The sequence below is a fragment of the Lacerta agilis genome, chromosome 1 (genome assembly GCF_009819535.1).
Source record: "Lacerta agilis isolate rLacAgi1 chromosome 1, rLacAgi1.pri, whole genome shotgun sequence".
Taxonomy (NCBI): domain Eukaryota; kingdom Metazoa; phylum Chordata; class Lepidosauria; order Squamata; family Lacertidae; genus Lacerta; species Lacerta agilis.
This window is the reverse complement of record NC_046312.1, coordinates 71,415,030-71,483,137: the sequence shown is the minus strand read 5'-3', so window position 1 is coordinate 71,483,137 and position 68,108 is coordinate 71,415,030. Positions and strand designations below refer to the sequence as shown.

Here is a 68,108-nt window from a genome sequence, read left to right as displayed (position 1 = left end):
ATAAGAAGAGGACAAAAGAAAAGAAAAGTTGGCACTATACACAATGTGTGTCAAAACAATGCTGCCAGCTTTTGAACTGGCCTTTGTGGCTTTGCTTTTAATGATGACTTGATCTGCAGTAAGTAGCCCAACGCTTTCCTTGGATGAAGCAGACCAGGGTTCAAATCCCTACTCAGCCATGAAGCTCACTGGGTGATCTTGGGCCAGTCACCACCTCTCAGCCTACCTCAGAGGGTTGTTGTGAGGATAAAAATGTTGGAGGAGGAGAATCGTGTATGCCACCTTGAACTCCTTGGAGGGAAAGGTGGGGTAGAAATGGGATAATAAATCAGCAACAGCAGATCTGGGCTGGATCTAGACATATCAAAAAAGCGATTCAGTGAAACTTGTTGTAATCTTCATAAAGGGAAATCCCGTTGGCAAAAGATAGGACTCCACCGCGCCATCTGGTGTCACAGTGTTATAATGCATATAAAGCATTTCCTCTTTACCAGTGTAGCTGGAGATAAAGACTATTGAGGCGCAAGAGGGTTTCCAGAATTCACTTCAGCCAATGGCGTTATGGGGATACAGGTATCAAGAGATGCAACTGACTGGTTTAAAAAAGGATGCTTTCTCATCATACCTCTCATTCAAGGGTGGAGAGCATGGTTGCGCACACAAGAAGGGAAGCGATGGAAAGGGGCAGGGCCCTCGTATTCACAGGAGGGCATGGAAGCATTAGTTTGTCATTGTGAAATGAGTGCTGCCGACAGTACAAGTTACATAAGGCAGACCATGTTTGATTATTGCAGAGAGTATCAGTTACATAAGATTACTTAGATTCATATGACATAATGTTTAAAATGTCCCTTCTTCTAAACTGTGTGTGTGTGACACTTCTAAGAAGACAGGAGCATGAGTTTGCACAGTTCAGTACAGGGAGACCCCCTCCAGACTCTCACTATTTTGCAGGAGGGATTCAAGCACATGCTGGAAATTGTGGTTGTGGTTGTGTATTTAATTACTTTTTGGAAAGGGGCAGGGAAAGATACTGAAAAGTGCAGGATAAATGAATAAGTAACAGAAAGTTGCATAAGCAGCATGAAAGTACACCAGGGCAAATGTTCATAGGCATATAACCTCCCTATGACTAGAGATGGGAAGGCCTGTGGGGGGGAACCAGAAAAATGGGGGGGGGACCAGGTTTCCCTCCTGTTTTCCCCCAAAGTCATTCCCCCCCCCAAAAAAAATAGTTTGATATAGTTTGAATATTCCACACATTTTTTTTGTTCCATTTTTCCAAAGCCATGAGAAAAATGGCAAAGAAGAAGAGGAAAAGGAAATGGAAAATGATAACAGTAGTTCAGAAAATGAGATAGAATAAACTGCATGTATATGTTGTGTCTTCTGTTTCTTTTTTTCTTTTTTTAAGCACTACTCAAAGGGTAGATCTTCTATGGAGCTTAAATATTGAGGTGGACCTTAACTTTATTTGCTGTTGGTGCTAAGGGGCAAATCTGATAATTTTTTATGTTGATGGTTTCTTGCTTTTTTGTTGCTTTTGAGGGAAAGGGGTGGTGGTTACCTGTTTTACTGCAAGCATAATACGTTTATATACGCTGAGTCTCACGCAATTGGTAAAACTACTCCACACTGAACTTTTTTCCATTTCCCCAAAATTTCTATTTATTCCGGGGGGGGGGGGGCGAGTTTTCTCATGGCTTCAAAATTTCCAGAAATTTTACTTCTCTAACTGTGACCAAAGCAGAATAAATGTTCAGTAAAGACTGGGCATCGTATGCCCTCCAAATAAACTTTCTACAAGTAACTCAGAATGAATGCTCAATGATTAGGGTATCTGGAGGAGCCCACATGGAATCAGTTCCGGAGGGGGTAGAGGAACCTTCTGCCCACAGCTCAGAGCAGGGAGAGTGGGGGCAGTGGTAATGCTTGAGATGACAGGACCAAAGAGTTTTGCTGGTATGCAACTGGAGAGTGTGGGAGCATAAGTCTTGGCACATTGGCCAGTTCCCTTGGGGCTCAAGCATTTCACACTTTCTACAACAGCAGCACTGAACACTCTAATCCACAGGAAGCACCTTAGGGAATATATTGAGAATATGGCAAGTTGCCTTATACCAAGGCAGTCAAATGGTTCGTCTAGTTCAGTATTGTCTACACCAGGCATGTCTAAAGTCCATTTCAGGGCCTAATCCGGCCCACCAGTCAATTTAACCCATTTCCCATGGCGGTATATGTCCTTTAAAAAGTTCAACAAATTTGGTCAGCCCTCACCCATGCTCACTTCATCAAATCTCGCCCTCTTTGAAAAAAGTTTGGGCACCCCTGGACTCTACACTGACTGGTAGCAGCTCTCCAGGGTTGCAGGCAGGAATGTCTCCCAGCCCTACTTGGAGATGCTGAGGATTAAAACTGGGACCTTCTGCATGCAGAGCACATGCTCTACCACTGAGCTATGGTCCTTCTTACAGTAGAAATTGGAGCAGGAACGGGCACTCTGTGGCCCTGCCGATGTTATTGGGCCATAACTCACAACATCTCTGAGCATTGACCACTCCAGCTAGGACTGGTGGAAGCTGGAGTCCAAGAACATCTTGATGGCCACAACTTCCTCATCTCTGAATTTGAAGGAATGCACAGCTGCTTTGGGCTGCCATCCCTGCCCCTGGTCCAAGTTGCACACATAGATTCTTCTTTATCTTTTATTAAAAAAATAAATAAATCCTGAAATTGTGCAATTGCATCTTCATAAAGACAAATTGGCACGGGTCTGACAAGAGAGGACAGCAGCAACAGCACATGAGAGAAGAGCTCCAAGCAATTAAAGGTGTCTGTCCCTTTGCCCTTAATCCAACTCCTCAATGAATGCTGGCTTCTGAAATTGGACACTCAGTTTAAAAGCACTTTGGGACGGGTTGGAGGCTTCTCCTTTCCCAAAGAACACAACCTACTGGTTGAGCTGGGTTGAAGTTAAGGAGGAGGCTGGTGACTCTCTTTCTCGCTCTCTCTCCACCCTAATGGGAATGGCAGGCTGTGGGAAATGATGGGCGAGGCTGTCTGCTCTCCCAGACTTGGGCAACCCTGGGCTCAGCTGTCACTCCATTCATTAACCCGGCCACCACATTGCCACACACTCACACCCTTGCTGCTGGCAGCAACACTAGTCAAGTGATGGATGTTGGGAAGCCAGAAAGGTAGTCATTGGTCAGGCCACAATTACTGTGGCTGAGCTTCCCAACTGCTTTTGAGTTTTTCAGGTCAGACCTGTGTGTCCCACTCCAGTCATCAGCCAAAGCAATCTGTTTCTTTTCTTGGTATCTGAAGAAGTGTGCATGCACACGAAGGCTCATACCAAGAACAAACTTAGTTGGTCTCTAAGGTGCTACTGGAAAGAATTTTTTATTTTGTTTTGTTTTTTCTTGTTTAATTACTCATGTGAGGAGGACAGGTTTCTGAGAATTTGGTCTCAGACTACATTTACACATTTAAGACACTGCTTAATGTTCTTTTTCCTTTCCTTTCCTTTCCCCCAGAGCATGTAAGCTCCTCGGAGCAGGCCAATCTCCTTCCAATCTAGAAAAAGACACTAGTTTCTTTCTTATTTTTTCTTTAAAAAAAACATAAATCCTTCCTGCATGACAACACCCAACCAAAAGATTGCTGGCCTGTTTGGAGGTGTTTTCTTACAATGGGACTTCTGGCTAAAAATGCATAGGATTCCAGTGTACATCCAACTGAAAGCAATGAGACTTTATTTGAGGCTAATTCGTCCCCTTGCACCTTTTCAATGCAAGGCTTACAGTCTATACAAAGAAAACAGTGCACTTTGCAGTATGTTTTGAGGTCTGTCTGGAGCCAGGAGTGTGGTGATTTGTCAAGGGTTTTTGGCCAAAATCTTGATTGCATTCTGGCTGCTTTAAAGGTTATAAGCAGCATTTGGAGTTCACACACTTCAAATGAAAGGCACAACATAAGTGCTGAATATTATGTATTAATTTTAATAGTGTCTGTCTGATGTAATTATCCACCCTATATTAAAACCACCCACACTTTACTACCTTTGCTATAGCCTCTTAAAATTTGGGGTGCACTAACTTTGTTGCTAGAGGAGTTGAGGAGAATCAGTATTCCTCCTATGGGCCATCTACCTACAGGGTAACAAATGTGGTTTCCAATGTATTAAAGAGAGAGGCTGGAATTTCATACATTATTGAAGGGAAAAATTAACTGAATTGACAGTTCCATAGGTATCACCATATATTTATTCATTTCCATTTATAATCAATTATTACAAAAGAAGTCAAGGTAATAACTTAATAAAGGTTACCGGTAACCCATTTGAAATAATTTAAATCAATCTGAAATATGCTTAATCTTAAATATGCTAAGTACATTACATGCATGCAAAATATGAACATGTAAATTAGGGTGGGCTTTCTGATTATGGCAAACAGAAATGGACAAACAAGCAACACTTGACTGGTCAAAACAAATTTCGTCAATCAGTCAAATATTTTAAAACATTGGTTTATTAGAATCAGTCTGTTTTGTTATAGGCATTTTATATCAAGCTTCAGTCATATTCCCAGGGTAGTTTGCAAAAAGAAAAGAAAAACAGTTAACATATTATACTAAAAGCTACATGAAAAGCAGCATGAAACGATCAACCGGATTAATGTTGAATCTAAACAGCTCAGAAAAATAAAAAAAGACTTTGCCTTCTGACAACATGACTGTAAGGTCAAGCCTTTCTGGTGAGTGTTCCACAACTGAGGCACCACCACCAAGAAGGCCCTGTCTCTGGTAGTAAAGCAGTAACAAGGAACACAAAGAACCATGCTAGTTTCAGTAGAGACTCGTTTACAAAGCGCCACATCAAATCCAATGGGACCCTTTCCTCCCCACAGTACATGCAATGAACTTGAGGTATTTTGACTTCTGGACACTTGTTGTCTTTGCTGCTTTGGCCAGTCACTGGAGCCTCCTTCATGTGTGCCTTCAGTGTGTAGAGGGGACCATGGGACTGCAAATCCCACCCACCCCACATTGTTGCATATCCCACTGGCCCTACCCCTGATTGAGCTGCATGTTGTTTATCAGGGTGAAGGGTCCATATATGTCTAAGATGTGCAGAAGGGAACCCCAGTTGACCAAGGTTCCTCTTTGCACATATAAACCCTACACCCCTACACACATGCATAGACGTGCTCATAGGACTTCTTCCTGTTCATGTTGGATGCACCACTGCAAGGAGGTGTAGCTGGTGTAAACAGAGCATCCAAAACAGAGTGAGTAGGTTTGATCCCACCACCCAATTCACCTGTTGGGGAGGCATATGAACACCCCTACTATGAGGACAACTTAGGCGTTTACTTTTCCTCCTGAACATTTTCCCCTGCTGTACTGGTTCAGAAATGTCTATAATTACAGCACAGGGTCAGTAGGAAAAATTAAGCCACACCCTTTAATTGGAAGGAGACAGGTTGGAGAGAGTTGGAAGGTAGGGTGTGTGAACTTGAATTATACTGGGGAGGGAGCCAGCACCTGCCCTCCTGCCACTGCTATCAGATGGCCCCATTTAGCATAAAAATATGGTGCAAAGACCTGGGCATCTCTGGTTTTAGACATTCAATGCGTTTACAGCAGTAGTAAGTAACCCTATCGGGATTGGACATGTGAGCCAAACGGGGTGGGCATTCCAACCCCCACTCCCCCTTTAGGACACCATACTCCCCTTTTAAGCCTGGGGTGTTTAAAAAGGGGGCTGCATGAAGATTTGTAAAGGCTGAAATGGGAGCGCGGAGCCTGCCTTAAAAGCACTGTGTAAAGCAGGACATGCTTCTACTTCAAGTGAGTGGACAAGCAACTCTAGTGGACTGAGTAGGAGTGGGGCAGATTCCCCTGGGAATCCCTCTATAGGGAACAGGGTGCACTGCCAATGCAGGGTTAAACCCTGTTCTCCTGCTCATCAGTAATGTCAGCTGATTGGTGGGTGGACATTGTTTGGGGTAAATGGCTTCACAAGTCAAATTGGACACCTTGACATCTTGGTCCATGGCTGAGGGGTTCCCTACCTCTGGTTTGGAACAGCAGGATGAAATATCAAGACTTACCAGTAACTCATTTAGCAGACCGAGGGTTGGAGGGAGAATGCAAATCCAGTACCAATGGTACTTGACAGCCTATCAGTTGAAATGAACGTATAAATTAGATACTGTTAATTATTGGTGGTGTGGGGCTTTTACAGCTGATTCTCTGCATATGTTGGAAATGTCATTATTTTAAGTTATTTGGGAGTTTGAAAAATGTTGGGGGTAAGTGATAAATATTCTCTTAAACTCATAAATCTTACTGGGATGTAGGAAGACATCATGGCAGTAACCAGTTTCATCGGAATATGAGGATAGATAGAAAGATAGACAATAAAATAAAAATGTAAACAAAAGAGAAAATATTTGCTACAGTATTCAAATTAGTGTGGTGGCAACATTTCTGATTGAAATTTCTTCCTCTGAGAAAGAGCCTTCAAATTTTCTGCCTCACTCTCAAGCCACTTGATAATTTTTTAGAATTTCAGTCAGTGCAGGGGTTTTCAACTTATCATTACAAGGTAACAAGGGTACTGTGCGTTTTTCTTTCCAGTAAACATTTACCATATCCAGAATTCTGCAACACCCCTTGGCCACCTCATAAATAAGGCAAGTGCCACACACACAAAAAGAAACTGTACCCCACCCATAAGATTTTCATCAAACTTTTCATCTGATAATTTTCAAATGCAGTTACTTTCCTCGGTGATTAATGGAGTGTGGTAATAATAAAAAAAGGTAGGAGAAAATTTTGGCACAGAATTTATTAAGATGCACTTGTCAGGTGTGACAAAAATTCAAAACTGTTGCTGAATAAAAGACCTCTACTGAATAAAAGAGCCAGTGTGGTGTAGTGGTTAAGAGCGGTAGACTCTTTATCTGGGGAACCGGGTTCGCGTCTCCGCTCCTCCACATGCAGCTGCTGGGTGACCTTGGGCTAGTCACACTTCTTTGAAGTCTCTCAGCCCCACTCACCTCACAGAGTGTTTGTTGTGGGGGAGGAAGGGAAAGGAGAATGTTAGTCGCTTTGAGACTCCTTCGGGTAGTGAAAAGCGGGATATCAAATGCAAACTCTTCTTCTTCTTCTTCTTCTTCTTCTTCTTCTTCTTCTTCTTCTTCTTCTTCTTCTACAACTCTTCATGGTTTACATGAGCATACAACAAACCCCAGTGGAAGTTAAGACAAATATTGGCACGTCCTGGTCAAGCATTTTAAAGCAAAGATCCCCAGACATATTTTTTGGTTGGTTCTGTGTCACGTCTCAAGAAGTGATAAACACATTATACCCATGATACATGCAAGCTGAACAACCATATATATCCCTGGAAGTGTTGTGTGTATGAAAGAGGTTGGATAACCATTGGCATTGGTCAGGTCACGTGTCTGTGTTGACATCAACATCTAATACACTGCAGACCCATTTATTTCAGTGCATCTGCACGCTGTGAAATCGCCGTGTGTGCGTTCTGCATATAGATCTCATGCTCCCTTGCAGGAAATGCGTTATGTTTGAAGCTGCCCTTGACGCACAGACATAATCTAGTAATAAACTTAATACGTGATGAGGGCTTTTCTTTCGTCTTTGGAGATTCTGAGTGGACGCCCTGTGAAAGAACCTCTATGTTCATTTTCACAATTAACAAACTCATGAATACGTAGCATGGAGATGATCCCTTTTTATGGGAAATAGCAAGTTTCCTCTCACTAAAAGTTTTGTACAGTGCAGTGTTATGTAACAGTAATTGAGAAAGACTTAAACGTTGCTTAGGGGAAAGTATGCATATCAGATAAATATTAGTATACTGGTTGATTAGGTTATTTAATGTTGATGGCTTCAGGCAGAGGAAAGTTCTCACAGTCCAGGCAAATAAACACCACCATTTCCTTTGTTTAAGTGTTGCAAAAATGCAACTCTTCCCATGTATAAAATACCCAAGGACTCATCCTGGAGGTATTCAGTTTACTGGGTCCATCAAACAAACACACACAGTTGATAGTCCATGTGGTTTTCTGCTTTGAATACAAATCATTTGAACTGGAGAAGGTCTTGGGAAATGATAGCAGGGTTTTGACACCCATTCATTAACATGCATTAAGGATAGATTTCCCATAGACTATGAAGTCCATTTGTCTGCCTATAAAGCATTAAATGTTGGTGCCATAATAAGATACTATGAAATGGCTTCCAATTTATGTGTGCATTTTTTAAAATGTTGCATCCTGCCTTTCTACCAAATGATGTTCAAGGTGGCTCACAACAACAGCAGAAATACAATAAAATGTAGTGAAACACAAGGACAAAAGCATTAAAAACCAATCTATAGGCATTGGTGGGACAGACAGAAAGGATCTTTAAACCCAGAGAGACTTATATGTAGAATGCAGTCTTTTAGATAATCTGGGTCCCAAGTCTTGTATGGCATATCCCACACTTTGAATGGTGCTCAGAAACAGACTAGTAGCCAATGGGGTTGTTGAAACATGAGGATCACATCCTTTCTATAACTGGCCCTGATAGCAACCTGGCTGCAGCATTCTGAACCAGCTGGAGTTTCCGAAAACTCTGCAGAGGCAGCCCCACACAGGGTGTATTATAGTAGGATGCAAGTCATCAAATGTAAGAGTAAGAATCAAAATGAAGTCATGGAAATTATTTCCCAATATCTACTGTTGCAAGCACACTTTCCCATATTACTGTACTTCATTGCTACAAAGTAGGCATGACATGTTGCTTCAATCAAGGCCCCTTTTCACTTCCTTCCAAGCTAGCTGTCGCATTAATTTTTATGTAGCTTTTCATATTTCACTGAATTGAATTTCGCTGGCAAGCTGTTCAACAAAGACTTAGGAATTTAGGCTGGCGATTCTATGCACACGTACCTGGAAAACAAGCCTCCTTGAACCCAATAGGATTAACCTCTGAGTTGGCAAGCATAGTATTGCAGCATTGGATCACTGTTGGCATGTTGGTACTCCAAAATTATACACACGGTTGTGTAGGTAACACCTTTGATAGCAATAGGTAGTAACACCCTCTGTAGAATGTCAGAAATATTTGCACCGTTCATTACCCTGGCTGGTGTTTTAGCTCTGTGAATTTATGGTTCTTAATTTGTAAACTGCTTAGACCCCAATCTCTGAGCAGTGTGAGATCCCAGGGGTTCCAGGCACTTACCCAGGGTTTGTTTCTCCTTTTGGAATGAGGCATAACGGAGACGGTTATGTCTTTATGATATATGGTTTATTTACACATATATACAACCTGAGCCTGTGATGGAGGGGTTTGCAACATTAACACTACAAGAGGGTCTTGTTTCTCCCATATCTACAGCCTTTACTTCAAAGAGAAATCAAGCATGCCTTGATCTCTCTGCCTTTCCAGCCTGCAGCTTTTCTTCCAGCTTCCGGCTCACATTACTCTACTCTCCACTCTGGTCTTTTGTCTTTCTAACTAACAGAAAGTTCAGGGAGGGAAACCCACCCCCTTGCCCCCTGGAACAGAGCTTTCTTCCCTTAACAACCTGTAGTTAGCAGGCCATTACTAGGCTTGCCTGGCTATTCCAGCAATTGAATCCATGCTGGATCCAGGAATTAGAAGGGTCTCAGCATACAGCCTACTTCCCCCGCAAAAAAAAACGCCTCATAACAATATTAAGCAGTTGGTAGATAAATTAATCTTAATCAGTATGTGTATATCTATCTGGATAGACAAGTGTGCAAAACAAACACATACTGTCAACATTACAAAAATAAAAAATACAAATCCAAAACCATAGTATTGAAACGATATTTTGTTTATGCTATTTTTAAAGCTCCAGACACATGGCCATATGAGTGACAGGAGCTATAAAAAGTACCAATGAGGTGAGAGGTTTGGAAACCAAACTCTTGAATGCACAAATGAAATAGCAAGTGTGTGTCTACCTAGAACAAACACATCTAATAATTTAACCCTCCAAGCTACGGCAGGGCATGTATAGACGTGCATTCCTGCAGCCCTCAATTTGTTTCGTCTCACTTCTGAATGCTCTCACTCTTGGCATTGTTCCCGCTGCCTTTCTTGCTCCTTTCCTATGCCTGGAGCTGTCAGATTCTCCTTTCAAAGGAAAAGAACCTTTCCCTTCTCCCATTTTATGAATCCTCAGCCTCTGCCATGGCAGCCCTGTCAGCTAAACTAGTGGCTGCTAGTGATACTGCTGTGCTCTTGTAATTCCAGTACCGAAAGTAGCTGAGCTTTTAACTGGTTTGAGGCCAAGGCTGCTGTTGGTGACCTTCCTAGCTCTCAAAAGCAGGAAAGGGTGGGAACACAACTTCGGACAGACATAGTCCAAATACAGAAATTTTTCCAAAGCACTAACCTATTATTACTGATGTTGTGGCATTTAGCTCCCATCTCAGGCGCTCAAGGTGGCGTACATGGTTTTCTCTCTGCTCCATGTTATCCTCACAACAACCCTGTGAGGTACGTTCGGCTGAGAGACGGTGCCTGGTTCAAGGTCACCCAGTGAGATTCGTGGCTAAGAGGGGGATTTGAACCCTGGTCTCCCAAGTACAACAACTACACCAAGCTCCTTGCCTATATTTGACACCATTCTGAAGAACAGAAGGATGTGTATGTTTCAAATTAATCAATGAACATATGAAATACAGTCTCCATATCAAGGCATAGGCACCACCCATTTGTGCATTGATAGAGGCTCCCAAAACCTATTTCTGAATGCTTACATGCTACCACACCAATCTCCTTCTGGGATTGGCGAAGCTTGTTGAAACAAGTGACTGGCTTGCATATGTATTACAGTCATACCTCGGGTTGCAAACGTGATCCGTGCGGGCAGCACATTTGCAACCCGCAGCATTCGCAGCTTGAAGCGCTGTGTCTGCGCACACGCGTGACGACGTGACGTGATTCAGCACTTCTGCGCATGCATGTGATGTCATTTTGTGCTTTTGTGCATGTGCGAGCGCCGAAACCCAGAAGTAACCCATTCCGGTACTTCCAGGTTCGGCGCGGTCCGCAACCTGAAAACACGCAACCCGCAGCGTTCGTAACCCAAGGTATGACTGTACCTCTATGAACCTAGACCATGAAGAAATGGTTTTATTTTTGTTTGTTTTTTGGAAGGGAACACATCAGTGAGGGAGCCAACCCAAAAGGGCAAACATTGAGGTGACCAAGTCCTTCTCTGAACGCACCCTCACAGGAAAAGCATGACTAAGTTGATCGGATAAGTTTACCGAATCCAAAAGTGAAGTCATCTTCCACGTTTCCTGCAGGAAAAGAACGGCTTTCCGTGGCATTTGCATTCAAAAGGCCTACCTCTTCTTCTCCCACGATCCGGGCCCAGCCCAACAGCTGAATGAAACCTGCAGGAAGAATTCCAAGGCTGCCGCTGACTCATAGATAGTGGGCTAGGCAACAGCTGCATTCCTGAGGCGAGTCATCCTGCGAGGTACAAGTGGGCCAAAGAAGGAGCGGAAAGACATGTCTGAAGAGAACAGAGGCAAGAAGATCAAGGCCTGGCCTGCCATTAGGCAAAGTGAGGTGGTTGCGTCAGGCGTCAATGCGGGAGGTGGGGGGGGCAGCAGTCTTGTGGCTGTTTGCCAGTATTGAAGTAAGAAGCGTCAAGTGCCAGTCTTTCTAGGCAGTTTCTGAATATGGAAAGGGAAAGTGGAGGATGCCATCTTGTTCTTTGCCTCAGGCCACAAATTGCCTTGGGTCAGCCTTGAAGTAAAGACTATGAGGGGGAAAGGAGTGGGGAATGCAATATGCTGGCAGGAGGAGAACAGAAGGTGAGCTGAAGGTGTAGAGAGCCATTTGGTGCACTTGCAAGATTGTCCACATACACACCATACTTTCAAAGTGTGCGCACACCCTTCAAATAATTCTGGGAATTGTATTTTACCACTTATAGAGCTACAATTCCCAGAACCCTTAACAAACTACGGTTCACAGGTTTCATTTGGGGGGTGGGTGGAAATGTGCTTTAAATGTATGGTGCACAGAGCTTTTATTTCAGGGGGGTTGGGGAGAGAAAATGAAACCAACCCACTGCTGATGGATAGGATTGCAGAAAAGCAGCAATAAACAGTCAGTAAAAGTAAGAATTTAAAATGACCAAGGTGTTTGAAGGGCCCAGTTGAATAAAAACATATTTGCCAGAAATCTAAAAGAAAGCAGAAGGGGTGCCAGTGACGAATACTCAGCTGCTCAGTCTCAACAAGGATCAGCTTGTAGCGTAAAGGGGTGGCATCTGGAAACCCCTCCTCGAAACATACGGTATGTAGAAAAACTTTGCTGTTCGGGAAGCAGGTGAACATACTGTAGCTAGGCAAGTCATTCCACATCAGAGCGCCACTGGCTGGGGCTTATGGGAGTTTAGAGTCCAACCTCTGGCAGGAGATGGGTTATCATCCACTGCTACTGCAAGTCAGAAACCGGAGGGAGAAATTCAACATAGCAGGATGGCAATCCTTCCTTCAGTGCAAGCATTTTGGCTTGCCAGGTGGAACAATGCCCACTGCTCTCCCAACCCAATGAGAGCCAATTTGAGGGGAACAGTGGAAGAGGGGGGGGAACCCCATTACGCTAGCAGAAGCCGTTGTGTGGGCTTCTGCCAGTGGAACTTATTGCTTGAATCTGGCCATTATCTGCCATGTTGCAGATGTGACAGGGACTGAGGCTGTGAGGCAGAGAGAGGCACAGGTGGGTTTCCTAAGGCCACTCACCTAAGTCAAACCAGGGACTTGCAGGTTCGTGGCTCACTCTCTTAACACAGAGAACAATCAATCCCAAATAAAATATCCACACAAGGTGAAGAAACGGCAGGCTAAAGAACTGGCTGTTAATCTTCTCCCTTGCTGTAGTACTCTGCGTCATTTTCTTTGTCCCTATCGTCATTTCCAAGGCATGGAATTGACAACTTTTTGTCTGTGTACATTAAGACTTCAGGAGACTGGGACACTTAATCCCTATCAAAACACTTGGGCATGCAGTTCCAGTTTTTAACATTCAGCTATGCTGCTCTTGAGCTCATTTGGAATTAGTGGGAAGTGGGAAGAGCTCTGTTTACATGTATAACCACAAGTACAGCACTTGTGCCTGTAAAATCACCTTGTTAATTCATATTTATTCTGTGTATTGGTTGATGTGTTTATGTTATATTTTATTGTGCACAGTATCAATCTGCAGCAACATAGTGCCAATAATTTTTCCCATTATTTGTGGGCTATTTCAATAAGGTAAATATTCCTTTTTGTACATTTTCAGTCGGATTTCTGTTTTGCTTTTCTATTTTGTCTGCCACAGGCCTGTCTCATTTTCCTTTCTTTTCTTCCTTTTTCTTTTTGCAGTTTATGGAGCCACACTTCATTTCAGGGCTTTGTTGAGTGCACTTAGCAAGTGAATAATACACGTTTTCAAACACAGCTTTGCTGCGCTCACTTTTTTGCATATAACTCACAAAACTTTTAAAGTTTACCCCTTAAGATGTGAAGCATCCCTTTGGGGCTGGTTCAGACATTCATGTTCCGCATGTGTTGGCTACAACATCACAGCCCTTTGCAGGCAAGATCCAGCACTCCATGAATTCATGAAGGCTGAGACAGGGTCAACACCTCCTACCCCTCTCCCAAAGGCAGGACTCTCAGTCCACAGGCCTATGCACCTTCAGTGGTACCAGCATAGGATCTACTGGACCTAACAAAGCCTGCCAAGGCAATCCACTTTCCACCCAACTCTGGATGCACCTGAAAGGGGCTGAAGTGAGGGTTTGTGCCTCTGAATGGCCCATCACAAATACTGTATATGCAATGTTTTTCAGTGTCATCAGGTCACATGTTTGGCTACCAGCTATAGAGGGTGCAATAATAATCGAGAATCCGGTGAAATGCCAGCACTCCTAGCTGGGAAGGGGGTGGGGATGGGAAAGTCATTGTCAGGTCCTGCACTCCACTTTTGCAATGACCATTGCAGGGCAACAGCTGAAGTGGTGATGATGGCTAAAAGAAGATTGTCAGTGGAGAGATGAACGACGCAGGGTTAGACCGTGAGGAATTGAGAGAGAGAACGCGGGGGCGGGGGGTGGAGGCCGTCTGGCGGGGGCGGGGCTCGCAGGGCGGGGCCTGGGACGTCTCTCCAAGGCCATAAATGGTCCTCTTCGCCCCCAAAAGCGCACAACGAATTCCAGCAGCTTCGCGGAGCCGGCGTGAGAGGCCAGCGTCCCCGTCGGAAGGCAGTCGGTGCGGCGGCTTCGCTGGCGAGCGCGGGCAGCAGCATGAAGGGCCCAGCATCCGCGTCGCCGTCGGAGGTGATCCGCGAGGGCGAGCTGGAGAAGCGCAGCGACAGCCTCTTCCAGCTGTGGAAGAAGAAGGCGGTGGTGCTGAGCAAGGACAGCCTGAGCCTCTTCTCGCCCGAGGCCGGCAAGGCCCGAGGCGGCGGCAGCGGCGGGAAGGAGCTGCGCTTCGGCTCCATCCAGAAGGTGGACTGCGTGGAGCGGACGGGCAAGTACGTGTACTTCACCATCGTCACGACGGACCGCAAGGAGATCGACTTTCGGTGCCCGGGCGAGAGCTGCTGGAACGCCTCCATCACCATGGCGCTCATCGACTTCCAGAACAAGCGCGCCATCGAAGACTTCAAGAGTCGCCAGGAGGCCGCCGAGCACGCGGCCGCCGCCACCCGGGACAGGCGCCTCGCGCGCGCCCCCTGAGCCCGACGCGCCCCCGCCCCCTGAGCGAGAGACCAAAGGTGAAGGAGGGAGCAGGAGATGCGTGGCGGGATGGAGGGGAGGCTGGGGGTTCGCCAAGGGGTGGAAAGGGCCATCGCCAATCGTGAGCCGGTGGTTTCTTCGTTTTGTGCACTAAAGTAGGCTGGAGGTTAGTCCTGATCGAGGAGCCTTTTGCATATGTAGGCAGCTTAGTAGCAAAGGCGGAGGTGGGCGAGATTTCCCAGCGGAAGGGATTTTGGCGGACCGGCGTCAGCCAAAGTGCCCAGTGCACTTGGGAGGAGGAGAAGTGCAGTCACTCCGGGGTAGAGCATCTGCTTTGGGCACAGTTCACTCCCCGGCATCTCCTGATAAGAGTGGGAGAAAAACCCCTCTGGAAACCGAGGGAGCTGCTGACAATCCTGAGATGGGTGATTCTGTATAAGTCAGATTCCTTTTAGAGCCGTTGCTATCGGAATGCACAAAAGGCTGAAGTTTGCGCTAACGCAGCTGGAGCGGGCCGAGGGTGACGCTACCTGCAAGCCGGCACCCCTGGGACTTTTAAGGGCAGAACAATTACAGAACACGTGGTGGTCCATGATTCTTCTATATCCATATGTGTTTTGTTTTGCAAAACTGCAATCATGTATGCTGCAAACCAAAAGGAGAGGCTGGTGGGGGAGGACTGGCTTTGCAGGGAGAGCGATTTTTGGCAGGAAAAAAGTAAGCAAGAAGTCTTGAATGTGTGTTTTGGGCCAAAGTCCATGTTCTCCAGTGAAACTAGACCATACTTCTTGGAAAGTGGCATGTATGTACTCAGAGGGTCTGTTGGTGCCATGTAGGGCTGGTCCACACAGACTATGTAGTGTGTGCTTCTCTTCTGACCAACCAGAAATCTTTCCTGTAAAAATGTAATTAAACTATAATGGAGGTGTATTGGGAGGGGTGTTCAGTTGCTCTTGAAGCTGCAAAACATGTTGGGCTTCAGCAAGGATACTTCAAAGTATGAGATTTGAAGGTTGATGGCCTGGTAAGCTCTTAGTTTTTTTGCAGTCCTGATCACAATTCCTACAAACTGAACTGTTAGTGACTTAGTAGATATGTGTAGGATTGCATTGCTGAGATGCTCTGTTCCCGAACTGTGATCCATGAGCTTCATTCAGGTGGTCCACAGGGTGTGTGGCTGAAGGCAGGAGCCAGCACACTGATCACTTTAAATATATTGATTTTTAAATGTATTTTTGATGCTTCTTTTATTTCTTATATTCAACATTGTATATTTAATACAGTACAATATAAGAAATAAAAGAAGCAATAAAAATGCATTTAAAAACCATACAGCATCTAGCACACAGCACCTTACAATTCCTACGACAGGCAGAAAAATCATTAAGTGGTCTGCCAACACCCTCAGCAGGTTTCATGTGGTCTGTGGTAGTAAATGTTTAAGAGCCACTGTCTAGTGCTCTAATGTCAACTCAGGGATTTATTGTGAATGTGCCTTTGGACAACTTTGAATGCTGCCTGCTATGCCATTTGAAAAGAGAGGGGAATTTTTTCCCCAGTGTACTGCTTCTAATTCCATTGACTCTAGTTTCTGCACATTGGAGGACTCTGCCTAAAACATTCAAGAGCAATTGTTCTCCTCTCACCCTAATCCCACTAATTACTTGGAAGAAAGACTCATCTGCAACCTACACTGAAACTTAAGAAATGCAGCATCAGCTGCTGCTTCATTTTGTAGAAATCTTTATTTGGGCATTTACCAGAGGAGTAGTCATTTTAGTCTGCCGCAGCGAAAATAGCCTTGTGACACTTAAAAAAATTAATAGGTTTATCATGGCAAAAGCATTTGCAAATTTTGGGTTCATAAAAACCCTTGCTGTAAATCAGCTTGTTAATTCTTCAGGCAAGGATGACTAGACACTTTGGGGCCAAGGACCACAGTGACTCCCAAAGTGTTGCCCATGGGTCAAAATGACTGCAGCCGAAAATCACATCAGGATCCACGGGAATAGTCAGTAAAAACATTTGTTTATTATAAAAATGAAAAAAAAAAGTTGTAGGGACCTTTTGTCATCATGGTATTACAACAGAGGACCTATCATTTAAGAAACAAACAAACCAGCAATATAATTTCAAAAAATATATAGTGTGGCTATAGTTGGCCACCCCTGCTTTTAGATGCCACAAGGCTATTATTATTTTATTTGGGCAAATCTTTTAAAAACCAGTTTGAGATTTCTACTTGGTCTTCGTCATTTTGCTAACTTCCTCTTACCTTTCTCTCCCTCCCCATCTATAGAACATTATTCTGGATGACAATAGGATCAAGTGTCTTTGACTGTGATTCAAGTGCACCGGAGCAAGGTACCAATGAAGGAAAGCAAAGAAGGATGCCAGCGACTGCTAGATCTCTTCAAATCTGATGAGGCTGCTGAGCAGGAGAGACAAATCTTTGCTGAAAGGCTTTTGCAAACCAAAGAAACTTTTGAAAAACACAAACTCTGGCCAACTGAAGAGGAGGCCCACTTTGCAAACTGCTATTTTGTTTTATATTTATAAGATGCAAAGACTATCCTACACCACCTGGTGGGGAGGAAATACATAGTTTAAATTATTTGTAGTATCAATATTTTGTATTTATTTTGATGAATGCTTTTTAAGCAAATAGCTGTCTTAATGTTGCTTTTTGCATTAATGTAGCCATTCCAAATAAATGATGTGATATGTTCACTTTATTTTATTACCACATATCTGAAACGAGCCTCTCTTTGTAATTGCTGTTAGCAATTAGATTTGCTAATCTAGACTAAAAGATGTTGGCAGTAAAATTATTAGTACAATGGTACCTTGGAAGTCAAACAGAATCTGTTCCGGAAGTCCATTCGACTTCTTAAACATTCGGGAACCAAGGCGCGGCTTCCAATTGGCTGCAGGAGGTCGTGTCAGACGTTTGGATTCCAAAGAATGTTTGAAAACTGGAACAATCACCTCCGGTTTTCAATCTTTAGGGAGCCAAAACATTGGACTCCCATGGCGTTTGAAAACCAAGGTATGACTGTATAGATATCACACTGATCAAATCTGCAAAGAGAGCTGGATTTGCACCAGCATGCCTGCCCTTCCACCTGTACAGAAGGAGTTAAAGTCTATTTAGAATGGCAAGCTAGGATGACTAACCTTTATCCATAGGGTCACAAAGACCATGTTTCGGTAGCTGGAAGTTGTTGCAATTTAATATAATACAGAGCAGAAAAGCTAGGCATCAGTTCATCTTGCACTATTTCCTAGAGCAGTTGCCCCAAGCTTAAATTGAGGTTTAAATTCTTACCAGCAACAGCTTTCAACCTGATGGTATAAAAATATTTGAGTACCCTACTGACATACCGGTATATGAATTGTGATCCTATAATATATCTGGTTATGCAGGGGCCCCAAAATAGAATTCTTCCGTCCGAACAGGACTAGTCCATAGATTTCAGATCAGAGTGTGCAGGAAGACAAGTGCAGGCACTGCCACTGTATTCCAGAGAAGAAGATGCCTTTAAGCAGAAGAACACAAGTCACACTTGCTGGAGAGCTCAAGTAAAGGCTCATCCAGACTTGCGCTTGCCTCATGCCTAGAAAGCATGTGTGATTACCTCTTTCAGGAGAGAGGCAGGGGAAATGGACCCTGTTAATTTTCCTTGATCTCTCAGTGGCTTTCAGTACCATCAGCCATGGTATCCTTCTGGAGCAGCTGTCCAAGTTAGAGGTGGGTGGCCCCACTTTGCTGTGCTTCCAGTCCTACTTGGATGGTGGGTGATGCTGGGGGAGTGCTCTTCAGCCCTGTGGAGGCTTCCATATTGGGTCCCCCAAGTTCAGTTTTATCTCACATGTTGTTTAACTTCTACATGAAACTGCTGAGTGGGGTTATCCAGAGTTTTGCAGTATATTGTCAGCAACATGCCCAATGACACACAGCTCTAATTCTTTACACCTGCAGGTGTGGCAGTGGATATGATGGATCCATTGCCTTGCCTTGTTTAAAGGCTAGATGAGACCTAACAAACTGAAGATCAATCCAGATAAAAACAGTGGGGCACTGTTAGTGGGTGGGTCCCTAGACCACATGGATGGGAGATTGCCTGCTCTTGATGGGGTTACACTCCCTCTCAAGGAACAGGTATGTAACTTGCAGGTACTTCTGGATCTGCTGTTGTCACTTGAAGCTCAGGTGGCCTCAGTGGCACAGAGTGCCTTCCATCAGCTTTGGTTGATAGCCCTGTAGCACCCCTATTTGGACAGAGATAACTTCTGTCATCAATGTTCTGGTAACCTCTAGGTTTGAATACTGCATTGTGCTATACATGAGGCTGCCTCTGAAGATGGTTTGGAAACTAGCTGGTGCAGAATTCAGAGGCCAGGTTGCTCACTGGGACAAGAGAGTTTGAGCATATAACACCATGCCCCCAACTGCACTGCATAAAGTCTAGAGGGTGGCATATAGCACATGCCATGTGATAGTAATGTGTAGGGCCTACCCAAGGCATTTTGGTACCTGAGGCGGACCCCAAAATGACCCCACCCCTTCTTCCTGTCTTCCAGGGAAGAAGGGGTCAGGGAAGATTTGCTTCAGGAACCACTTGGTGGCGTGGGGGGAGAAATATCAACATCAGGATCTGCCGCCCCGGTGGACCATGCTACCCGAGGCAATTGCCCCATCTTGCCTCATGTGTGGGCTAGCCCTGGAAATGTGTAATGTGGTATGACTTCATTTCTAATAAGCAAGATGGAGTCAATCGTGTCTGAAAATCATACTTGGGCCCTCTTACATGGAAGCTCTGTCCATAGATGTGCAGCAAATAATAGATGGGGATTTTTTTTTTTCTTAGAGAGGAGACAGTGGCACACTGCACATCTGTAATGGCACACTTTCCTAAATAAATGACGTACACATCCTACTGTGATGAAAACAACAAGGTTAAAAATTGCAGCCATACCAAGTCAAAGCGTTTACCAACCACCGCTATCTGTACTGTATGATTTTCTTGGATGAAAATTCCACATAATCCTTATTTTGTAACTTCCTGTTTTAATGAGTTTCTCGGAAGGGTGATCAAGAAAAACCCAAAACTTTCATCATTCCCTTTCCCCAGCCCACATATTTCCAGGCTAAAACTCTCCACAGTAACCCTTATGAGGAATCTGTGCCTGTGAATTGCATTTAAAAACACAGCTGGATGCTCTTTTGCTTGGTCAACCAATGAGTTAAGGACTGGACAGTCTTGGACTGCTCAGTACAGCTGGCTCCAAACAATGGAACTGAGGGGGAGGGCTGTTGAGTGGCATCTGGAACTCATCAAGGCTTCATCTCAAAGGGGCTTTTATAAGGGAAATTGGTGCCTGCTCAGCTTCCAGTGTGGCCACTCGCAAATGAATGTTGGCCTAGTTGCCTTGTCCTGGCTTTCAATTGGTCACTGCTCAGCCACACCATAATTCATTAGGATCGTTGATGTTTGCTGAACAAAATTTCAGTAGAAAGGCATCAGGATTACCCTTTGAAAACAAAAGAACACGCCAAGAAAATTATCCTGGGGATCTGAAGTAGAACGAGTTTTCTGGGTGCTGCAAATAAGCGCTGGTGTTTGTTCAAAGAGTTGCCTGCAAACTATAATGCAGGAAGAGAGGGTGTTCGCTTTCTCCCCCTTTCACTCTGCTCTTGTCTTTGACTGGCAAAGCCTCTGCAGGGAGGCCCTGGAGATGCCAGAGATTGAAACCGGAATCTTCTGCATGCAAAGCATGAGATCTTGCCACTAAGTGCCCTGCCCACAAAGTTGGAACTAGGGAGGGGGGGGATTGATTCTGGCCACATTTACAGGTGACCTACCTAATTTTTACTTTCTGATCTGAAACAATGTGCAAACCAAAACATAGCCAAGGAACATATACTAAGATGCTTCATATTTAGGGAAGCCACTTTGCAAAATTGTGCATATTAAGCAAGAGTGCATAGAAAATGTGTTTGTTGGGAGAAATTTGCACTAAAGAGGTGGTGAATTTTCAAGGGGACTTTTAAAAAATGCTTTTGAAACAAACTTAAGGTGAGAGATATGAGAAATGGAGAGGAATTGAAACAGAATAATTGGCAGGTCCCTAGCTTGAAATCAAGGATGATGCTGAGCACCAGCGTGTAGCTTGTGCATCTCAGTGATGGTTTCTTCAAAAGAGTGACATGTGACAGATTCCTGACTCAGCAAAGCCCCAGTGCCTATGATCAGTAGAAAAGGCTGCACCAGCTTAATAAAATTTGCCCTGTCTCTCCAAAGGTTAAATCTGCAACTAATAGGCATAATTTGGGAGGAGCAGAGAGCCAGCAGCAACTTTGCTTCTGTTAGCAACACCACTTTGCTTAGAACTGCAGAATTAGGAAGTCATGGGAAGAGTATCTTCGCTGGTCATTTCCTTCAGCAAACTTGGCCAATATAGTTGATGCAGCATGGGAGTATGTGGTTCCAGAAAGTCTAGGGAGAGAAGAGGGGGGAGCAAACCAGATTTCCATAAACAGATTTCTGTCAAACTGAGATTTTTCAGGAAACAGCGAATACAGTACATGAAACAGGTATAATTCTCTCCACCATAAAGAAGAAAAACAAGTGCTATTGCACACTTCTGGAGATATTTTACTTTCTTGGGCTCCATGATCACTGCAGATGGTGACAGCAGTAATGAAATTAAAAGACGCATGCTTCTTGGGAGGAAATCAATGAGAAACCTAGACAGCATCTTAAAAAGCAGAGACATCACCTTGCCGGCAAAGGTCCATATAGTTAAAGCTATGGTTTTCCCAGTAGTAATGTATGGAAGTGAGAGCTGGACCATAAGAAGGCTGATCGCCGAAGAATTGATGCTTTTGAATTATGGTGCTGGAGGAGACTCTTGAGAGTCCCATGGACTGCAAAAAGATCAAACCTATCCATTCTAAAGGGAATCAGCCCTGAGTGCTCACTAGAAGGACAGATCCTGAAGTTGAGGCTCCAGTACTTTGGCCACCTCATGAGAAGAGAAGACTCCCTGGAAAAGACCCTGATGTTGGGAAAGATGGAGGGCACAAGGAGAAGGGGACGACCGAGGATGAGATGGTTGGACAGTGTTCTCAAAGCGACTGGCATGAGTTTGGCCGAACTGCGGGAGACAGTGGAGGATAGGGGTGCCTGGCGTGCTCTGGTCCATGGGGTCACAAAGAGTCGGACACGACTGAACGACTGAACAACAACAACAACCCTTCCAGTTATGTAGGTACCAAATGGTTTATTGCAAGTTGTACAGGAAAATAGACTTTTGCCAGATTGTGCATGCACTTAATATCCTGACCAGAGGACCAGACGGTATCTCTGTCAGCATGACACTTGTACTTGTGCATTTTAAAGTATGTGCTGCTTATAGCCTGTTTGTTTTTAATAAGTTGCCTGTATAGCTGACTGGACAGGAGACTGCTTGAGGACAATATGTAAATTGCTTCGAAGTTCTTTAAGGAAGGCAGGGTGGAAATCAATAAATCAGTCAGCCAGCCAGTCAGCTGAACCCATATAATTGAGTCATTCACATTGCAATAGAGGCCTAGGCATGGTGAAAACTAGGCTGGCATTAATGTATGGCAACATAGCAGCCCAAAGTAGCTTCACCAGCTCAAATAGCTTCATCTCTTAGTTAGTTCTCCTTCAAATGAAGGTTTTCCCTTTTCCCTTTCGGCGATCCCAGGCAAAAACATTTAGGCATGGTATTTCTCATGCACAGTCCACTGATATGAGGCTAATAATAATAATAATAATAATAATAATAATAATAATAATTTATTTGTATCCCGCCCATCTGGCTGGGTCTCCCCAGCCACTCTGGGCAGCTTCCACCAAACCTTAAAATAAATTTAAAATATCACAGTTTAAAAACTTCCCTAAACAGGGCTGCCTTCAGGTATTTTCTGAATTTCAGGTAGTTGTTTATTCCCTTGACTTCTGATGGGAGGGCGTTCCACAGGGCGGGCGCCACTACCGAGAAGGCCCTCTGCCTGGTTCCCTGTAGTATTGCTTCTCGCAGTGAGGGAACCGACAGAAGGCCCTCGGCGCTGGATCTCAGTGTCCAGGCTGAATGATGGGGGTGGAGATGCTCCTTCAGGTATGTACTTCATAGAGTACTTAAGCCTCTTTGTACAGGCTTCATGCAGTGTATGGGTTGTGTGTGCTGGAAAATACATTCGTCTTGAGAAATGCTAAAGGACCTTATCCCTTTGTAAGTGTTCAATTAGCTTCTTGAATGATGTGGGTCATTTACTTTCTTCCAAATACCCTTGTGTAACTCTGGCTCTGCTGATCCCAGCCAGTATTCATTGGTTTGGCAGATATTCGAGTCTAATGTAGGTTAAACTTTGTTCTAAGGTAATTTATGCACAATGCCGAGTTCTGAAGTCTCAGCACAGCTCATTACACATAAATTACCTTAGAACAAAGTGCAGATACTTCTCACATGCATCTTAAAGCGCTTTAATTATCACTTACAAATCTTCCAGCACTTTGGCTAATGTGCATACTAACACTATGATTTTTCCACTTTAAATATCACCCCACACACAACTGTAAGCAGTGCAGGACAGGGATGCTGGCCCAAGACTCGATTCGACTCTGATGGGAATACCACAAACCCTCCTCTTGTCTCACTGCTGTTTTGCAATGAACCTTACAAGGTTGGAAAAGTCATATCAGCTTCACTAATGCTGTGTTGGTTTGTTATTGTATTGAAGTATTATGGTAAGGGACGCGGGTGGCGCTGTGGGTTAAACCACAGAGCCTAGGGCTTGCCGATCAGAAGGTTGATGGTTCAAATCCCCGCGACAGGGTGAGCTCCCTTTGCTCGGTCCCTGCTCCTGCCAACCTAGCAGTTCGAAAGCACGTCAAAGTGCAAGTAGATAAATGGGTACCACTCCAGTGGGAAAGTAAACGGTGTTTCCATGCGCTGCTCTGGTTCGCCAGAAGCAGCTTAGTCATGCTAGCCACATGACCTGGAAGCTGTACACCAGCTCCCTCGGCCAGTAAAGCGAGATGAGCGTCGCAACCCCAGAGTCGTCCACGACTGGACCTAATGGGGTCCCTTTACCTATTATGGTAGGCAAAGGAAATGCATTTTCCTCAGACTTGCCCTTTTAAAGAAAACAAAATCCCTTCCAGGTGGTGGGCAAATAAGGTTTTCTGTGGCTTTCTCTCCATTAGCTCTACAAAGAAGGGGATTTGCTATTACACAGACCACTCATGAGTGAGAAACATATTTTTAGGGGCTGGCCTAAAATCAAGCTGGACATGATTAGATCTGACCGGAGAAATATTATACCAGCATCAGATCTAACAAGCAGGAAGCTCAATTTCGGTTTTAGCTTTAATAGAGAGGAATAGATGGGGGGGGGCAATCTGGGAAAATTCCAATTCAGGCCCAGTTAACATTTTCAGATCAGGTTCTAGGTCAGCAGTGCCCCCCAGATGCTCTTGGGCTATAACTTCCATCATCCCTGGCCATGTTGACTGGGGCTGATGGGAAAAACTTGAAACAAAGACATCTCTGAGAGCCAGTGTGGTGTAGTGGTTAAGAGCAGTAGACTCGTTATCTGGGGAACCGGGTTCGCGTCTCCACTCCTCCACATGCAGCTGCTGGGTGACCTTGGGCTAGTCACACTTCTCTGAAGTCTCTCAGTCCCACTCACCTCACAGAGTGTTTGTTGTGGGGGAGGAAGGAAAAGGAGAATGTTAGCCGCTTTGAGACTCCTTCGGGTAGTGATAAAGCGGGATATCAAATCCAAACTCTTCTTCTTCTTCATCATCTCAAGTGAAAGCTCAAATTCAGAGCCACTACTCTACTCAGACTCTGGCAAGGGATTCCATTTGTGGCATGATCTCCTCAGGGAGGCTCATGTGGCACCTTCTCTACATATCTTTAGGCGCCAGGCAAATACATTCCTCTTCTCCCAGGTCTTTGGCTAATTAAACAACCCCTGGCCTTTTAAACTGTGTGTGAGGGAGGGGGTTACTGTTTTTGTTTGTTACTATGTTATGTATTTTTGCATTTTTATCTTGTAAACTGCCCTGTGATTCTCAGGAGGACGAAGGGCAGTATAGAACTTCCAATAAACAAATTAAATTAAATTAGCACAAAATTTCAAAGTGCTGATGCTCCACAGCAGTGTTCAATGGCAACTGTTCCCTCCAACCTACCATGTGAAGAGGACTTCTTTAACCAAAAGCATCTTCGTATTTCTTCATTTTAAAAAAATATTAATTTATCCGGCTAGGTGGCCAATAATGAAGCAGCTGTTAATAAACAAAGCAGAAAACCTCACCCAGCAGATCGAAAACCACAACAGATCAGCTGAGAGCTGAACTGATTTATACAAAGCCCAAATCAGTACTGGAATGACCAAGTGTGGGAACTGCTGATAAACCCATTGTCATTTGCATAGCATGGTACTTAATGACCATTCAGAATGAGGTTGTAATATTCTAATGCAACCTCAGACCATAGTGACATCAGCAGCAGCCAGGTCATCCCGATTCATTGGGAAAGCTGAACTGCATTTAGCAACCATGAGCACTTTGCACATTTCTTCGGCAGCCCTTCAGGCCTCAGTAAAGCTAGTTATTGCTGGGTTGGGCCAGCAAACTCACCTGAATCACACCTGATTACCTAACTATGAGCTCAGCAGCACTGACTCAGCAGTGGAGCATTTCAGACTGGGGATTAGGTGTTCTCAACTGCACATCTTTTCCTATTTTGGCAACTAGCAGAGCTGAATCTGCTTCAACTTGAATTTTGATCCATGCACACAAATATTTTGCCCAATATAGTACGTATTTGTTTTCACTCTTTTTGTAATGAGGTTAGTTAGTTTGTGGCTATGCATCCCAGAGAATTTTTTTTTTTAATGTAGCAATTGTATTTAAAAACAACAACAACAAAGCTGTCGGTTCTGATTTCTGTGCAGGGTGTTTTATCTTTTTCTTGGCAGCCTGCTGGTTAGTGAGGAAGACGGGGTCAGAAAGAGAGAGAGAGAAAAAGGAGGACACCAAGAGTTGTGTGTATGCTATTGGGTTAAGTTCCTGCTTTTTGGCCTGATTGGGCTCCTGTAGTTCTCTTCCAGTTTTAGCAGCTGGGTGGAGCAGTTCTCTCAGTCGCCTTACCTTGCAATAAAGTAAGGTTGCACGGAGCCATGGCTGCAAAATCCAGCCTCATTTTTGTTTTTCCTTGTCCCCCTCCTCACTTCTTTGCATGACATCTTGCCTGATGAAGAGTTCTGGAGAACTCAAAAATCCAGCCAGTTTTGTGACATCTTGGTTGGTTCCAGTAAATAAATGCTTTTGCCCAACTGTGAGTTTCTGCTTGCTCTTATGCACTGACAAGACTACCTTTGCTTTATGTCAGGATAGGACTCACATTTCTCCGCAGCAACTATAAAAAGGCTTTTTCGGTGAGAGGAGGACATTTGGGAGACCTCTTGGACATACCATTGACAAGTCATTTCAAACTGCAACTCATAAAAAAACATATTTGGTTGTTGGAGTTGCTACTCTCATGTAACAATGATTTACCAGGAATCCCTGGCAAAAAGCACTAGGGCGGGATATATATTTTGTTTGGGAGCAGTTATGTGAAGATTTACCTCTCATTGTGAATATATATTATGTAATGGTGTTCTTGGAGAGTTACATGGGGAAATCAAGCAGATGGGCTCATAGTACTGACCTACTTAGAGGGTCGTTGCAAGGATTACTGAGTGTAATCCTCATGTGTAAAGCCTGGGGCTAAAAAAAAAAAGACTATACAAAGGATTAGAATTATTAAAAACATTGTTTGCTATAGCTGTATCATAGGCGTTTTACTGTGAAGACTCTTGAGAATTGAAACGTGTAAATTACAACCAATACTAAAACCTCAATGGGTTCTGAAACATCTATCATGTAAAAACAAAACTGCAAAAAACACTTCTTATAAACGATAATGATATATGCAGTTCTGTACCACAGCTGTCAACTTTTCCCTTTTTAAAAGGGAAATTCCCTTATTCTGAATAGGATTCCTCACAAGAAAAGGGAAAAGTTGACAGCTGTTCTGTACTTTCTGCTAATTGTAGCTTCTTACATGGGGGTCCAGTGATCCTGTTCAAATTCAATTACCAAGATGTACCGTATCTCTCCAGTAAAACTGCCTTGTGCTTTGCTGATTTCCATTTTCCTTCTCAGTAAAGTCAAAGTTGAGTGCAATGAAAGTAGAAATTGTATTTTTGTGACTCACTCCTACTTCAAAACAAAGTTGCATAAAGCTCGTATTCATGGCGGCCCCCAATTCCTCCAAGCTACCACTTTGATTGGCTTCCAGCATTCTGTGTGTGCAAATACTTTAAGGCTTTGGAAACAAGACAGCCGTAGGTGTAAAAGCAAGGAGGGAAGTGGATTATATGCTTTGTCTAGTGTTCTGACAAAGCATCACTCAGTGATGAAAATGAATGAAACCGTTTCCCATAAAGGTATTATTGTCCAGCCTTGCCAATTTTTCTCACTGTGCATGTGGTTCGGAGTTCTGAATTAATCTCTCTCTAGTTGTCTTTTAAAAAGACGGCTTAAATTATAACATTAAATAATTGATTTAATGATACCGGTAAGCCCAAAAAGTCATGCCTAGTACAACTTTTATCAGTTGGCCAAAAAATATTTTAAAAAAATTCTCCCCATTTTGACAGTTTGCTGTAAAAATCAGAACTATGAAATGTTACAGTCAAAGTGAGGTAGGGGCCGCTTTTCTGGCTTTGCGCATGTTTATATTTTTATTTATAGCACGTCGTTTGTATCCTATTTTTCCTTCCAGGAGTTCAAGGCTATCTCCCCACAGCCGTGAGGTAGGTTAGGCTAAGTTAATACAGTGGTACCTTGGTTTAAGAACAGCTTAGTTTATGAACAACTTGGATTAAGAACGCTGCAAACCTGGAAGTAGGTGTTTTGGTTTGAGAACTCTGCCTTGGAAGCAGAACGTTTCGCTTCTTGTCAAGTGTGTTCCATTTGTAAATTGAGTCCCTCGCTGCTATGGGAATGCATGCCTTGGTTTAAGAACTCTTTGCTTTAAGAACGGACTTGCAGAATGGATTAAGTTCGTAAACAAGGTATCACTGTACATACATAAGCAGTTCTTGCCTATAAATTGCAGGTGCCTCAACCTACAGTATAGCAGGCCTAGGAAATCCTGCAGCCATCTTTTGGCCTTGTTTCCCCATGCCTCTAACAATCTCTCCATGCCCACCTCCCCTTTTTCTCTTTGTACAGGTCTACTCTTGATGCCTTTCCCAACAAAGCCACACTTTGAAGTGCTGCTTGCCCGCTTCTCCAGTGCAGGAATATCAGTGTTTTGTAATTATGAATGATGCCACCATTACCTCCTCAACAGACAATCCCGTTTGGAGGAGCCATTTAGCAACAATTCAGTTATTTCTGCCACAACACTGGAGGATGATGCTCTGCGGAAAGTGATAGGGCTCCAGCAGCTTTTCCAGGATGCTTGTAGAAGGAATCCAGCTTCATTTTGCCAGAGGGAAAAGCAAAACAATTAGGAGGCAATCAAATTACATTTCCCCTTCCATAAGACTGGCCCAAGCACAATACAGCCCCTGCTGATGAATAAAGGAAAGATTTTTGGCAAGATTTTGAGACCATGGTTTCCCAAGGCAGCTGTGAACAGCATGAAATTGCAAAGCCATGTCACTCTTGGAACTGAAAGCGGCTGTCTCCTGAAAAACATGAGTGTAATTACAGGAAGAGAAGCATATCAGTTATGCTTGAACACAAAGTATTGATGGATCTGCATAGTTCATCCATAACCCAGCATCACTAAACCGCATGGTGATCATGTGCGAGATCAACATATGACTTTTTAAAGTGTTTGCCTAACTACTTCCTTCAGCCTCCCCTTTTGCTTTTACCTTACTATGCACAAGACACCCAGGGTCAGTAACACGTATGTCTGCAATTATTTTCTTTTTAATAGTACCTCCTCCGATGAGTCTATTGCTTGGAAGTTCGGACATGCACATATGGGCGAGTCTGTGGCTAGCGATGAACAATTTGGGAGAAAATACTCCAAAATGAAGCAACAATGTGAAGGGCCTTTCTTCTATGCCCTTCTATGGGGCTGACATTTGCATCCCTAAGTGGTGACATAAGGAACGCTGGAAACAAACAAGCCTTTTAGTCTCTGGCAGCATCTGAAATCTTGCAGGGCAGAATTGGCTCTTTGCTAATTTAAAAGCCTCAGCCATTGACTAAAGTTGTTGAAATACTACTTGCACTACTTTACTGGCTTTACCTGCTCAAAAACCAGTGTTGAAATGATAGGCAAACTACCTAGGAGGAGGATGGGAGAGCTGTAGTTCTCCAGTTGCTGCTGGACTACAACTCCTAGTGCTCTTTCCCTCCCTGCTTTTATGATATACTGGTAAACAGAGACAATAGACAGTAAATATTTAGGGATTCCTATCAGAGATATGCTAGGAGTATCAGGTTAAAGGATATATGGTGTCCCATATTATGATTAAGTGAACTGAAAAGGCCTTTTATTCATTAGATCATCCAGACCAGACAGGATTCTGACAAGTGAAATATTCCTGATGCAGAAATCTATGGCCTAGATCAAGCCTTTCATTGTGCCTGAACTAGACTCAGACATTCTACTTGGCAGCAATTTGCTTTAATTTCTCTTTCCTCCACCTCTTCTTAAAACTTCGTTTCCTTACTTAATTGGCTTCTATTTGGGGTATGTTAAAAAAAAATGATGCAGAAACAGAAAGCATTTGGGATTTAGGGGAGCCTACACAGGCAAGCGTACCTCTGACCACTTAAAGCAGGCACAGAAATCAGCAACTCAAATTTTTGCACACTAATTTAATTGGAGTAAGATGGAAGAGTTACATGAGCAGCTAAGGCACACATTCAACCATAGTCTCTACAAAACAGAGAGCAGTATTACCTGGACAAGTATAAAGAGCTTCTTTTGACCCACATGGCTTTTGATACAGCCACCATTCTTATTATTTCCCATAGTTCTTAGTTGTTATAGCAACACTGCTGCCCTGGCTCTTCCTCCAGACAGCTCATAAGGACCATGCAAGATCAGACTGAAAGGCCAAACTAGTCCTGCATCTTGTTTTCCACAATAGCCAGCAAAAGACTCCAGGAAGCCCACAAGCAGACCACGAAGGCAACAGAACTTTCCCACTCTTGTGCTGCAGTGATCCCAGAGTTAGCATATTGCAATAATGACCAGTAGCCATCAATAACCTTAACCATCGTAAGGATTCTTCTACACTCTTTAAGGAAGTCTCACAAAGCCCCAGTCCAGTTCCACAACTTTCCTTTTGCTGCATTATTCCTTAATGGAATAATTATCCAAATGGGTTGCCAAACAAAGCTATAAGGAAACTATCATTCTGATGTAAAACCCCGGAGAATAAAAATATTATCAGCAAACTAGTGGACAAATTGCAATCTATTATACTGTTTGAATAGTCTTCACTTCACAAGATAATGTATTATTTACTCTCAGCTACTCAGGGTGAGAAGGAGGGCCAGCCTTCAGCAGAAAGGCTTCTGTAGTAACAGCTTTATTGCAATTGTCAATATGGTTAAGAACTGCTTCTGTGAAAAATGGTTTCTGGCCTGATCCTAGCACAGGGAATGGGTTTTCTGACTCTACTCTTCTGAGTCATTAAATCATTTTTACCTGGTAGTCCATGGTCCTAATAAATGAATCCCCCTCCCCTCCCCTCGATGTACCAGCATGTAAACTATAGGCTGTATTCACTGAAGCCACTGCACCTACTGAATGACTTCTACTCACAATGTTGTTGGATACAGCCCTCAGAGTTTTGCTGCATCTTGAAATTCTATCTATAAATCTGCTGCTTGCAGAAATACCCTCAAGCTGCCGAACCACTGAACCCTGAAATCACAAACTATTTACTATACTAACATACAGAATCTCTGAGTGGCACAAGAATGAAATCTTAATAGCTTTCATTCCCCCAGCCCGCCCACCCCAAGTCATTCAAAAGACCATGTATCAAGTATAGTATTAACAAAGAAACTGTCAGGACAATATGCTTCATGTTTCACAACTTTAATAGAATATTCTAACTATTCTGTACAAATTGAAAACACTGTATTAAGTTACAAATGTATAAGGTAAGGCTGGAGCACTCTCTACATGCCTGGTAACAGCATTCATACAGTTGCTAATGAACTGTTGCCAAAAGCTGGCATTGTATGTTGAAGAAATGAGAACTGTAATTCTGAATAGATCTTTTGAAGGATTCTGGAGCTTTAAAAACCACTGGAGTGTGGAACAGTGTGATATGAGTATTGCAAATTAAATATCAGAAGTACACTCACATATAATTTAATTTATATTTTCCCAATTAAATGACTCTCATAAGCACAGTTCAGATGATCCTCTAAACCATCAGAAGCATACCCTCCTTCCCCTTCTTGCATGGGGTGTAGCATCATTTTCAGACTCCTCTTTTGTGCATGTCATAGTTTGCTGTCATGTCTGAATAGGCAAGCTTTGATCTTTACTTACCTCTAGAATTTGAAACCAACAATTCTGATTTGAAGTGCAAACCACAGCTTGCCAGTTCAGACTTCACAATAATTTATGGCTCACACTCAAAAAGAAACTGAAAAGTGAAGCTGCACGCAAGAGGGGAGGAAGCACACAAAGCTGTAGCTCATTCCCAATCCTTGTTTTGGAGGACCATCTGAACCAGGCTTGGTAATGTAGGCTAAGCTAGACCAGTGATACATTTTACTGCTGCAACCCACTTCCATCAACTATGAAGACCTGTCTCAAGATCTCTTTTCCCCCAGTTTGTTTTGAAATGTTTGATGAGCAATCATTCTGTGAGCAGACTATGTTTTCCATGTACAAGTACCCATATTTTATAAACAGGAAAAATATTCTTCAAGTATATTTAAAACTATTAAAAGCACTAGTTCATCAAAGTACTTACAAACATGAATAAATAAGGTGAACAACTAAGTATCTGTCAACCACCACCTTCTTCAAAGAAGATAAAGGAAATGTTACTTCAAATTCAGATTGCTTTTACTGGAGATGACAATGTTTTAAGCTGCTCTATAGCACTAGTCTGATTGGTAGGTTGCAGGAATCATGTTATTTTAAAGGAAATAAGGGCTAGCAGAAATCATATTGCTTTATTTGTTTTCACTGCAAGTATTTTATTAATTCAATATATTTTCATGTGAACTATTCCACAATATTTAGATAAAAAAATTCACTGAAGTGAGGGCAAGTATTTCGGAAGGGCAAATTAGCCCTCCCTCCCCCATATTTTAATTTGAAAGCCTACTGAGACAGGTTGAGCTACAGTATACCAAAGGCTGTAGAGTGTGTGCTTTAATTAAACCTCATATTTCTCAAATGCATTAAGTTGCCACTGTACAAGTTAAGCAAAAAAATAAGAAAAAAGTTAGTGAAAATCATGCATTTGAAAACAATTTAGTTTTAAGCATTGTTAATAAGATTGTGCTGCAGCAATGGAATATCCTGAACTGCAGGCCAGGTATCCAAATATTTGTTACAGGTTGTTCAAATATCACTCTGAAGTGGTATTTCCTTATTGTTGTTTGCATTCAGCAGGCTGGCTGGCATCTTTCTGTTTGAAGAGGAAAAAAGAGAGTAAGTTTACACAACAGGTATCCAAGCATGACACCAAGTTTCATTCCACATTATAAGCAACAGGAAAACTATGGTGTGGGAGCTAATGTAGGCAAACATTCCATCAGCAGAAGGATTTCTCCTCAAGCAACAGAACATTCTCCCCACACTCCTCCCTCCAAGCACCCCCTAAATCTGTTTCAGGTGTTCCCCCAACCCTCTGGAGCACAGAGGGTTGGGGAGGGCACAGAGAACACATAAGAGGGATGAGGGAAGTGAAAGTCCTGTTGCACAGGTAGAAATTCCTGGGCTGATGGGACTCTTTTGGCACAATATTACTCACTGTACACAACTGGTACAGCCAAACCTCAGTTCCCAAATGCCTCCATTTTGGAACGTTTTGGCTCCCGAACGCCAAAAACCCAGGAATAAGTGTTCTGGTTTTCAAACTTTTTCGGAAGCCGAACGTCCGACGCAGCTTCTGCTTTACTGCACTGCAGGAAGTTCCTGCAGCCAATCGGAAGCCGTGCCTCGGTTGTCAAACATTTTGGAAGCCGAATGGGCTTCCGGAACGGATTATGTTCGACAACCGAGATTTGACTGCACTATGAAAGCTAATTTCCCAAATTAAAATAAAAGCCTTCTGGTGCTATTTCATATGTGGCAGAAGAACTATTTCCCTTTCCAGATTTTATACTTTTTTGCTTTAAACTATTTTTGGCTATGTTAGAAGTGGTATATTTTGGCAGTGACTACCCACAAGGACAAGAATGGGTCAGCAGTGCTGAAGGATCTGGTGCAGAAGAAATATAGGATTGTATTGATTGTAGTTTTGTACTAGCAGGAAACACTTTCGGCTAGTCTGCTTTTCCCCAGCTCCCTGCACCCTGAAATGTTACTCATGAGGGTTTGAGATCCTCCAGCATATAGTTCCCCATACTAAAAACAGTTCCACAACTATCTGGTTTCCGAATGTTTGTTCATGGCAAGGAGATATGCTACCATTATCCCACGGCTATACTGTGTAGCGCTGCCAATGTAATGGAAATGTGGTGAGGAGGATTGCTGGTCTTGCTAATTCAACTCCTTGTTCCAAGTGACTCTACAGCTAATGTCCCATATTGCAATATTGTGTGGCATAGGCTTATCAATGCAGTAGGTGACAGTTATCAGGCCACCTGTCTGCAACTCTATCACAAAACAAGCTGTTAATATTTTTTTAGTTTACTTTGTTAAACATGTGCTTGATCCTATGTCATAAAAATGAACAAGCAGTTAACATATTTCCTAGAGGCACAGGAAGCAACAATTTCCAAAGGTATGAAGCAAGTTCTAGATCTTAAGAATGAAATGCTTTTCCAACACCTCCCTCAATTTTAATTCTAGAGAGGCAACCCAAAATTGTGTGGTCTTCAAAAGCTAAATAGTTTTCTGCATATTTTGTATTTTATGATCAAAATGAAAAGGGCACCATGAAATATAATGGGCAATGAGCCTGAGCAAAACTTCAGGCTCCTTTTCTGTGTGTAGCTAGGAAAAGGAGCCTGTGCTAAACTGGGATTTTGTGAAAATGGAAGCAGACATCAACTAAGTCCTTGTTGCAATTCTGCAGGAGGGGAGGAGTGTACAAGCCCAAGGTTTTACTCAGATTCATTCCTGCTTGTGCACATGGTTTAACATTACATATAGACACAGTGTGAAAGAGTGAAAGTGCAAGACTGAAAAGAGCATGTTGCCTTCTAATTTCAAGTGTAATGTGAAAATGTGATAATATGCTGTGTTTTATGAGTGAAATATATGCACTTTAATAAGACAAAAATCAGTTGAGAAATTATATTCTTCCTTTAAAAACAGGTGTTCAATACCCACATTTTCCTCTCTATAACAAAGGCCTTCTATAGATGTCACAGAACACTACCAAAATGTAATGGATCCCTAGTTTTAAAAGTTAGGCAGAATATACAATGACTCTAAACAGACGGAGGTTACTATCAGCCAACACCCCTGAAAACAGCTTTCTTATGCCAACATCTCTAACAACTCAAATTTCTACCAAAGTGCTCCACATTAAGTCTGCTTTGGGAAGAAAAAAAGCACAGGCAAGAGAAGATTGAGAAACACAGTATTCTAATCTGCTTCGCAAGTATAAGTCAATACACAATGCACAGGTTCTCCAACAGCAATGCTTTTTCGAGCACCAGTATTATGGTCTGGTCTACACTAGATTAGGCATCTTCACCCTGCATTCAAGACTGCAATTCCTCTTTTACATCAGTTGTCAAGGTTAGGGCAACAGATGCAATCATAGAATATATGTAGAATTGTTCCCTGCTAATGCAATGACAATCATATAGGCCCTAAATCCTAATGCAGATACGAAAAAAACCTAAAATAGTTTCCCCCTTAAATTCTCTGCACTGCCAAGAGCTGAAGAGGATGGCCAGCGGAACACAAACATGCACAATATGGAACTATTCACAGCTCCTAATTCGGAACAATAGTGTATAACTATGGTCAAATTCACCAAGATTGTATAGATGGCAATATGGTATTTGCTAGATGACAATGCAATTTGTAGGGCATATTGTCTTAGTCCTAAGCTACCAAAACAAAATCAGTCTTGATTACATCTTTGCAAGTAATGTTCTTAGAAATACAACCATTGTATTTACAAACACCCAGCCTTAATACTTTTGAACATGACTGGTGCTTCTGAAATTACCTCTCAATTAGAAGCATAAAGGACAGGAAAACCCCCCCAGAAAAGACAACATTAAGAACTTTGAAATTTAGGGCAAAATACCCTTGGGAAATGTTCTCTCTTTTGAGGTGAATGAAATACTTTTCAAAGCTGTTTTGAAAATACTTGTACAATCAGTTCATGCTGCTACACATCTCTTAGATCTAAAATCTAAAGGTCTGGATTATAAACAAGCAACAGCCTTCAATTTGATGTTGGAAAGTCCCTTCAAATATTGCAGAATGAATATGAAGTACTTTCAAGGATTTGGTACAGAAGTGTGAATTGTGAGTCTGCCAAGCAGTGGAATAAAATATGGGTTCAGAATAGCTAACAGCTACCTTTTACAGATGACACTTGCAACTGACTCCTGTACATTTTTATTTAAAGTTGCGTACAACATGCCTCAATATGATTTTCACTTACATGAGTGTACAGAGAATTTCAGGCTACCGTCAGTGATTAAGAAGAGGTATTAACTTTTTTAAATAAATAAATAAATAAATAAATATCCAGATGTGCTGCTACTCATTCACAGTGTGTTGGAAATAAACTACTGTGATAAGAAAGCAGCAGCTAGAGTAGCTGTCCTAGAAACACTTGCACAGGAATGCATACCATGCTATGCTCTGTAGCAGCCGTCACGCTGCAAGATGTTTCATAAGTTCTTGGACAAACAGAACATCTTCACATTTAGAAAGAGATGATGTGAGTACAAAATATGGCTTCATGGAGAAGGAACTTTTGGACCAGCACATTATAGGAATAGGAATAATAGGAATAATTTATTATTGGCCCAGTACATTTTCCAACATACTTGGAATTTGTTTCGGCTACATTGCAATGTAAACATACAGACACTGTTCCTCTCACAATACAAAGAAGCAAAGAAACCCCGCCCATATTTTACCTCCCGTTAAGCTATACAACTACGAATTTAACAATTTAATGGCACAAGGGAAAAAACTATAAACCCAAGTATCTTCTGTTTCTATGTATTAATTCCAGAGATCTACACACTGTCTTAACTAAGACAAAGAAATTCAAAATTCCTGAAGGTTTTTATTAATGTATATTAGAAATCACATTAATTTTCAAGATGAAAGATTTATTCTCTGGGAATTGGTGAAACATAAGTTGTCTTCTCAAAGGATACATGAGAGAATTCAGTAACTACTGATTCAAGTTCACATATTCTGAGAGCAAAAGTCTGCTACAAGTCCACTGCCATGATTGATGGCTGCCACAGGCTGAGATAGTCAGCCCATGATAACTTCCAGCCACACCAGCCTTTTGAGGCAAACACATGCAAGCCACTGGCCCACAATGAACTCAGCATTTGGCACATCCGTCTATGTGCTGACCAAGCTGGAATTCAGCACAGGCCAAGTAAAAGTCACAGTTGCAGTATATGATGGGTAGGCCACAGGGGTCGAAGCCTTCCAAATTGCACAATATGTAAACACCAGCATTTCAATAAAAGTATTTACAGACTCAAGTCAAACAGACTGTGCATTCTGCACATTCATAACATGATTCCTCCCAACATCAATCCAGTACGAGACAAAATTGGAACATACAAGAATATAGAAGTGTCAGCACCTGCAAAAATCTTATGTTGATTTTAATATTTACAGAGCAAGTCAAGTACCGGTAGTGAAACAGCTAGTTCACAGAGTAATTTAAAGGGATACTGGAAAGAGGCAGGCAGGCTTTATGCTGAACATAAAGGAGCCTATTTTGTGTCAATAGTTATTAAAACAGAGACATATAGAGAGATCATCACACCAACACATAGCACATTCCAGCCGTTGGGGGGGGGGAGTGTGCCATTTTTAGCTACTTCACAATCCCACAATTAAAAGCATGAAGAATCCCAGAAGAAGTGGGTAATCTCATTCTTACTTAACACATATTACTCCAGTTATCTAATAGCCTCATTATCCCAGAAACCAATTTGATTGTATTTCTAATACCCTATTGGAATTAGGATTTTATTTCATATATGTGCTGCTAAGCACAAAATGGAAACTGCAACCAATCTCCCTCAGGTTAAAAACAGCAACACCTTGACAGACAGGAAAGCAGGGATGGGGGCCCTGTGGCTCTCCAAATGTTGACCCTATTTCCCACCAGCCCCAGCTAGCATAACCAATGGTCGGGGTTGTTATGCAACAACATCTGGGGAGCGGCAGGTTACCCATACTGAGGTAAAGGAACAGTGATTTAGTGATCATTGGAAAAAAATCACTTGAAAAGGGATCCTTACCATCTTGCATACTGGATGAGATCTTTACAATGTGCAATAGCCATTTGACTTAACTCTCTCCATGATTTTTTTGAAACGCTTGATAACCTGGAGAGGCGGTACCTTTTCAAGAACAGAGAACCAGTGTTCAAAACTCCCATTGTTCTAGGCGCATTTTGCAACAGGGAATTTCTGAGCTTTGGGCGCAGTACTGCGCCTAAATTTTCAGATTAAGAAGAAGAGTTTGGATTTGATATCCCGCTTTATCACTACCCTAAGGAGTCTCAAAGCGGCTAAAAATCTCCTTTCCCTTCCTCCCCCACAACAAACACTCTGTGAGGTGAGTGAGGCTGAGAGACTTCAGAGAAGTGTGACTAGCCCAAGGTCACCCAGCAGCTGCATGTGGAGGAGCAGAGACGCAAACCCGGTTCACCAGATTACGAGTCTACCGCTCTTAACCACTACACCACACTGGCTGGCAGAGTGGAAAGAAAGAAGGATCTTTTTCTGCCTCCCCACTTCCGGCTACTCTCTGAAGACTGGAGAAGAGACCCTCTTAAGAATATTAAGACCATGTGAAAAATAAATATAATATTTTAGCTGCAGTTCATTCATTTTCAGCTTTGTATTTTTGTTATTAAAAAAGCACGCCTAGACATTCTGTTGTTGCGCCCATAATCTAGGTTTAAGGTGTCATTTAGCTCCTAGCTTTCATATCACAGTTTTTAACATGGCAGAGAGCCCATGTAGAGGTAATATGAACAGCTTAGAAAGAAGCTGGGATAGAAAATTAGATTTTAAGAGAAGAACCTGAGTTCATGGCTTTGAAAAAGCACAACTGAGAGGGCAGCAAAGACAATGAGAAAAGTCAACAAGCCTAACTACAGCGTTGATATTTTATGGATAACAGTCATAATATCTGTGAAAGTACAAGAGAATGAGTGCGTGTGAGGGTCCTAGGAGAGAAAGAGAATGTGCCTCAGGGCAAGAGAAAGACGTTAACATTCTATCAGAAGACATGACAACATTGGCAAGAGCCTAACTGTAAAAGTTGCAAGTCAGAAACTCAAGTTTAGAATAACTAAATAAGAATGCAATTTTCTTGTTTCAGCAATCTCGCCTATTGCATGAAACAAATAATCTCAAAATATATGAATGCAAGTGCTGATTAAGCAGAAAAGATGTACTGGCATATCAGTGACCACAAATTAAGTAATTATACTGTAACACAGTACAAAGAAAGAAGGAAGGAAGGGAAATTCAGAATTTAATTCAGGTAAGCAGGATTAAATGGGATATATGGATGACTGATTTGGCAAGATAACCAAGTTGTCCAATCTAGCTGAAAGAGAATGGAAAAAGGTTGCCTCCTAACAACACCTTGAAGACATAGAAATCTAACCCCTAATTTTAAACATTAAAGCCTACACAAACACAAACAGCCAGTACAATCACAACAAAAACACATCCATCTTAAGAGCACATAACTAAGGCAAGAAGAACATAATGTGCATCAGGAAGAAATGGAAATTCCTATAAACACTGACATCATTCATGATTTTACAGTTAAGGTGTTCTACATATTTTTCTAAATTGCAACTAGGTCTGTGAGGGTAGCCGTTAGAAACCGAATTTTTCTATTTACTAAATAAAAGAAAACAAACATATACTAAAATGAACCACATTGTATGGGCTACAAAAACTGGAAGCCTGGAAGTTATGTATTAATGGAATTCAACCTTACCTATAAATGAATGAATGATAAAGAGACTTAAATTACACCTAAATGGGGAAAAATTGAAAGGAACTGTCAGCATGAAAGAAAAGTGAAATGGACCAAAGAAAAAAACGACAGCAATAACTAGTGTTCCAAAAGATTCAAGAAATGGTTTGTCACATACAGCTGCTCTCCAAAATAATTATATTCAAATAATCAGCATAAAACTCGATCTTCCCACCCACAAGACCTTACATACAGCCATTGATGCATTTCATTTGTGAACTCAATAACTGCTACCCTATCACTAAAATTATTCTATGATAGCCAAAGAAACACTATTTCCACTAGGAAGCTATGTATATTGTGCAGAATGTGCTGGTTAGGATGTCATGCAAGTGTATATGTTTTCATCATGACACAAATCCCATTTTTGCATGCTAATATATTTTATGTATAACTTGCTCTTTGTTTTAATATAGGTCCCCAAATCAACACATACTGGACATGTCTAAGTATCAGTGTAACCAAAATATGCTTGAGAACTGATCATGAGGGAGTCTTGCCCATGCAGAGGTTTTAAAGCAAGCCTACTATGGGGAAAGAAAGAAAAATAGACAAGTTGCATATCCTTTCAGGTCCACTTCACCCATGACACTTTTCCTACATGGCAATATTATTAACTGGAGAAGCATTGAAAAATGTTATACAAGAATCAGACAAGTGTATATTTCATTGCAAATTACCCATTGCAAGCTAAAATGCAATTTGCAATTTGAGGATTTTTGCCCTTTGCACGTGTAAGGGAAGTGTAATGTGCGAAGCAGCCTTAGCATTTTCAACAAAAGACTCAATACCAATCTACATAAAACAAAGCCAAAGTAAAAAACAAAAAAGTCAAACATTCTGCAACAAGATTTCAAAGCTTGTTAAATATGCATATGTAACACTTAAGTTCAATAAAACTGTGTATTATTTGCTTATCTGTAGTTTACGAGTGTTTATGTGACAACAGCCAGGTTGTTAGTTACATCTGTGCTTCTGTGCCTTAATGAAGGAGCATTAACAGGTATTGTTAAAGAGAATGAAATGGACAACTGTTAACTTGGTCACTAAAAAGCAGCAGCAAAGAAATTCTTCAACCCCAATTCATGTTAACAAAAATACAGTCGTACCTTGGAAGTCGAACGGAATCCATTCTGGAAGTCCGTTTGACTTCCAAAACATTTGGAAACCAAGGCGTGGCTTCTGATTGGCTGCAGAAAGCTCCTGCAGCCAATCGGAAGCCCCGTTGGACTTTTGGCTTCTAAAGAACGTTCGCAAACTGGAACACTCACTTCCGGGTTTGCAGCATTCGGGAGCCAATACGTCTGAGTACCAAGGCATTCGGGATCCAAGGTACGACTGTAAAAGCGAGTTATGATAAAATTAAGATGCTACGATTTAATGGTTACATGGCATACAGTGCTTTAATAAAACTAACCTTAGGTTCACTTTCTGCTTCTTCGTCCTCTTCTCCTTCTTCTTCACCTTCCAATTCCTATGTTTTATTTTTTTAAAAAGTAGGGTAAGAATGCTTTTTTTAAAGGATCAATACTTTCTACTGATTACAACAATAACATGTCCAGAACTAAACTCAATGATGTTACTGCTAAGATTGAAATTGTTTGCAAGTAGAAGTATTTAGTTACAGGATTCCCTTAACCTTCTTAGAATATATTCTCATGGCTCTTGACATTAAGCAACCTTCCCATGGTAGTCTGCAGTAATTTTTCCAAGGCAGGGTGGGATAGGGTGGAGTACATACTCCAGACAAACCAACACAAGCTAGCATCAGAGAAAAGGTAAGATCTGGTGACTTGGCAGTGACAAAACCAAGGCAGAATTGGCCTTTGGGAAACTTGTATTCCAGATGTTCCCTCCATTGTTTCTCAATGGGTAGGCCTGTTGACCATCTACAGATAGTGAAAAGATGCCCAGTCTAACTGTTAAAACCTATTCCCTGTCCCCCTTCAACCCCTCAATTGCAATGCTGCTACAGTCAGCTTCACTGCCCGCACCCTGCTGCATTTACCCCCTAACATGTCTCAACATGTCTAACAAATCTATCAGAAAACCATTATCTTTCACCAGACTTACTTGACAGAATATGGCCTGGCAAATGTTTCTTAACATGGCTGTAGTTCCCCAAGCACCAAGACAGGCTAGCTCTCAAACCGGTACAAAGTACTGTAGTTTTTATAAAGTATTCACACTGACTTATGGAACATACATGACTCTGAAACATGTGCCTCCTTGGATTATCTCATAGAAAGCTAAATATTACCTTTTTCCCCATAGGGAAAATGTGACAAGTAGATTAAACAGTATTTTACTCACCTCCTCTTCTCCTTCCTCTCCTTCTTCAAACTAAAAAGGGGGAAACTTGTTTAGATCCTAATTTAAACTATTAGCAGATGAAACACAATATTTGAAGATATGCACTTAAGTACTTAATATTTTCATCTCAAGTCCATACACTAACACTTTCATTTATATCCCAGTGAAGGACTGAATGTAGTTTTTTAAGCTATATGCAAAATTGAATGGCTATATGAGGTCACAGTATTAACAAACCTTATCCATTTTCACTAACATAACCAGCTTCATCTCCAGTCATCTGTTTATTCTTTAAGACTAGTTAAGAGAAATTAGAGAGCAATTACATCAGTAAGGAAAAGGCCAGCAGGTCACTGTCTTAAAGGTGGGGTAGTGCAGTGCTTAGGATGTTGTGCTGAGACATCCCAGTCAAATTTCACCTCAGCTACAAGTTCAATGGCTAGTGCTAGGCAAGCTGCTATCCTTTCAGCCTCAGCCTCCACCTGCACTATAGGGATAAAATCAACATACTGTACAGAACTGTTCTAATGATTACTGTTATCCCATGCCATAATGCTATTAGTTATTAAAATGTATTTCTGTAGCAAGTATTATGCTTTTCCAGAAGCAGGAAGTTAGAAGAGGGGCCCTGTTACAAAATGCTGCAGTATTCTCACCTGCTAGCAGGAATGCTCTTGTCCAGGGTTCCAGCCAAGCAACCATTACCCCACCCAGATACTAAAAAGCTGTAAGGAGCTCTTTTTCAGCCGACACTCAGCATTCCATGTCTACTGAGTATCCTCAATCTTAATCGGGTTGTTTTTTTTGTATTTTTTTGCATCCAAAATGTGTGTGAAGGGTAGCTTTCTGGTTTCCCTGAGCATGCAGATACTTCCCTTTTCATACTCAGAGGCCCCATTATGACTCCAGTTTTGTTGGCATTTACCACATCACTTGGCTATTTGAGGGAGTGATAAGGACACAATCAGTTCTGCAGCCAAAAGCTGACCATTTATGAATAAAGTTATTTTTCCTTTAAAGCACACATACACACCCGCCTCTCTACACATGGAATATTCACATATTAAGATAATCTTAAAAGTATACATACATTATCGTCATCCTCTATAGCTTCCCCAGTGAAATAGAGTACAGCACGGGGAACTATTCTTTCACGGAAAAAGTGTCCAACTTCAAAATCTATAGCTAAAGTACACTCTGAATCTTCATCCTGCAAAGTTAAGAGGAAAATGTAAGTAAAATATACAACCACAACTGATTTTTTGGTCAAAGTATTTATTAGGTTATTAGTTTGTACTTCTACCACTTATTTAAGATAGCTAGAAGTCAAACTATGAATTATAACAGTGTGACAATTTTCAATAGTACATCAGGCAATGTCAGAATAATTTTTTTAAGAACCAGACAGACCTTTAGATGCTAGTCTGTACTGTAATAATCAACTGACATACAGGAAAAATACTAACTCCCTGTACTGAAATAATCTGCAATCAACTCCAGAGGACAGGTGGGAAGATAAAATACTTAGGAGAAAGACAGCAGAGAAGGAAAGAAAATAAATAAATAAATAAATAAATAAATAAATAAATAAATAAATAAATAAATATATTTCTGTTTATTGCTGAAAACTTTTTGCACTACTAAAAGAATTGGGTAAGCAGTTCCACATGTGGGGTGGTACCTGCAGTCCAAAAACAGCAACAAAACTTGAGTTTAAGTACAGGACTCAACAAAACACAAGATGACTAAAGACCACACCTGATGCCGATAAAATTGTACACTGCCACAGGTGATAAAAGTTATACATGAGCAGAAAGGCACTTCCTGCATATGCAAGAAAGCCCCACAGAATTTTCCTTTTCCCAGTCTTGTTGCAATTTCTCCCACCACAATGTCCCACCAGACTCCATTCTGGAAGGTCCCTCAACCCTGAGGAGGAGCTTTTGAAGGAGACACAGGAGGCTGGGAAGACCTGTTTTGAGCAGAAATCCACAACTCTATCTCAGGATCCAACCCATATTAAGTAACTGATTATTTGCTATCCTTTGAAGTGTGTTGCCAGAAAAGAGTCTACCTCAACATGTTTAATGGTAAGGCTGGAACAGACTATAAAAATATTAAAATTAACTTACCAGTGATTCTCCATCTCCTGAAACTACAAAAAGACAAGAAGTCAGTCTAAACTGTTCAAAAACCCAACCCTGCTGCAGGTTCTAGTGTGAAAGCTATTGTTACGTGTAGATGGAGCAAGAAATATCCTTAGCTTTCTCTGGGTGTCTTTGCTAATGGAGAACTAGGACTCCATTTTCAAAGCTTATCCTTTCAACTAGGTCCTTTTATTTGTCTCTTGGGTCAACAGCTTAGGGCCAAAACAGCATGTGAGAAAAATTGGACAGGTAAAAATGAAGTTTGCAAAACACACCCTGCCACGTTTCAACACAAAAGATGCAGCTTTGGAACTGAAACCCACACAGGATGAATGTTTACAACATCAGAAGGGAAAGTTATTCACCCCACGCCCACATTTGCCTCAAATAATGGGAATTCAAAATACTTTCTATAATACAAAAGTTAAAATGCAAGCATCATCATTCTGATCCAGCCACATAGTAACACATTGATCCAGAAGATAACAACTGAATTTCAAATCTAGGTCTTGTTCCTATGATAAGCCACCTTATAATTGCCCCCATATAGCTCATATCACTTGTTGCAACTACATAGAAGATTGAATGTATGAACCAACATGACTGCACTGCTTCCTAGCAGCAATTCACACAGACTTCCCCACTTCTTTTTAACCCTCCTGTGCTTGTATGAATAGTTAGTAGACCAGCCTTTCTTAACTGTGGGCCCTCAGATGTTCTTGAACTACAACTCCCACTGTCTCTGACTGCTAGACAGAATGGCTAGGAATCATAGGAGTTGTAGTCCAACAATATCTGGGGACCTGAGATTGAGAAAGGCTGCATGAGACAGTAGTATAATCCTGTTGGCTTTTATGCTGCTGCTGCTGCACTAGGAAAGATAGCATGATGCCCTCTAGATGGTGTTGAACTACAGCTACTGTAAGGACGTTCAGTGGTTGCTCATGAGTAAAGCGCCAGACGCAGAACTTCTAAAACTAAGTTCTTTATTGTGCACAGCTATATACAGTGGAGCAAAAGATCAAACGTCCATCTCATCCCTCCGCAGAGTCCAGGAATGACCCCTTCCTGTTCTTTGTCCAGCAAAAAAGGCACGGGATTCTGAACCCCCGCCTCCCCCTTCCGCGTCCTTCCAGTCTGCGCCCTCGGAGCATGGGAACCTGACCCCGTTCTCCACTTTCCCCTTGGCGCTGAGGCTCTGCGATCCTGTCAGAGCCCCTGCACCGCCTTCCTGCCTCCGAGTACCCCTCCCCACTGGAGGAATGGGAGCTTCCAGGGGAGGACGAGCTGGTGAAATGCACCGGAGGTTCCCTGTACTGCAAACGCTCCCGCCATCCCACCGATTGCGGGGAGGGGGGGTTTCCTGACAGCTACCACCATCCCTGACTCTTGGCCATGTTTGACCAGGACGGATGTGACTTGTAGCCCAAAACATCTGGAGAGCACCATGCTCTGCAGTTACCAATCTCCTACTTCAAGAGAGAAAAAGCCACCACTTGAGTGCTACCTTCCACTTTGCCCTTCAAAATGTTGCTTGTGAACATGGTGATTCAAAAAAGCAGTTTGGAGGTTCAAGTGACATCAATAGCAAAACAAGCTCTGAAAAAGACAGGGCCCCATGAAGCTCCATCTTTATTTCCTGCCCAAGGTATGCATGAGTGTTCCAGAATTTAGAACATTTTGAAAAGAGAAGTTCAGCTGAACTAGCCAGAAACTCCTTTTTAAATTTACAATTGGCTTTCTCTCTATGCCCACCCACAGAATGGATGCACAAGCCTTCTAATCAGAACTTTGTGATATGCAAATGCAGAGATCATTTTAATCTTTTGATGAGCAGCATATGGTTGCTGTGGTTTGGTTTTTAAAAACTGAACACTAACACACGGGTTGTCAAGACAAGAGCAGTGCAAAAGTTAATATATTTCAGTTTTTGTTTGCTAAAGAAAGGTGGGCTCTCCTAGTAAGAAAGAAACCTGTAAGACCCCCTTGAAGCCATTATGAGCAATGCTATCCTGATGCATTTTTAGTAATAATTGCTTTTTTCACATCACAGAATGCCCTGTTGTCAACTCTGTAGCCTAATCACCATAGGCTATTAAATAAATTCTAATCTTCCATGCAGTTATTTGGATTTAGAACTCTACAGCCCTCATGTGGTAAAAACTGGAACAGGTATGCAATAATTTGTTTTTAACAACTTTATACCTTTTTCAAGCAGCTAAAATAAGGCAGCTCATAACTGTAGCTGAATTTGTGGTGTGTAACATGTTTCAAAATAAGATGTGCTGGAAGCCTAAACTATTTTAGATGTATGTTGCTGATTTATGAGTGACAGCAGGAAGGTTTCGGATCCCTACTAAAAACATCTAACATCTTGGCCATCAGTTACCTACAAAAAGTCTCACCAACTACAGTGGTACCTCAGGTTAAAGACGCTTCAGATTACAGACTCCGCTAACCCAGAAATAGTATCTCGGGTTAGGAACTTTGCTTCAGGATGAGAATAGAAATTGCGTGGTGGTGGCGGGGCGGCAGGGGAAGGCCCCATTAGCTAAAGTGTTGCTTCAGGTTAAGAACAGTTTCAGGTTAAGAACGGACCTCCAGAACGAATTAAGTTCTTAACCCGAGGTACCATTGTAAAAGCCTTTTTCCCTTTAAAGATCACTGCCTATCAAGAAAGTAAGCCGTATATGCAATGCCTGGTTAACTCCTTCCCTGCAAACCTGATTCAAACTACAGTCGTACCTCGTAAGTCGAACGGAATCCATTCCAGAAGTCCGTTCGACTTCCGAAACATTCAGAAACCAAGTTGCGGCTTCCGATTGGTTTCCGATTGCACAGAAGCCGCGCTGGATGTTTGTCTTCCAAAAAAAGTTCGAAAACTGGAACACTCACTCCGGTTTTCAATCATTTGGGAGCAGGAATGTTTGACTTCCAAGGTGTTTGGGAGCCGAGGTATGACTGTAACTGGAAGAGACTGTGAGGCAGGAAGAGAACACCTTTATCTTCATCTCCTTTAGCACCTAATGCAAAGTCAAGAGCCTAATTCCTTGTTTTAAAAAGCCAACCTACAAAAGGTAGGTAAGGGAGGAGTTTCAAATTATTTTTCAAAGTCTTCATCACCAACTGTATGGATAACCCCTCCGCTCCCAGAAAAACATCTTGCAAATAAGTGTTCAAAAAGTATCATCTGTGGTATCTTAATGGCAATAGCCATTTTGATTCAGCTTTCATATAAAAAAGAGAAATGGCATCCTCTATGAACCCTACAGAGCTCCTGCTAGAGGCTGGCTAGAGCTGGGGGAACCAGAGGGGGCACATTTTGTTGCAGGACACCACTTTTAACTGTCTTAGAACATACTCAGGCTCCTGATAGTAAAGTTTTTACAAAACTAATAACAGCCTTAACAGACTGCTATTGTGCTTATTTTCTCCATGCTTGTTATATGGAAATAGCTTGCTAAAATAAATGAGTATTCCTAAATAGGAACAGATTAAATTTAACCAAACTTACCTTTTATTGGACTGAAGAAGTTAAAAAATGAGTCATTGGGTACTTGTTTAGTAATTGTTCTAACTGTGCCTCGGCCCTTGTGTTTTTGTTTCTTCTTTATTGTTTTAACGGTAACATTTTTTCCTTTCTTCCAATCAATAGGACATCTGGAGATGAAGAATTTATATGTCAGTGACATTAAAAAAAGAAGAGTGTCACATTGAACATATGGTAGCTTTTCAAGCCAGTGGTCAAGTCCTGTAAGGATAATGGCAGTTTTCTTTAGCACTGCTGCTAGTTAGTCTACATTGTGTGACATAATATTCCAATACATAAACCTATTTGAATGCAATAGCTCCTAAAGTTCTGCTTGTGGGAAAGTGACCTCCCTGCACCTTTCATCCCCTTTCCCTAGTCTGCAACTAGAACAAGATATGGCAGGTAGAATTGTGATTTTTCACTGCATTGTGCCCTGCTTGTAAACTCTAGTAGTTGATTGATTTTTTAAAAATGGTCAGAATCCCCAAAATTAAAGCTAGTTGGGTGGATTCAGAGACAGATGAGGGGAAGTCTGTTCCCACAATGGGTTTTTCCCGGTCCCTCCCCCTCCCAACAGGGACATTGGAGTGAGAGAAGAAATGCCTTTCTGTTCATCTAAGACAATCATGTATCCAGATTTATATTTAATAATTTAATCAAAGAGTCATAGAATTGTAGAGTTGGAAGGTACCCCGTGGGTCATCTAGTCCAACCTCCTGTGATGCAGGAATCTCAACTGAGATATATGACCAATGGCCATCCAACCTCTGCTTAAAACTCTCCAAGGAACGAGAGTTCATCAGCTCCTTGGGGAGTCTGTTCCACTACTCTTAGTGTCAAGAAGGTTCTTCCCAATGTTTAGTCGGAATCTCTTTTCTCAATGGCAGACTTGGGTACTATGGGGCCCCCTATGCAAGGCCAAAATGTGATTCCACCCTAGCCCTCATACTGCATTCTCAAAGCTAGGTAAGAGAGGCACAGGGCTTTGGGAGGGAGGCATGAGGCTCTGCCATGGTCCTAGAGCCCTGCTACCTCCATCTCAAAAGCTGGACAGGAGCTTATGGGATTTTGGGAAGAAGAAAGGAGGAGGGAGGACTTTAGGAACTTATCAGAGTCTCACACCTACTTCCTAGACCTAGAAGCTCAAAAATGTTTAAGAATATGTTCTTACCCCTCACAGTCAACAATTTCAGGGCCTTCAAATGAAAAGGGATCCGTCTTATCTGGCTCCGACTTCATCTTGTAGGTTTTTGTCAGAATCGAATTAGTAAAATAGTCATTTGGCTCGAAGTGGAACTCTAATGTGAAAGACTAAAAGAGATCCATTATTGTTGTAAAGCTCTCAACTATTTTTGGCAAACAGGTGATCAAGTGTTATTAGTAAACAATATTTGTATTGGCAATGCACCCTTTACAAAAATAGAAGTTCAGATCCTACTTTGTAACAGTCTCATTTTACACTGTTCTATTAAAATGTAATAAAACATGAATAAGATAAGCACACACAATAAATAATCTGTAACAATTAGCGCGCTATATGTTTTCTTGACAGGTTTTGTATTACAGTTATTCACAGCACTTAAATGTTATGTACAAAGTTCTGCTTATTATTATTATTATTATGCTTTTCAAACAAAGCTTAAAGGCTAATCTTAATACAGTGCACACTTAATTCACAAGCAGATATATGCACACATACAGGGCAAACAAGCACCAGCAAAGTGGCAGCTCAAACTATGACAGTTGAATACAAACATTTAAAGCTGTATCCAACTGATGTTCCTCAGCTGATAAAAGCCTCTGCTGAACCAAAGAGCCTTCTGTGAGTGGAATAGGGATTAATGTCATCTTTAACAATTCCCCTGTGCTACCTCCCCTGACTCCAGGTTTTTTGGGGGAAGGGGGGGATAGGATATGGGGAATTGGCGAAGGTCACATTTCTCACTCCACCAGGCTTCAGTCAGTGGAAGAACACCAATTGGATACAACCCTTAACTTTGGTTGGGGGACAATGACATAAACATCCTAGGTTCATATCTAAAAGCACAAGTGTTATCTATTGCTTTAGTCAGCAACAATGGCAGGGCAGGTGAGAATAGCAGAGTATTAGATACCCCCCTCCCCCGCAAATGGTTTAGAGAATGAGTCAAAGCATTTGAGAACATCATCACATGAATTATTTGATTATTATATTGCTCAACTGAAGAAATAATTCAGAACTAGTCACCGGGCATTTCCCCCATTCGCTTGTACCTATTCCACCTTCTTGCCACTGTCATAATAATCAGCTAACATTTCCAAGCTACAAGAAAACACCCCCATGTGAGCCAGAGGCAGTTTGCTGTGCAGGTACTCATTCACAAGGAGCAGTTAACTGCTAACTTGTTCAAGAAAAGCATGAAACTGCAAAAGCTTTGGTGAAAAATAATCCAAAATCAATTATCTTATTTCAGGTCTGACAACCAGGAGAGAATTGCAACTTTACTTAAGTAACCACAAAGCTTCACTACAGTGCATTCAAAGAACAGAGGCTTAAATATGTTCTAACGGAACTCTCACATATTGCTTAGTTTTCTAATGGCAAACTTCTCTTGTGTGCCAAGTGAAGTCAAGAGCTTGGAGTACTTCCAGGAACAACAGGATGCCATATGAACAGTTATTCCAGCCACTGATTTTTGTTTATATTACTAGAGTTAGTTCTCACTAGAAATCAGATAAAAGCTTATCCCACCTTCTTAAAAACCCAGCATGTAAGATACTAACAGAAGATTGAGCAGTGTAACCAACTAAAAACTTTTCCAAGGAAAATCAAAGTCAAGGTTGTTAATAATGTGGGATCAACTCTTTGAAGGTGAAGCCATGTAATGCTACTGAGCACAACTTCCTCCGAGTGCTTCTATTAGATCAATACAGTATAAAACTCTATTTACTGGGCAAAACTTTTCACTAAGAGCAGTGGACTACTGAATAGTTTCTCTGAAGTGGCCCACTAAGCAATACAGTATATATTTTTAGCTACTTTCACTGCATGCAGCCCAACAGAAACAGCTCCCAGAGAACCTAATTTATTCATTAATGCCATTAACATTCTAAATGAGGTACTATGAAAGATCTACATCTTCCCTTGCTCTGCGGAGGTTGCTTAAAACTAGTTCAAATATGTTAAGACTATCTTCCTTGGTGGTGAAGCAATGATACAGAAGACTTCTTAACACACATTAAGTAGTTCTGTCAAGTTTTTCAATTCTTGAGTCATTGTATTAACTTGGCCCTAGAAGCAGAACCAAACTTTACAATGTACTGATAGGATCCTCCTATTTTATGGAACCTTTCCCTAGGACAGCAGAAATGGATTAGTTTCACATTGTTGGTTGTTGCATGCAACATTTCGCAACAAAGGAAAAATAAAATACTGTCCCAACAACCCACCAATGGTAGAAGAAACCTATACTCACTCACCATACATGAATTAGCGACACATCTTAAGTTTACATAAATAAATGATTAGCAAACCTATACTGAACTCTATCCCTTGCCGAGTTCAGTTATTTTGCTTATGATACTCCTGTAGACTGAAAATGAGCAAAATCTATGAACACTGACCAACATATCTCCCTATTTTCCTTCCCTGCTCCATTTTTGTTTATTTTATTTCTTTGCTGGTAAAGTTTTGGTTTTAGTTTATATCAATATAACAAACATGCTTCAGTAAATATTAATAAAAGACCTAATTCAAGTAGAAGCTCATATTATTTTAAGACATTATTTCATTAATTGTCAGTAGGTGGTGCTATTGTAACTGTAGATTTTAATGCCTGGTCTAATAAAGAAGTCCCCAGTGGGATATACTGCTGAGAAGTTCATCTTCTCAGGCGAAACTTGATACAATAAGATAAAAATGGAAATCCTCCACACTCAAACTATTAATGGCTACCATGCCCCTCACAAGTTAAATCATACTAAATCCTTAGAAGTTAAATCATACTAACCATAGGCTGTCCTGGCTCAGAAAATTTTACTTTGATATCCTGCAGGTGCTTCAAAATTGGCTCATCATATTCCTAAACAGAAATGGTAAAGCTATGATTAAGATGAAAGAAATAGCTAGCATTTCATAAAGAGTCAAACGCCTCCAATGCAAGTTCTCAAGTTTACTTAGATACCATCTTCAATTTCAAGTTAACTGTTTCTGCCTCAGTTAGTTCTTCAGCCAACTCTATATATTAACTAACACACTAACCCCCCCCCACTCCCAATATAGTTGACTCAATAATAAATGTATCTAAGAATGTCAAGAGGGATATGCGATTAGGTGTGCATTAATGTAAGAGAAGGAGAGATGAGAGACCTCAATTTTTGGACAACACTGAGACAGCAAGTAAGGAGAAGGTAAATCAAGAAAAGGCCAAAACAGGGACAGAAGTAGCTTACTGAAATCTACAAGTTGTAAAGTAATTAGAAAAGCCCGGCAAAATTCTAACTAACAGCATGACAGTGACCTGGCTCACACATACATGTGCTGATGCAGGATGCCCCAAAGTCCGTTTTGCTGCTTCCTGCCTCTTGACATGCTGGAACAAGCCTAGACTTGTTTTGTAGTCCGAACCCATGAAAGCAGGTTTGGACAACAGTACAAGTCAAAGCTTATGATCTGTTGCAGCGAGAAGCGGGAGACAAGTGACGTGAGGACTTCTGAGCAGCATGAGCAATACTATTTTAATGTGATGAGTGAACCAGAACAACACATGTTCATTAATACTTCTTTCCAGGCAAATCTGTCACAGATCCCTCTCCTGTTCGCATTTATTGTTATCAGTTTTGGTATTTGAATTGAGACAGCATGACATGTAAAAACACTAATTAACAAACAGCCTTTTTATAGGCATTACCTGTACTAATTCACTCAGCATATCTACATTTCTAAATATTGTGAACCAAAAATCTGGGATTCCTTTGGGATTTGTCTCTTCAGCTGCTCCTGCTTCTTTTTCTTCTATTACTACTTTATTTTTCACATCTCCCTAATAACAGAAAAGAGAGAAACTTATTTAAAGGTTTTGGTCAGAAGCTAGTCAACAAATATATTCAAAGTTGTTTGTAAAATGCAAATGCCCCATTTCCTAGGTGTTCTTTATGCAGAAACATTGTCATTATAAAAAGTAAAAAGGTAAAGGGGACCCCTGACCATTAGGTCCAGTCGTGTCCAACTCTGGGGTTGCGGTGCTCATCTTGCGTTAATGGCCAAGGGAGTCAGCGTACAGCTTCTGGGTCATGTGGCCAGCATGACTAAGCTGCTTCTGGTGACCCAGAGCAGCGCATGGAAATGCCGTTTACCTTCCCACTGGAGTGGTACCGGTACCTATTTATCTAATTGTACTCATGACGTGCTTTCGAACTGCTAGGTGGGCAGGAGCTGGGACCGAGCAACGGGAGCTCACCCCATCATGGGGATTCGAACCGCTGACCTTCTGATCAGCAAGCCCTAGGCACTGTGGTTTAACCCATAGCGCCACCCACGTCCCTATATAAAAAGTATTTGCATCTAAAACAAAACTTGGGTGGTTGTGAGGCTAAGGGCTATAAAAGGCAAAAACAGCAATTTTAACACAGACTGGTATTGCTTTATTACACAAGTAAACAGCTTGGGTCTTACATTATGTCTCATTGACACATGGTGATTTATGGATTCTGAGCTAATTTAAGTAAATTTGTATAACTTCCCAATATGTACCACTGAAATATATGTACTGTGACTGTGTATCTTGTTTATTATTATTTGTTAAATGCTATGATGGGGGGAAATATAACCTTGGGTGGTTTTGTGCCTACCAGTATGGAAACAAAATGACACCCCACCCCCACCCCCGGCACACTCGCCCTAAAAAAACGAGGCAATGGTTTCTCCATATTCTGGAGAGTTCCAGGGTATGCAAAGTAAATTACTCTCTAATTTTAAAAAAACAGCATCTAAAAATAGTTTAACAAGGACACATTTTCATTTTCTTACTCTCCAGAATGCCCCTTACCCACTATACAGTAATAGAGCACTAAGGTTTCCAAACCTGAACCCTTTCATACTTTGTAACTCAACTTGGGAGAATTTCAGGAGACATGCATACACAGTAATAAAAAAATAGGGGAATATTTCCCTTTTAGAGCAGTTCAGAGATTAAGATCACTGGAGGAGGCCCTCTGGTGGGTCCACCAATCTCATAGGTTCTGGCAGCAGTAGCTTGTGGGAGGGCCTTCTCAGTGATGACCCTAAGAATGTGAAGCTCCCTTACAACACAGGTGCATTAAGCACCCTATCTTCATAGCTTTTGAATACAATCCTCTTTACCCTGACCTATGAATTTTTATTTTTAAAAAGGTTTTTGTATCCTCCCTAGAATGTGTTGAATAAAATTATTGTTTTGGAGTTGCTGTAACCAGTCCTGAACCTTCTGCTGAAAAGCAGGCAGGAAAAACAAAAAGAAAATAGATCAATAATGATGTGTCCCCAAAATGGAGATAACAGACATGCAAAAAATGCCTGCTTTTTCTCATCCTGGGTGTTACTGTAGCACTGGAATGGAACCCATTAGCAGAAGAGGCTGTCAACAGGTTACGAACAGTGCAAATGTCTAGATCAAAGCAGTTTCCTGGCCAATTTTATTAGGCATGCAGCTATTATATGAATCTATAGAAAGAGAAAAACTGCTAAATATCTTGGTAACTCAAGCTCATGATGTGCTCTGCCAGGACAGGTATTATTTTAATTAGATCACTTCATTAGGTTTTCTGAAGAGTTTGCTAGAAATATTACACATCACAGCTTAAATTATTTTAGTAACTGTATTCAAAAGCAAATTCTACTTACAGCAAGTTTTTCTTCCTCCTCATTTTCACTGTGCCATTCTGCTTCTGCCTCTGTAGGTTCAGCACCACCAGTGATAAAATCCCTTCTCTGTGTAATTAGTATAAAAATTGCAGACAAGTTAGAACGTACCAAGGTTATCCAAGAGCACTGGAGAGTGCTGTGGAAAATAGATCAACAATGGTAGTTCCCAGTGTCTGCTCAAATGAGTTAAGGAACTGTATAAACTACTATATCAGAAGTATTGGGAATATGCTTCATTTTTTAAAATCTAACACCCCCAAACGACTTTATAATCAAACAATGTCTGAGAGTGACTTAGGTTTCTGGTATTTTAGATACTCTAACCAAGGTACAGGGCAACAAATATCCTTTGAACGTTGTAAATTAAAGTAAAAAGAAAAGAAAACAGTTACTTTAGCTGAACAAAAACTAAATACATTATAATGCCTAAAAAGAGAAAATGAAGTGCAGATTACAGCTGTGTAGCTGCTGAACAGCTCAAACATGAAATTGACCAGGATCAGAGGAATCCTGAATAACTATACCATAAATGAATACCAGTATTCTAAATGCCAAAATAATCAATCATAGAATTAAGACAACATAAAAAACCTAATATAGTTATTGATTTAGGTAAATGCTACTAACAGCAGGAACATTAGTTTTATATATCTAGCAGCTGTCTTAAGAGGGACCACTCTGCCTATTGTTCTCACCTTCCTTTTGTCAACACATGCTAAACACACACCTAAGTAGTCAGGCTTTGAGAACACTTTGGATAGCTATATGCAAGTTCTCATGATATACATGACAGAAATAAAATAGCAACCACACAGTGCAAAAAACAACCCAGTTTTAGCCTCCTCACAATGACAGGAGTTGTTACAATAACAGGAAGATCAAGAATAGTTCCACTAATATTATTTAAGACTGCAAGGAAATTTACATACCTTATCAAAGAGAGGCTGGTACAGGGCTGCATATTTTCGCTCTAAATCATGAACTTCTTCATAAAATTTAGCTTCTATATGGGCACATTTCACCTGAAGCTGTTTCAAGGCATCAATTCTTCTTTTTACTGCTTTTGGTAAGCTAGAAAAAAAATTATTTTGAATTTTCATAGCAGCAACATTTAGCTTCCTCCAGCTAATAAGATTTTCACTACTTTCCAAGTATCTTCAGAATTCAGAGAAATTTCCTGTCCCTCTTAAAGGCTGGAGGCTTTCCTTAACCACAGGCTAAGCTTGCCACATCAAATTAACATATGTACCTAATAGTAGCAAGTGCATTTTTGAACTTGTGAATCTTTTACTTGTGACAAGTGGTGTTTCTCATTCTTACGTTTCAATGTAGCTGGAAGGAGTGTGAGGTGCATTATCAAGTCGCTCCTGCAAAGCTGCCAAGACTTGTGGATTCTGCATTACCTGGTCTGCTAACTTTTCTGTAAAAGAAGAGTTTAAACAAATCTCACTATAACTGTATAATTTTATTAGGCATTTATTTTGGCATCATTTCCACATAAAATTCAAACCAGGGAATTCTTAGACGGGGTATTGTGCTCCCAAAGGAACAATGAATCTATCTGGAAATATAAGACGTTCAAATTACAAAAGCTGTGGATGATGAAAATAAGATGACATTGAAGAAAAGTTCAGAGGTACAAAGTACAGGTCAAAAGCTATCCATTCATTCAAGTTCCCTTGTTGTCCCCATCAACCTAAGCTGCATTTCTTTGGAATTTTAAGCAATTCTATCCCTGAAGGGCCAGTGCACAAAACAGAACATGTAATCAAAACAGATTTCTTACTCTGGGGCCAGGATTAAAGAACCATCCCTATTCATACCCAGCATCAACTAGTTGCCCGAATATGAAGATATTATCTCAGTTCCTGAAAAGATATGAACTCCAGAGAAAATGTGCAAACCTGGCGAGCAGTCTTCAAGAACCCTCTGATTTAGACCTTTGATGTATATGCAACATAACAGAAGGCAGAAGGAAGTTCTTGGCATACCCTTTAAGACAGTGGCCACAGCTCCTGCTACTCTGCCATTTCTGTCCACTAACCCTTCCCTTTGCCTTCTACATTGCTATAGCAAACATAACTTTTACCCAATCAGGAAGAGGTGCAGGAAGGAGCTATACACAAAAACCAGGATAGGATGCACAGCAGCAGCATAATTTCTCACACCTTCAGAGCTTTTAAAGGAATAAAAATGATCTCTGGAAACCCTAACCACACATTCATTCTGCATTTTAACATACTTTTGAAACACAGTATTTTAATCAGTTACCTTTTTTATCACCGGTACCTTTAGCAGCTTCCACAGAATCTGAGGCAGCATCTTCTGTTTTACTGCAAAAACATATTTGAGAGATATTTGCATAATATAATATAACTTAATCCAAGTAAGCTTTGGTAAATGGGGTGGATCCAGGGTAATGCTCACTGGAATGCCACTCACACTGAGTGGTTGGGAGAAGGACTAAAAAGCAGAACTTTGAATGATTCCTCCTTTCCTCTGTAGTCCATTGTTCCAAAGGGCTGCCCTTCTATTCCTGATAGGACAAGTTCTGGATCCAACACAATGTAAACTGGTATTTTAAAAATTAGTAAAGGTATCAATTTCTTGTTGGCAGTTTTGACACTCAAATGAACTTGTACAATAGGCACTTAAAAATAAGTCAGATTTTCAATTTTCCATTACTTCTGCCAAGATTGTACACAGGATAAAGGCTAAAGATGCTGTTAGGTCAATTATACTGCATTCTAGGTGTGTGTGGAAAGATTCCCATGACACATATTTCCAACTTGAAAAGGCAATTGGAGAAAATTAAACTGTAACCCTGGTTTAAGGAGCTATTTGGCACCTAGCTTATATATCAAAGTGTCTAAAACTGGATGTGGCTCACATACATCATTTGAATAGCAATGCCCCTCCACTGGGAGGGGGGATGGCCCCCTCAAATATTTTACTGACGGGTCCAAAGGGACCTTGGTCTCTAGGAGTTGGCTCCTATGGCACACAGTATGGATGCCACAAGAGACAAGACAAATCAGGAGTCTGTGGCATGCCAGGGCAGGAGCAACGAAATCTAGTGTGCCTACCTAAGACAGAATGAGCTCTGCCTGCCACTCCAGTGCAGGATTGCATTCCATTCCATAGCTCAAAGCCACACCCCTCCCCACCGGCCTTCACATTTCTAATTAAGACCAGAAGGAAACACATCATAAAACATGAGGGATTGCATATTTAACTGTACTGTACCCTGGAGCTGCACTCTTATATTTTCAGTTGGATTTTTATACCCCTGCCAAGAAGTTGGACCACTACTTTTTCAGGACATATTCTTCCTCTCTTGCCTTGTGAATGGTAGTTTTGTTATAAAGCTAGTAAACAACTTGAAGCATGGGTCTAAAAATTCTCAGTAAGCTTCCCATGGGTAACTGAGAACAACAACAAAAACTTAGTAGGAAGAACCCACAAGTTCTATGTTTTAAGGGTCTCAAGGACGTACAATACACCATCAACTGACCATCACTCCTTGACACAACATGACCCAGTAATGGGGCTACACAGACATACCAATTTCACACAGATTAGAAGAACAGTAGCACACACATTTTCATTTATATATTTTCAGAAATGTTTAATGCTTTTAAATTGTGTTGTTTTGCTGTTTTGTTGTTTGCAGTGCTCCATTGGAAAGAAAGGCAGGATATAAGCTTAATAAATGGTCATCATCTCCTGACTCAATAGAGGGACTACATCTTAACAGGAAAAAAAATCTGTGTAGAAAATATGTTTTATTAAGTCCAGTGAAAGATTTTCTCAAGTACAGGCAACTCCCCATTTGCATGGTGGTCGTGCCGAAAACGTTGCATGCGTCAGTGATCACACATCAATCAGACAAGCGCAAAATGTTGGCCACTAATTCTTAAAGACCCATAATTTTCATTACTTTTCAGAACATACCTGTTATCTGCCATCTGCGAGATCTTTTATCCACCTGTAAGACAATACAAACATAGAATTTAAAAGTATGCTGATATGTTTCCAAAGCAACTTTCACAGAATAGTATTATTTTTGCATATTATTTTTACTAATAGCCACTTACAGCATAAACCACTTCTGAATCACATTTACAAAAGGTTTCAACAATCTTGTATTATGGAATAGACTTGCTTTTAGAAGTTGAAATACATTTCTCTCTGTTATTTTCCACTGAAAGCCTATTGCATTGGGATTAGCAGACTAAAAGTCAATCCTAGAATGTGTAAGATATATGGTTTTCTCCCTTCGTTAACAAACATCCAAACAACAGCAGCATAAACTAAAATCCCTACTAGTTCATATATTTAATTTTTGCAATACTAGAGGTAGAACTTATTTAGCCAATCACACAATTTTTGAAAAAAGATTAAATGAACTGAGAGCTTGAATAAACACATAATTGTACATAGCAGTTACCCACTATTCTCTATGCCTTTTGTAATGTATATAGATCAAAGATCTATAATGACATCTGCAAGGAGTTGCTACTCTTAACTGCATTCTAAGAAATGTAACTTTAAGAACTTGTGCTTGAGCATGCTTTTCATTCCTCCCTCCAATTTTTTCCCTTGTGCATCTAATCTTTTAAAATTGTAATTCTGAGGGAATGGACTGTCTTAATACTGCTATCTGTAAGCTCTGAGAACCTTTTTTGTTATAGAAGGTATAAATGCTGTAAATAAATAAAACAAATCATTTGCAAGTGTTGAAGAGAGAAACTCAAGAAATTACTCCTGTGGGCAGGATCAGAAGCAGAAATGAGTGAAAAAATGGATGCAACTCTTGCCTTTGTACAGTAGGGATACATTCCAACCACACCGAAGTTGGGGGTTTCTACACAAACACATGCCTCCATCCAGGCAAGGAAGCACTATTGTCATATTGTTATGCATTTGAGGGTCATGGCCTAGGCCACGGATGGGCATGAGTGGGGAACCTATGGCATGCAAGTCAATCTTGGTTTGAGAGGCTATTTCCCCAAAGCCACACCCACCTGTCAATCAACTGGCATCACCCTATTGCAGTTTTCTTCAAACTTTTCAGACAACCATAATTTTGTGACACAGTAATTCAGTTTTACTAGCAAACCAGAGGTTAAACTAACCCCTTATAAGAGTGTTTGCTTGACACACCTACACACTGCAGCCAATACACTAATGTGTCGTGACACACGGTTTGGAAAGCTCTGCCCTATTGGGTCGGTGACGGCAGCTGATAGGCAGGGATTCTGTAATGCATTGGCAGAATTCCCTATAGACAGCAGAATTGAACTGTTCATCAGCTGAAGATGTCATGACATCAGAACTGACAAGTGGATGGTCAATTCATACATACCCAGAAAGTATACTCATATATACTCTGGAGCGTGCTCTTAGACAATTGTCTATATGACTACAGTTAAGTGACTTGGATGTCAGATTGTAGGAGGTCAGCATCAAACCATATTTTGGCATTACAAGCATGAGTATCAGACCCATGCTCTTTCCTTTGCTCCACTCTGAACTTAAGACAAACCAGTGTGCAATTTCATCCAAATCATGTGTTACCTGAAAAAGTGTGGGGTGGGGTGGGGAGGACACTATGGACCAGAATTTATGGCAAGTATCTTTGCAGTAGCCACAATTTATGGCTCTGGCAAAGGATGCATGTAGGTCAGAGCAAGGGGTAAAGGGCTGGAAAGCCCATACAGTGCAACTGTCAACTTGCCAGGGGAAGGAGTTACCCCAGAGGGAGAATACTCAGAATCATGACAAGTGAAGTGGAAGTAAAGGAACTAAAAGCCCACATAGAGCTGCAGCAGACTTGCTCAGAGAAAGAAGGCAGGCTGACATGATGCTGGTCAAAGTAAGAGAGAGGGCCAAAAGGGCCTCACAGAGCTGTTGCCAGCTTGTTGAAGACGAGTGCAGGAAGACAGTCTACAGGAGAGAGGTCCACTGCTTTGTTGAGCTAGGGTGAGGAGCCTACAGGGAGGGAGGGAGGGAGGGAGGATTCCTCTTCTCATGGTTGGATTTTCTACAGCAGAAATGGAAAACTATTGTCTCTTGCTTGTTCATTGTCAGGCAATAATATTATCTTTTTACACACAGAGAGAGAGAGAGGTGGGGGGGAGAGAGAGACATACAAAACAGCCCTTCCCAAGGGAAAGCCCTGCAAGGAGAGCAACTGGTTGGGTGCTGCTGCTGCTGGACAGTGGCATAATACCCACCCACCCCTTTTAAGAGAGTTCATGTGCACAGTGTGAATTTGGCTGAAAAGTGATTCTGCTGAAGCCTTGGTGGTGCTGCAGGGGAAAGGAGCCTGGAGGCAGGAGATACCCTGGACTTTGGCTCTTGCTTTGTTTTTTTTCCTGCAGATCAATGTCCCATGAGAAAAAAAGTTTCTCCATCTCTGAAACACAGGATCAAAACTCTCCAAAATATATTTTGGTTACATTTTAGCAAGGTTTTACAATGATAGATATGGTGGAGATTTAAATTGTTGCTATTGTTGACAAAGAAACCCTTTAAAATCTACTGTAAATCACCCAGATTACTACTTGTAGATTCTTACCTACTTCTGCCCACAAGATCACATGACAAACTGAAAAGCAGATAAGAGCAAAAATCTGAAGGAACCGTTCATTTGGGGAAAGGCTATTCATCACAAATCTGGGTCAGCTCACTGTTCATAAGTTTAAGATGAAGTATTTCTGACATGGTCAGAAAGATTAAGAAAACAGCTAAACATGCAGGAGTGATAGGAGCAACAGTTACTGCAACAATAATAAAACTACACTTTACACCCAATATAAGGCTGCTGAAAGAGTCATCTTTCTCAAGTTCTCCCTGTCCTCCCATTTAGGATAATTTATTCCATGTTGTGACAATATACCATATATACTTGAGTATAAGCCTAGTTTTTCAGCACATTTTTTTGTGCTGAGAAAGCTGCCCTCGGCTTATACTCGAGTGAGGCAGGTGGTGGGGGTGGCGAGAAAGAAGCCCTTTCTCTCCGCTCGTGCCGCCACCCGCTCTCCCCAGTCAACCATTCCTTAAGAAGTGTACAAGAACGGCAGTTATTTACTCTCCCCAGGCAGCTTGTTCCATTCCTGAACTGCTCACATAAATGCAAACTTGGCAAAGAAAGAAGAGGAAGGAGCAGCCCAAAGGGCTGCTTTCGGGCTGCTCCTTCCTCTTCCTCCTCCACAGCGGCAAAGGTGAACCGGCTTATACTCGAGTCAATAAGCTTTCCCAGGTTTTTGTAGGAAAATTAGGTGCCTCGGTTTATATTCGGGTCGGCTTATACTCGGGTATATACAGTAATACTGTACTGTGAGTTTCTGCTTTGCATGTTATTGGCATTAGCTGGGAGCGTTGGGAGGAGACACAGACAATGTAATGACTGCATTAAATGGGGTATGGATGAAGGGTGGCGGGGAGAGAAGAACTTGATATGGGGCTGCAATTTTTGGCAGCAGTCCTGTGTCATGTGCAACACGTAGTTATGACCTCTGTAGCAGAGCAAAACACCTACTTCAAAGATATAAAATATTAGAAGTACTGCTTAGAAGCCCAGAAGACAAACATCAGAATATTTAACTATAATCACAATTTATAAGCAACCTCTAAAGTTATGTAGCCTGCAAAGGTAGTTGAATTAAAGTTTACTGAATGGTCAATATATGGGACATAATTAAAAATAAAGGCACTTTACGTGAAGTTGCTAGCAAGTAATAAGACAAAGTTTGACCAATTCAGTCAGCAATAGATTGTTTCATAGATGGAATGCTAAATTCTACTTTGACTTTTCCTCATCATTATCCACACTGACAGCCAGTGTGTTATAGTGATTATAGAGTGTTGAACTAGGACCCAGGAGGCTAGGGTTCAAATCCCCACTAGGTCATGAAGCTGACTGGGTGACTGTGGACTAGTCACTGCCTCTCAGTGGGTTGTTGCAGGAATTATTTGAGGAGCAAGGAGAACCATGTAGGCCACCTTGAGCTCCTTGGACAAAAAGGTGGGACATAAAATGCAATAAATAAATAAATAAATAAAATAAAATATCCATAGAATAACATTAAAACTACACAAAGTACTTTAAAGAAAAATGTAAGTGGCAATGTGTATTAACACCAAATTCTCAGTCTTGTGAGGTAGAACACAATGCTTTCATAAGCATGTTTTCACTGATAGTAATAGTCAACAAATTCCAAAAACACTTGCAGAGTATTTCAGCAAGGTGAATCGCCAGAAATCTGTAGGATTATGGTTATAATATATATTAAATAAAAATTAGATATCAGTCAACATGACCATATCTCAAACCTTTTATAAAGCAGACCCACAAACAAAACATGTTGTGTTGTGAATTGTCCTACTGTGAATGGAAGGGCTCCTTCCATTTGCAGATGGGAGCTTCTTCCTGCAGCTCCTCACAACACTTCCCACAATGTTTTGGAGGGGCCCCCAATCCTCTGCAGAATATTCAAGTGGTACAGAGGAAAGGAAGTATTGGCAGGAATTGCCTTCACTCCCTCCTCTGCTGGGAGTTCTACTCATGGAAATCCTGAACACAACTTGGTACTCATAAAGAATCACGTTGTACTTAATATTATGTAAGTGCCATAGTCCTTCACAGTAATTGTCCTGAATGCCACCAGCCAACAACATGGTGATCAACAAGATTCCTGAAATCTACTAATAAATGCTTACTCATTTCAGAATTAATTTTGTAAATGTGTAGAACTGAGACAGATTTTCTGCAATGTCCCTAGTGGAATTTGTAGCCAACAAAGGCTTGTTTGAACTAGGCCTTTTAAGGATCATATGCACATGTTTAGAGGAAGATGTAAACTTACATCTGTCTTTATTGCTATGCAACAAAATTATCTCAAAGAGTAACTGACAGCAAGTTGTAAGCAAAATATAATTTAGTTTTCAACCAATATTAATTTGGTTTTCAACAAAGGACTCACAGTTCCTTCTCTTCTTCCTTGCCACATCAGTTACAATAGTACATACTGTACTTATTAAAAAGTCAGTCAAGTATGCGAAGAATTACACCTAAGAAGCAAGAGCATTTTAAGAGACCGCCTGCACTGTCAGTCAAAAAGAATTAAACAAAACGGCTGATAAGTGTCTATATTTTGGGACCCTTCCAAAAGTGGATTCTTTGTAATAATTAATGCAACCACAATTAAACTAAAAGATTTGCAGTTTCATCAAGTCTTGTAGACTGGGTTACTCTGGGAGGAAGGGTGGGATATCAAATTGGTTTAAGATCTAAGATAGCTGCCTAAGTTTACTCAGATATGATTCCTGTATGTGTAATGGGGCTTGTGCACAGTTATTGGAGAGCATCTGTCATGAAGTGGGATTTAATTCTTATAATGTATAGGAGCTCATGGCTATCCAGCTGCAGTAGACTTCAACTCCTATTAATCCCCTGGGTACTCAAATGGGAGGAATCAAGATGAAGCAATGGTAAATGGCAGCAAACGTTTGAAAACTAACAGGGGAAAGAATCTGTATGCTAAGGAACATAAACAGTAGCCATGCTGAGATTCTACTACAGGAAGTTTTCAACCATATGGTGTTATTGTGTACACAATTCATTACTGGACATTATCTTCCACAGTGCCACCTATTTTAAGAACTTGACAGTTTCACAGTAGTGCTCAGAAACCACTTCCACTGATGTGAAATACATCTTGATCAACTGTTACATTTAAAAGTTTCTCCCAGCTGAATGACCAATCCAGCATGATGAAACTTGCGTTCCCAAGGTCTTGCATTTATCACTCTTTCAAACCTTACATCAAGTGCGAGTCAATTATCTTTCTAAGCCTGTCAATTATCTTTCTAAGCCGGGAAGATGGTGCGGCCCCTGCAATAAGAGCTACACGTAGCGATGCCAAACCACAAAGGAAAATTATGGCTTCCGTTACAGAACTTGCAGTCAGAAACCCTCGGGCAGGAACAAAACTACTGTATGTGTTCTCTATACAGCGACGGGGGGGGGGGGAGGAGACTGGGAGGAAGAGAGGAGCAGTGACTAGAGGGCGCTGGCAGGAAAAACAAGGGCCCGCCAGGTTACATACTGCAGGGCCTACATTGGGATAAAAGGGGGGGGCGCTTTTCACGGTGTCTGTACCTATCTATACGACAAGCCTTTCATAAGGCGGGCACACACGGCGCCAACTGACTTCCTCGCACCGCAACTCCCGCCCCCGTTTCCCACGGCACACCTTTCTGGATAGCCATTTTTAAAGCGGCGTGGCTTAGCCAGCTGGACGGGAAGAGAAATCGCAGAGCACATGGCCGAGAACAGGCACGGGAGAGGGAGGAAGCGACACACGCGTGTGGATGAGCCCGGGGTCCGCCCTGAGGCGGAAAAAAGCGCCTCTCCTCCCATCCGCCTGCGGCAACCCGTGTGAGGAATCGCCGCCACAGAGCGAGGAAGCGCCTCGTCTGTCCCTTCGCTGAAGCGCCGCATCCCGGAGCCTTAATAGCCGCTCCGCCGCGCCCAGAACCGAGGCCGTTCCTTAAAATGGTGCTCGTGCTGGGACCGGACTGCCCCACCCGCTCCCCTGCCTGTTTCCCTCCCGTCAGCCGGGCCTCGGCAGCACAACGGGGCCTGCTCGCCTTCCTCTACGCCCTTCAGCCCGGGTGTGCAGCAGCACCACAACAGGCCCGCTCCGCGCTGCGCCCCGCCTCGCCCCGGCTCAGCCCCCGCTATCCCCAACTCACCTGGCCCGGCCCTTGCGTCTCCTCACGCCCGCAATAGCAGCGCCCAGGCTGATCCTCTCACTTCGACTCACTCGGGGCTGCGCCGCCCTAAAGAAGCCCGCCTCCCATTGGCCGACGCGACAGCGCCGCGCGTAGTAAGAGCCGTTCGGATTGGCCCAGGGTTAGCGGCGGCCGCTGCTCCACACGCGGGACATGTTGACTTTCCGGCAGAAAAGGGATGAGCCAATCAGCGCGCGGGGAAGGTGGGAGAGCTCGCGCTCGCCGCGCGTGCGCGGGACCGCTCTAAGCGCGAGAGAGTTCTGCGATGCAGGGAAGGGGGCGAGGCGAAAGGAGTGGGGTGGGGTGGGCGGGGCTTGTCCGGTGGAGCGAGGGAGGCGTTGGAACGCGCCGCGGCATTTAAAGGAGCAGCAGCTGTTTAAGGAAACAATGGGTGGGGAGGTCGGCTCTGCACTAACATTATGGTTGCGTTTTGCCATGGCAACGTTTGTGATGGACAACATCTGAGCGCCTGGCGCCAAGCTAGAGCTAGTCGACTCTTACCTCGAGGCTGAGGGCGTTTTAAAGTGAAAGGGAGAGTATTGTGCCAGTGTTTCGACGCATAAGTAGATTTACTGTACTGGCAGGTAATTTAGGGTGCGGGTGGCTCTGTGGGTTAAACCACAGAGCCTAGGGCTTGCCGATCGAATCCCCGCGATGGGGCGAGCTCCCTTTACTGGGTCCCAGCTCTTGCCCACCTAGCAGTTCGAAAGCACGTCAAAGGGCAAGTAGATAAATAGGTACCGCTCTGGCGGAAAGGTAAATGGCGTTTCCCTGCGCTGCTCTGGTTCGCCAGAAGCGGCTTGTCATGCTGGCCACATGACCCGGAAGCTGTACGCTGGCTGCCTCGGCTAATAAAGCGAGATGAGCGCCACAACCCCAGCCAGAGTTGGACACGACTGTACCTAATGGTCGGGGTCCCTTTACCTTTAATTTAGGGGGAACCAGTGGCCCTTCACTTGTGCTGGATTCCGCTCCCATCAGCTCCTGCCTGCATGTCATATAGTCAGGGATTGTGGGAGTTGGATATCAGCAAAAGTTCCCTACTCTGGAGTCCTGTCTGAAAGGGACAGTGTGCTATGGTGACGGATAATGCGAGAAAGCCTCAAGGAAAGCATAAACGTATTGCACATTTGTGCGGAATCACGTGTTCACATCCTGGCAAGAAATTGCATTCGCAACTTCCTACCCTCTGAACATGCAGCGTTTTAGAAATCCATCACAGGTGTGTAAGATGGAGCACAGTAATCCTCGCAGTGAAGTGTAATAGCTTTGTAAAAAGTAGTTAATTCACATATTCAAATTTGAGCTTCTTGCTATGCGCATGATGGTGAGCATCACGAATGCAAATGCAAATAGGCCCAAGGCCAACTTTACCATGAGTTCCAGAGGGTGCCATTGTGTTTAGTTTCAAATTTCTCATATCTGTGTGTCAAAATAAAAGGGGTGGGAAGCAAAGCAGGATGGCATATTTACTATTTACTTCCAGTTTTAAAATGTCAGTGACTTTAGTTCTAGAGACATATTGATTTAGAATGAAACTCCATTGAAACTTACATATGGTTGGGCTGTGGTGAAAGCAGCTGCAGGCAGGGACGTCTTAGCCATAGAGGCTAGTGGCGCGGGGAACCACGGCTATTTCAGTGCACACCTCACAGAGGCACAGGAAGCTGCCTTATAACAAGTCAGAAAATTGGTTCTTCCAGCTCAGGTGTGGAGAACTCTTTTCAGGCTGAGGGCCACATTTGCTTGTGGACAACTTAACAGGGGCTGCATATGGCCAGATGCAACAGTAGGCAGAGTGATGGATGTGCCTCAAGTTTACATTTCAGCCATGCAATAATTAGAGCATGACACACAACACCTATATTTTTGCCTTCCAGACAGGCAAAAATACTCACGGAAGGGGTGGTCTGGGGAAGAGTCCTGAGAGTCAAATGAAGAGGCCCAGAAGGCTGCATTTGGTCCCCGGGCCTTAGGCTCTACATCCAGGCTCTAGCTCAATATTGTCTACACTGACCCAGCAGCTCTCCAGGGTTTCAGACCGGGGTCCCTTTCAGCTCTATCTGGACCTTCTGGGTTCAAGCAAGAGTAGGCAGGCAAGCAGGTGGGACATTGGCTCACTTAACCACTCTGGGGAGAGCAGGCTGGCAAGGAGGAGTTGCTGCACGCTTGCTTACTCACTTACCCAGTACTTATTTGCTTGGAGCCAGAACGAAAGTATCAAGGAGCAAGCTGTGGCAGCTGCTGCTCCGTCTTGCTCATTCACCAAGATGGGTGAGTGACAGCAGCAATGAGGAGGAAGAACAGTGTTTGCCACTCACTCCCCTTGTCAAGGTCTCCCTGCAGAACGTTCCTGCTGTTCCACCTTGTTGCCCTTGACACTGTTCTCTCAGACTTCCTCTCCCACTCTGAGTGAGCAGCAAAAGCAAAGAATGAACAGCAGCAGGGACTGGGAGGGAGATCATCTTCCTGGGATGTGGAACTTGGTGGATACCTGCTGATGCCAATGCCTGCCCCACTCCCCACCCCTCCAGTGCTGATTCCATCTCCTTGAAAGTAAGAAGCCAAATCCCTAAATATGCAGAGGAGTGCCCTTGTCAAGCTGTTGTTTTTTTGTTGTTGTTACTAGAAGGATTTTTTTTATTTATTTTGTTTTGTCTATTTCCAGGTATATGTTCCGTGCATATAAGAAAGTCTCTCTAACTGCCAGCCTTCTCTTCTTTTCCTTTCAGAAGATGTAATCATCGAAGACCTCGAGGAAGAGCAGGAAGGAAGATGGGGGTATGCCGGGGCCATGATGCGCAACTGAATTGCGTGACGATGGTGATCTTAGAGGCGTGAATGCAGGGGCGGAGCAAGGGGGCGGGCCGCCCCGGGTAGCGCCCTGAGGGTGACACTCGGGGCAGGGCCCCGCCCCCCGCCATCAGCGCCTCCTGCCAGCGGCGAAAAAAGCCGCTGAAAGGGGGTGGGAAAGGAAGACAAAGCAGGTGCTTTCAAACGCCTGCTGTGTCCCCCCCCCCTTCAGCGGCCCCTTTCGCCACTGGGCTCCCTGGGCGGAGCCGGGGCATGGAGATATTAACATTACAAAATGTTTTAACTCAAACCTACAAACATTTTCATATGTTT

The 68,108-nt window shown here is 42.2% G+C and overlaps 2 protein-coding genes and 1 non-coding gene across 5 annotated transcripts; 1 reads left to right on the top strand and 2 right to left on the bottom strand.

Moving 5' to 3' along the window:
* Positions 1–14,351: 14,351 nt before the first annotated feature.
* Positions 14,352–17,553, top strand: LOC117049542 (pleckstrin homology-like domain family A member 2). Its single transcript, XM_033154301.1, has 2 exons — positions 14,352–14,841; positions 17,103–17,553. Exon 1 carries the CDS (start codon positions 14,369–14,371, stop codon positions 14,801–14,803), a length of 435 nt encoding a protein of 144 aa, XP_033010192.1. The 5' UTR covers positions 14,352–14,368; the 3' UTR covers positions 14,804–14,841; positions 17,103–17,553.
* A 13,407-nt stretch (positions 17,554–30,960) lies between these two features.
* Positions 30,961–65,111, bottom strand: NAP1L4 (nucleosome assembly protein 1 like 4). Of its 3 annotated transcripts, XM_033154279.1 has the most exons (16): positions 64,944–65,110; positions 58,134–58,167; positions 56,451–56,512; positions 55,500–55,599; positions 55,109–55,250; positions 54,159–54,245; positions 52,189–52,320; positions 51,289–51,360; positions 48,471–48,610; positions 47,282–47,427; positions 43,753–43,775; positions 42,711–42,830; positions 41,621–41,650; positions 40,725–40,781; positions 39,269–39,306; positions 30,961–32,534 (listed from the first exon to the last, which is right to left on the bottom strand). In XM_033154279.1, exons 2-15 carry the CDS (start codon positions 58,145–58,147, stop codon positions 39,301–39,303), a joined length of 1,131 nt encoding a protein of 376 aa, XP_033010170.1. In that variant the 5' UTR covers positions 58,148–58,167; positions 64,944–65,110; the 3' UTR covers positions 30,961–32,534; positions 39,269–39,300. The 3 variants fall into 3 exon arrangements, with proteins under 3 accessions (XP_033010170.1, XP_033010161.1, XP_033010179.1); XM_033154270.1 differs by lacking the exon at positions 39,269–39,306 and having other exon boundaries at positions 64,944–65,111; XM_033154288.1 differs by lacking the exons at positions 39,269–39,306; positions 40,725–40,781 and having other exon boundaries at positions 64,944–65,108.
* LOC117061813 lies at positions 53,791–53,918 on the bottom strand. Its single transcript, XR_004428153.1, has one exon. It is a non-coding gene; the product is annotated as a small nucleolar RNA SNORA54 (small nucleolar RNA).
* Positions 65,112–68,108: the final 2,997 nt, after the last annotated feature.

Excerpts from the sequence above, each read along its gene's own strand:
- LOC117049542 (XM_033154301.1), top strand. The coding sequence starts at position 14,369 with ATGAAGGGCCCAGCATCCGCGTCGCCGTCGGAGGTGATCCGCGAGGGC.
- NAP1L4 (XM_033154270.1), bottom strand. Across the intron at positions 52,321-54,158 it reads AGGAGGAAGAAAAACTTGCT|GGAGATGTGAAAAATAAAGT; the intron begins GTAAGTAGAATT and ends TTCTGTTATTAG. Across the intron at positions 32,535-40,724 it reads AAGCAGAAAGTGAACCTAAG|AAAGATGCCAGCCAGCCTGC; the intron begins GTTAGTTTTATT and ends CTCTTCAAACAG.